Source organism: Vigna umbellata, chromosome 7 (genome assembly GCF_029865625.1).
Source record: "Vigna umbellata cultivar VRB3 chromosome 7, Vumbellata_1.0, whole genome shotgun sequence".
NCBI classification, from domain to species: Eukaryota; Viridiplantae; Streptophyta; class Magnoliopsida; order Fabales; family Fabaceae; genus Vigna; species Vigna umbellata.
Genome location: NC_142171.1, coordinates 47,469,013 through 47,541,101, shown reverse-complemented (window position 1 = coordinate 47,541,101; position 72,089 = coordinate 47,469,013). Strand labels below are relative to the sequence as shown.

Genomic DNA, 72,089 nt, shown 5'->3' with positions numbered 1-72,089 from the left:
GGACTGGTATGCGAGCAAATGAAATAGGTAGAAGTAGAATACTTAAAAAATGTGTTGAAAACATTTTAATATTCATAATTAGATTGTTGTTAAAAATTGTTAATTTGTTTTGATGTGATACTTTTATTCACACCTCTCCCTATCATTTCAGTATCAGAAAACAACATTGGTTTTCTGAAAAAAAGTCCATTTTTTTATAAATAAAAAGTTATATAAAATAATAATATTTAAAGATCATAATACTTGATTGGAAGGATGATTTGGACACAGAATGAAAATGACTAGGTGAATTAGGGAAATAAAATATTATTTGAATTAAGAAAAAAATGATTAGATTTAAGTAAATTTAATATAGAAGTTTTTTTTATGATGTGATAAATATGATAAATTAAAAAATATTTTAATAAATACAATTGAAATGATTATTTTATTTTTAAAGATAAATTGATATACATTTTGTAAGATCTCAAAAATTCAACCTGCCTCCACCTGTCAAATCCCATTTTAATTACCCAAAAACTCTGTTCAGAATTTGTGTTAAGAAACGCACCCAACCCCACACTCTGACCATCATTAAATGCACCGCGCCACACGTGCACTGACATTTAAAACGCACTCACACCCACTCTGCATGCAACTGCCAAGTGTCACTTTGGAACATTCGAAATCGGTAGTGGAATCCAAGTGGCAGCAGGAGAATGGACGTTCGTCCTGCATGGGAAGGGGAAAATGATTTTCTGAAAAACTCTTCCCACTCTTCTGCATGCTTTGTCTTCTTCCCCAAGCTTCTGATTTCCAAACTCTCTACCTTCTCTCTAGAACCTCCATCTTCTCTCTACCGTAACTCACTTTCTTCTCCTCCGATCCAATTTCAGAGACCGTAGAGGTGATCCAGACGTCATAAGCTTTCCATCAAACCGAACAAGTTAGAATTTTGAATCTGGTAAGTTCGTCCCTTAATCTTTCATTATTAGGTTTCATGCAAAACCAAACCTGGTTACCTGCATTCTCTGTGTCTGAATCAAATTTTGATTCTGTAAATGGTTTTAGTTCGCAAGAGTTGAGTGATCTGAGGATAGAAGTGATAGTTGGGCGAATTCAGAATTTTCAAGTTAGGACGTTCGTTCACTACTGATCCAGGTAAGGGAAGCTTATTAAGTTTAATTCATGTGTATGTGTTGTGCTGTATGATATTATATGAGTTGTGAAGCATGAAATCTGTGTTAATTGATCTTTGGTATATGATCTGGATGATGAAATGTTATATGGAATTCATGAAATGTGCTACGATATGAGTAGTTAAATGTATGAAAGTTTATACTGAAAAATGAGTTTACTGTAATTGAGATCTTGAATATGAAATGCTATGATAATGAACGTTCGTTATCGAACGGTCCTTGACCGTTCGGTATTTGTATAATTCCCTTGAAAAGCAGAATTCTTTCATCTGGAAAGAATACTTATTTAGGACGAACGCCCTCTTATATTAGTCTTGCGTTTGAGCGTTCGGCCAAACGTAGGTGCTCTGAGTGTTATGTGAGAAATTGAGAAGCTTGAAAAATATAAATTCTATACTCAGTCATTCTGGAATATTTCACCTCCCTATTGTTATCTTATAAATTTTCTATTTCTATTAATATTTCGCATCAGCAATGGGTCTCGACCCAAAGCGTACGTCCTAAGTGGCGCTCGCTCTTATACCGAACGCTCGACCCAAAGCGTTCGTCATTAGTAGCGCTCGGTCTTATACCGAACGCTCGTCCTTACACTTGCTTACCAAACGTATGAAAATAACGTTCGTCCAAACAGTAAATAAATATCTATTACCGCGTTCGGTCATTGACTGGCGGTTAACATCTTTTATAAATTCGTATCCGTTATTAATATCTAAACGCCTTGCGATGTCTTTATTCATTTGGATTCGATCTAAAGTCCTTGAATTTAAATTCTTCTAAGTATCAGTTGAATCGTTCTAGAATCAGTTCATTTAACTGATTCAAGTGGTCATGACGTCCGTCCTTAGAAAGACGTTCGTTTTATTTCTTTCAGAAATGGGTATCTCCCGGTATCATAAGAACGTTCGTCCTCATTATGAAGGGGGCTGAACGCTCGTCTTTTTATGAAAGTGGAATTAAGAATGAGAATGTGATTTAGAGGAAATGTTATAATGTGCGAACAGTATAAGAGATGAATCTATGATTTTGGAATTTGAACGAGCGTTCCAAGGAGGAACGTCTCTATGATTGGAATATGAGAATTTGTGTAGTATGACCGTGGTAAATCTGCTGATGGCAGTTCATCCTGATGTTCCGTGAGTGCTCGTCCTCAAGTAGAGGGGAGTAGGTCATGTGTGGGAACGGTAGGAGGTCCTAGTCCTAATGAGTACTTTGGACTGATAGGGCTAACCTCGGGTGGCAGCTGTTGAGTGTTTTCAGTTATCACATCACCCGGGTGCACGAACGCCTGTAGATACATGGATTCATACAGTCCGGACGGTCTGTCTTATGAGAGTTCGAGCTGATTATATGTGTTGTGATATTTTATGAATGTTAATGTGCTATCTGTATGAATTACTTGTGAATTAAATTCAATAAGCTTACCCTGTGTTATCTCCTTGTGTTGTCGTTCGTCTGTGTACGTCCGTCTTGTCTATGCAATGATCATCCGTGTGGATGTGAGCAAACGGAGAGGTGTTGCTTGAAGAAACTCTGGAAGAAGAAAATTTGGAGGACGCCAATCTGGTCGAAGTAGAGGTTAAAGCCGAGCCCTAGAGCGCTCGTTCAGTTGTAGTCTTTAGTGTTTCTGTTTAGATGTTTGGACGTTCGGTTAAAGTTTGTAAAACCGTTCGTCTTTAAAATTTGAAATACTGCTGTATGGTGGTTTCTCTTTGTACTTAAGCAGCGTTCGTTTTGGAATTGTTATTAATAGTGTAAGACTGCATGTTTTAAACGATTAATTGTAATTAATTCTAAATTATAGTGATTACTGTATTTTGGGATGTTACACATTTAAATGTAAATAACGAAAATAATATTAAAATTAAATTAAGAATGTTATTTATTTTTAAAACAAAGTTAAAATTAAAAAGATAAAATTAAAACTAAAAGGAAATTGTAGGAATAAATTTTAGTTATATTTTCTTAAAAAATAATTTGTATATTATTAATAAAATTATTTATAATTATAATAGTAATTAAGTTTTGTTCTTAAAGTTATTATAGATTGACGTTATTAATATATAAAATGAAAAGTTCACTACCTCTGTTTTAACACAAAAAGAATCGATTCTAATTTCTGTTTTACAATCTAGAATTCATTCCCTAAGCACCATTACACTCAGAATCCATTCTCTCTCTTTCTTACACGGTCAACAAAAAATTCCCCATACGTGAAACTCGCCAATAGCAGTATATGCATTTTCTCCATTCCCTAACATTAGAGAAATAATATCTAAATACCAAAAAGTAAAAGTAATATGTATCTATCTATTATATAAATTGAAGGAACACTTTGGACACGTGGCAGCTTTCAAAGGAATATTTTAGACATGTGTTAACTCTTCAATTTTTTCTTAAAAAATTTAAAAAGAAAAACAAATCTATTATTCAAACTTTAGTAATATTTTTATACTCTACAATAAAATTTAAAAGAATATTAATACTTTCTTAATATAAATATGGAAACTTCATATATTCTCTAACATTGAAAACGTCCTTCAGGAGTTTATTTGTGAATAATAAATTGTAGACTAAAATTTGATAAATTCTTTTGAAATGCTACCCCAAGTTTATTTATAATAAATGAAAATATATGCATTATGAAATAAATATGTTTATTTTTCTAATAATAATAATAAAGTAAATAAAAATTGTATAATAAAAGATAATTTTTACTTATTTTATGAATATTTTTTGTTATTGATAATTATTTTAATTTAAGAATAATTAAATTTTAAAAATATCAGTAAAATTAGTAAGATAAATATTTTAATTTTAAAAAAAAATTATTTGTTCAAGAGTATAAATGAAAAAATAATGTATATATTAAAAATATAAATAATTTCCATATAATGGTATAGATAAAAATGATTTTCATTAATAGTAAAATAGATAAGTCAAATCAATAAAATTTAAAAGGATATCAATACTTTCTTAACATAAATATGGAAAGTTTAGATACTCTTTAACATACATTGTTTTAGGAGGAGGAATCGTGGCTACGTTGAATTCTAAATTTGGAAATTTCTTAATTTGAAAAAGTAACTATAATGGATTTAGATTTTTTTTTCTGTGATTTAGGCTGAATTATAGATGTAATATCTCAATTAATAGTTTAAATTATGTCTAATAGCCTCTTTTGTCCCTAGTTTTGTTCGATTGTGTCAATTAGGTTTCTGGTTTAAAAATAACGTCTAGTTGGTCTTTAATTAGAAAATTTTGTGCCAACATCGTCCCTTCCGTTAAAAAACACTAATGGTGTTAATAGATTGATGATATGGCAGTTCCTTTTCAAATCCTATTTTTTTAATCTTTGAGCCACCTAATCCCTCCTTTCACGTCAGTTTTGCCTTCCCCAAACAGTAGAAACCCTAATTCCTCCACCGTAGCTAAACCCTATTCGCCACCACCACCTTGCCACGCCGCAACAGTCTAAACCCTATCCAACTGTCTCGCCACCACCCACACCGTCAATGTCGCAAAGAACCTGCAACCACCACATCGTGTTTCACCATCAATGCCGCAACCACCCACACCGTGAAACCCATCCACCACCATGAACCATGCCGCGTTGTCACCACCATGCCGAAAATCGCACAACCAGGTTCGAACCTACCCTCCACCATCAATCTCGCGCAACCCAAATCACCACCAACAACATCATCTTCTTCCTCGCGATTAAGACCCAGAAAAACCCAAAAAAAATATCAATTTTCAAACTCCCAATTCGCGCAGATCAGACAACTCTCGCACCATCCCAATTTGCACTGCCACCATTGCGAGACTCGGAAGCTTTTACTAGCTCCACCATGACCTTGCAACACGCCTCCATCAACAACGCATCCATACTCGTCTGAACCACCACTGCGGCGTGACACAAGTGAACCCTAATCGCGATCTCCATTCAAACTGTCATCCACCACGAGCACGACGCCGCTGCAACCGCCTTCGTCGCGCCTTCAGCCTGCAAAGGGAAATACAGAGAATGCAAACCCAATCTGCATCCAAAACAGAATCACGAAACCATGTTCATCCCCTTCGTATCCAGAAGCTTTCCTCACGCAGCCATGGCAGTTCTCTTGAACCAACACCATGAGTCCTTCATCGCCCCAGATTGCAACCTACAGAAGAAATCATAAACGCTAATGTAGTTCAAGACCCTAATCGTGATCCAGTAACAACGAGCAACTCGCGCCTCCATTCATGGCCGAGAATCGCGAGTAACCTTCCTTCGTGGCACAGGAGTAAGCAGTTTCCCTCTCCATCAAAACCCTAATTTTTGGGTGGAAGAAGGGGCTGCCATGTGCAGTATCCTTCTCAACCTTTAATTGCTTACCCCGTCACCACAAATAGCATTAAAATGAAACATTACCACTATGTACTGTCACATCTTCAGACTATTAACTTCGTTTGTTTCTTTTTAACAGAAAGAACGATGTTGACACAAAATTTTCTATTTAAGGACCAACTAGACACTATTTTTAAACCTGAGACCTAATTGACACAACCGAGCAAAACTAGGGACAAAAGAGGCTATTAAGCCTTTAAATTTCTAAACAAAATATTATAAATTATGATATTACATAACATATAGATAGCAAAATACAAAACATATAGATGCATTTATTCTGAGTAATAACTATGTTGATATTTTACATGCATAAGGTATTACAATCCAAACAAGTCTTTCTAAGAAACATAAAACATCTATAGCAAAGATTAGATGAAGAAAATAAAGCATAGGTATCACTCTATAGCATCTTCAACCTCCAACAAAGTTGTGTCAACAGCTAACTCATTTTCTGCTCACACTAATAGTTGATCACATCAAAAAGATATACAACATAGGAAAAAAGAAGGGTGAACTAATGTTAAAAAGAAAATATCATAAAACAATTAAGACATATATTATTTTAATTTCACATGTATATCATACTATCATTATGAAACATACATACAATTGACTCTAGACTCAATTATCTATATTCATGCTTTGACATATGTATTCAATGTAGTTGTGTACTCGTAATAGTATTTATACTCTATAGAATCTTAAACACATGGGTTACCACCCTACCACTTACGAGGTTAAGCTTTTCATACCTAAACTAAAAGTCTAGGAATATCAGTTAAATAGCTGGTAGAATATCAGAATACCCACTTTCAAAATTCCCATATGTCAAAGCATACCATAACAACCATCTAGACTTAGAATTTCTCTTTCAAATTCTATGAACAACCAAACCACTTATCCACATATTAAATTTTTCATATTCACATCCATACAGTCATTATACTCCTTAACACATCAAAAGAATATATATCAATGCCAAAACCACAAAACAAGTCAGCCAAAACTCATGAAATTTGAACTGGCGTTCAGTGGTAAGAATGACGTTGAACACCATTCTTCTCGCAAAATGGCTCGCTCAACGAGACCATTTTGTCGCTTAGCGAGAAAAACTTAAAATGGTTTCAGACTTGTAGTGGAAAGTGACGCTCAACGGTGCCCTACCATCGCTCAACGCTAGACCATTTGCAAAAATGGTCGCTTAGCAAAAAAATGATGCTCAACGACCTAAAGCTGAGTTGCTTCCATACCTAAAACATTAAGCCAACACTCAGCACCACATCAGTCCCGCTCAATGTGATATCGAAAAATCTTCACTTCAAATCTAAGATTTAGGTAAACATAGGCATGTTCAGATGATCATATTAGTATTTCTGACTCAGTATTTGATTCAAAAGTAATTCTTAATGTCATAATGAACATCAATTTTATCAAATGGTCACTTCTTGAGTTTTTTCAATCACTAAAATTCAAGCACACACAACACTTAATTCAGGCAATCCAATTCACCACACAATTCAACACCAAAACAACAATCAAGTTCGACCTACGAAGTTCAACCAAAAATCTCTAATTCACACATACTAAAGCATCTAGCTTCCCTTACCTTATAGATGCATAGCAACTGAAAAGTGACCCTAAGATAGGTCCACAAGCATAAGGCATTCTATCTACTCTTACAAACAACATAAACATGATTATGGTATGTTGTTAGAACCAATGATCAATAAAAAGTCTTGTAGAAGGCGTAAAAGACACATGCAAGTTCAAATAACTCACGTGCATGGAAAAACTCAAAAACTAAGAAAAAAAGTAGAAATCAACTTATTCTTTTGCAAAAATTGATAAGTTGAAGTAGAAGACTTCGCTGCAATGATCACTAAGGTGATTCCTAATCTTCAAATAAATGAACAAATGGTCATAATTCTTAGAGAGAGGTAGAGAGCTCTTATAGACAATGTTTTAGAGATAATATGTTTATAAGTAATGAAACTTGTTAATAGAATTTATATTTATACGTTAAACTTTTAATATTAAAATAATTAAGTCTTACTATTTAAAATACATTATCATTTATAAGATCCTATTTTTCAGGATCTTACCATAAACTACTCTTTATGTGTAACATTCAATTCAAAATAGTTTTTTTTTTCTGGGTTATGTATATTTAATTTTGGGAGCTACAAATTAGGATTTTGAGTTCAATTTTCAATATTCTTTACACGCCTTATATGCTTTACACACTCATATATTTTGTTTGTAGTTTACCTTTATATTCAAATTTTGACTTGGTTTGATGAGTTTGTTTCTTTGTATTCAGTTTACCGTGGTCTTCACAACCATTTAAATTTTATATGCAGATGAATATGCACAAGCCAATTTATTCCTTCAATGAAATCACCCTAGAGAAAGGAAAATCGGAACATAGTTTCAAGGGTATTAAGGTTGTGGTGCTTGTGTAAGTTCACTAAGCACAAGTCTCCTTTCTCATTAGAGATGGTCTTACAAGATACATAGGTAATATACTTAATTCATCATTAATATGAATGTGTTAGAACTTCTTATATGACTTATCTCTTTCAATATTCTTATATGACTTAAGTCTTTGGTAATGTTTTATAATTATGTATTTGTAGGTATCATTGTCCTAAACTTTTTTGAAAGGTTTAATGTTTCGGTAGGTCTCTATTTTCATCCAGAATCTCAAATAGGTCCTCTTCTTTTTCGGCGTTTCAATTGGGTCCTTATTTTGTGAAAATTGCATCAATTAAACCCTTACCATTAAATTGGACCTAACGACATTAACGTATACTTGACGTGGCGCAATGGACTATATTTTTAATTGACGTGGCTAAATGATGTTGATTTAGATTATTTTAAAATTAAAAAATTGAGAGCCCTAGTCACCACCCACCCTAGAGCTTCTTCTTTCACATGTTAGGCTTCTCTCCTAAAGTTCTACCGGAGACTTCTCCCTCTCCATCGATTCTGCCATTCATCTTTCATCTTCACACCGAAGCCATGATTTGAAACTTGGATTGGAGAGTTGATACTCCCTTGGGGAATATATTCTATTGACAGATCTGAATTGTAAAAATTTATATAATCTTGGTTTTTGGTCGTAGTTAACAAATCAAACGGAAAGCGTGTTTTGGAAAGTGGTGGTCATCCCGTTTGTGGAACCGTCTAGACGATCCGATTTTTTTTAATCTTTTTCATTTAATGGGATCGAAATGTTCCAGAGGAGTTTGTTTGTTTGGGCTTGGCTTTGCTTTGCCTGGGTATGATGATGTGGGGCACCTCTCTATTTTTCTTTTTTAAAACAAACTCTAGTTTTTGGATTTTTCTTATATTTTTTCTCTGCTCCTTTTCTTTTGTCTTCTTTTCCTTTTTTCTTTGCAATGCCTTCTTCTATTATCTTACGAGCTTTGACCCAAGCAAACAAAAATACAGTGCGGTTAATTGACAAGGTTGGATTGATGATTGATGCTGATGATTGCGGAGCATCTATTCTATTCCATTTGTACACTCTGCAGTAAGAAATTTTATGACAGTCTTTTGTTTTTCCCTGATACATCTCCAACCCACCCAAACCTCACTCATTATACAGAGCACCAAAACCTCACGCGTCAAATAGAACCCTAAATCCCTAAATTGATATCCCAATTTGTGAAATTGATTGAACTTTGAACGAATCCTAATGTCAGAACCAACTTCTCCCACCAACCTTCGCGCTTCCAATCGAACAACAACGATTTTTTTTCTCTCATGAACCCTAATATGAAGCCTCAATCTTCTTCCCCAAATCTGATTTCGAATTGGATATCGAAAGAGAGAGGGGTTGTTGCACTTAATTTACATCCTTTTGACCACTTTGCTCTTATTTATATTTTATTTCCCCTCAATCCATTTATTAATTCACAAATTCAAAAAATACACTTCACACATGTTTTTAATGCCACGTCATTTAAAAATACGTTGTATGTCACGTAACACCCTCCTTAACGGCGTCTTCTTAATTTGACGGAAAGCCTCTATTTGATTCAATTTTACAAAAATAAGGACTCAATTGAGACGCAAAAAAAAAAAAGAGACCTATTTAAGATTATGGACAAAAATAGAGACCTACCAATACATTAAACTTTTTATAATTAATGGTATATATAGATGATGCATTTGATATGGATGAAGATTTCAAAATGAGCGTCGACATTATAGAGGTCGATAAATAATTGTAAAATTTTCTTCCTAACCAATCCCTCTTTATGTTTTATAATTTTTTCTCATTTTGTATAGAATTTACTTAAATGAGTCAAATGATAATGAAGCTCAGTGTTTAAGTGTTGGTTTGAGTTCTGATGTTTCTCACTTCTTAGACAGGAGATGGTACAAGTATTTTTACCCTCTAAAGCATGATATTAGAAAGAAAGTCTTCAAAAAACTATTAAGATTGAAAAGTGAGTGATTATAGCTCATGGCTATTTTAGGAAAGTCATTAAATTTGAAAGTATTTAAGAATAATTTATATTAATCTATCTACTTATTGCATATATTTTGTTCTTATTTATTTTGATGTTACTTCGGGTTTGAGATCAATTATGAACATTTGGTCTTGATGTTGTAATGTTATTATTGACATCAAGTCATTTTACTTTAAATACTCCATTTCTTATTCTCATCTCACCATTTTACTTTTAATGTTCAGGTTAACTTCATATATTCATTTCTTATTATTAAATATTTTTAAGAAATTATTAAATATGTTTTTAAGAAAATAAAACATTATTTTTCATAAACCTTCAATAAGAATAATTACGGAAATTATATTCTTGAACGCAAACAATATATTATCTATATTATGTATTAGATACGATATTAGATACTACATATGACATCCCAATTATATATAGAAAACATATATAATAAAGACGTCATCATTGCATAATATAGAAAAGCAGTCAAGATTAATTAAGGATTAAAATCATCTTTAGAATAGTGTGGAATAGACAACTAGAGTATTAGAATTTCTTCCTGAAAATTACGAAGAATTTAAAACTTTAAATGTACACAAGTTCTTCAAAGCTAGCAAATAAAAGCTAACATTCTAAGCTGCAGCGCTGTCGTCTCCATCAAGAGCTGTTTCCAAAGTATCCTTCTCGCCATCTGCTCCCATCCAAGTGAATGATCATCGCAAAAAAAACATACACAAGCAACACAAACAAGCAAGGGTGAGCTAGATATAAAAAGCATGTTATACAGCCGCACACGACATACAAAAGTCACCCAAACATATTAAACTGACATCACAAGACTTGTTACTTTATAAACCGACTCGTCCGGACTAGAATGATTACCGAGTTATGGCGGGTCTTGCACTCGTGGTGGCTTATGAAACTTGGGTTCCCCCACCCTACCACACTCACGAGGTTAGTCCGTTATCACTCACCTTGGGCCATACTGGAAGCACCCAAGACTAGGACCTCCTGCTACTCCTCACCACATGGTTCAATCCTCTCTACGTGAGAAGAAGGACCATTGGAGTTTCAGGATGACACCCAAAACTGAGCTACCATGCAATCATTCTACACACCACCAGGGCACCACCATGTATCCTCTCCTTGAGGATCATGGAATTACGTCCATGAACCATACTGTCACTTTGATACTTAACCCAAGACATGAATAACCAGATACCATCATATTATCACAGTGAATCCAACATATCTCATACATTCACATACTTCCCACATAAATCACATCATGTTCAGACGCATAAATTCAAATCCAATACAATAAAATACAATCATCACAGAAATCGTACAAAATGAATATATGACAAAATAAATTAACAATACTAAAATATCACCATAAATGGTCACCGGAGAAGAATCAAATGTTTGATGAATCAAACTCACCATAAACATCAGTACATATGACTAGTCACAACTTACTGGATTGGACCAGGGCTGCTCTATGATCAGGGATGTACCAACTCCGGTTTTTAAGATTCCTCTATCCTACCATCACAATTATAATTCATAATTTCGTATCTATCACAATAACATGAATTCATTCCAACGAGATATATTGCACAATAGTTTAACAATATATAATCTGTTCAACAAGATTTAAGTTAAAAACTTGTCGAGTAGACTTCCAGGAAAGAGAGGTGCGTCACAATGGACAACTTAAGTACCAAATATTTCCTTAGCCAAAGTGTTCCTCAACTAGTTTTAATACAGATTCAAAATAACAGCATATAATATTAACACAGAAATTCAATATAAATAAATATACAGTAAGAATTAACAGTATTCACATATAATTTCAAGACATGAATAATAATAAAACAATACTAAATCATAATATAAAAGCTTAGAAATGTTAGCTCCCCTTACCTGGGTTTCTCCAAGCACAACTATTGCAACTGCCCACAGCACAAGAACTCAACCTGTCCCACTCGGAAAGAAGCAAACGTTCGGTAGAAATGAAGCCCTCTACTCCGCGGACACTTGAGTAACACCAAAATCAAATTCCTATGGTTCAAGGTGCTGGAAATCTAGAGAAAAGTCAGAGGAAAAAGAAGAAACTTTCTAGAAAGGAACAATTTTAAAAAAATGAATTCAGCTTCTTTTAATATATATATATATTTCAGGTTCTTACACTACATACTATATATTATACTATATATTATGTATATAAACATATTGTTATTGATGATAATAGTTATACAAATTAATTTAAATTAATTTGTATAATTAATTGTTTCCTTAATTATTTCAATTGAATTTAATTACATTTTTAAAGTTAAATGATTTATTATTTTATCTGAATAATTTATATATTAATTGATCGAATTTGACACAATAACTAATATAAATTAAAAAACAAATAATTCTTATTTAAATTTAAATTTTAATATATATGTTAGATTTACGGAAATTATACATGTATATATTATAATAGCAGTGATATCTTAGCACTTGTTTAAAAGATAACGCTTTTTATTGATTAAAATTTTGTATTTACAAATTTATATTTCTATTTAGTGAAAAAAAATGGTTTTAATAATTAATTAGCATTAGGTATGTTTTTATTATTATTAATGTTAGCAGTTATACAAATTAAATTGTATGATTAATTATTACTTTAATTAATTTAATTTAATTACATTTTTTTAAAAACCAAACATTAGTTATCTTTTTGATATATAATATTTGATTCATCATTTAATATTATTTTATGAATTATTAATTATTATTTAAAACTGAAATTATTAATATGGTACACATTTGTAGATAAACAAATTAAATTGTATGATTAGTTATTTTTTGAATTAATTAAATTTAATTACATTTTCTAGAACTCAAACATTAATTATCTTTTTAATATATCATGTATTAATTGATAAAATTTGATTTATCATTTAATATTAATTGTTTAATTACTAATTATTATTTACTATATCAATATGACATTATTAATTATTAATCTTATTATGTTTCAATACAATGATTATTTATTATATTTATTATGAAATTATTTATTATATACAAATATTGTAATTGATTAATTAATTCTTTGATTTTTTTAGTTCTTTTATAAGAAATAATACGAATAATATTTAAAGTTTTGCATACGTTTTTGTTCAAATTAATATTATTATTAACAAATTATAATTAACTTCAAATAAAATTTAAAACTTTAATTATCAGCTCGGAATGAATTTACAAATAAATTTGCTACAAGCATTTTATTTTTCAAACCATTCAACTGTGTTTTTTCCCAGCAGTAATATTTTCTCAAAACATTCTTTCTTTTTAATTTTTTTTCATAATAAAAATTTTATATTACTAAAATAAAAATAATATAATACTTTCTATTGAAATTATTATACATTAAGAAAAATTTTAATTTAATTCCAGATACAATTATTTTTTTTAAAACAATTATAAACTCAGATTAAAATATTAAAAAAATAAATCCAAAATTATTAAAAAAATCTCATCATTTACGGATACATCATCTGATTATTTTAACATTCAAAACATATATAAAAATAAAATCAAATAAACTATAATATTTAGGTCCAATTTTCAACAATAAAAAAACAAGAATAAGAAGTTGAAATTTAGAATAGAATACAAAATAGAATCAAATATATGAAAAATAGAATAACAATGGTTCTAGATTAATATATTTTTTCACTCACCCAAACCCTTAAAAACCTAGAACATAAAGTATTAGTGATAGGTGTTTTAAAATAATGAGACCAAGTCTTTTAAAGTTAAAATAATTTAATAATATAAATATAATTTCATAAATTTGTCTCATCATTTAAAACATAAACTATATCTCTAAAACTCTTCTCCCTAGTTCTCTCTCACTTCTATCTAATATATCTGACTCCTCAATCATTTATTTGACGATCAGAAAGTTCCTAGGAGATCACGATTAAGTAATTTTCATTCCATACAGATCAGTTTTTGGTTTAGAGTAATATAAGTTTCTATCTGATGGACAAATTTATGATCACCAAAATATGATGTCACAAACTTGTTTAACAATCGACAAGTATGACCGAATCGTTTCAAGTAATAAACTCGGTAAGACCAAGTATCGTTCTCCCAAAGGACTCACGGCCTAGTTTAGTTGTGTGGTTCGTTGATTAGCTAAGACTTAAGAACGAAATATTTGAAGTTTAATATGCAAAACAGAAAATAAACATGTATGCATGAGGTTGATCAATGGCTAAAACAAAATACAAACACTTTCAATGAAATATATGGGTGAGTATGTTGTTGGGGTTATCAATTTCATCTTATCCACTCTCATATACTTTAGGAATTCAACATTCAATTCATCATTGTTAATGCCACTCTCTAAATTACCTTTCAAGAAGGCTTCTCCCTAATTACGAGTTCATACGATTCCTAGCATTCCTAATAATTAGTTTATTTAGCACAGGAGCTTAAGGCAACCAATATACTTATTGGGAGAAATTCCCCGGATCTAGACTTCCCCGTACGTTCCCGTATCGACAAAATCAATAATCATGCATTGAATGAGTTAAACAAAGCAAGCATTAAGCAAAGAGGAAAAACCCTAACTAATGATGAAAGAAAGCATAAATCTTAGATTAAGATGCAAGCACAAATTCCATATATGAGAGCTTCAAAAGATTACATTGATTCCCCAACAAACATACAAGGTTTAGTTCACCATATTCATGGTGAACCTAGATGAACAATAATGAAAGAATGAAAGAGATAGAAAAACCCGAGAAAGAGAAGAGGAGAGCTGTCACCATCTCCCAATCTACCCCCAAGGGGTGAAAAAGAGAGTGTTTGCTTTGTTTCTGCCAAAGATACCAACCCTAAGACATCTAGGTCTTTAAATAGGACATAAAAATAATAGAAAACGGGTCCAGGCCCAAACAGATCATAAAATCGCATAAAACTGGCCCAAAACTCGTCTGGTTGACTTTTTTCGTATTTTGGTTGACTGGTTGACTTTTTGGTTGACTTTTCTGATTCCATCTCTCTCCTTCTTCACTTCTTTCACTAAATTCACCATAAAACCTGCACAAAAACACTGAAATCAAGCATAAACCTGTTCAGCTCTCTTATTTCTGAAAATATGGATAAAAGCATGATTTCAAGCTAGTTTCTAAGTGTAAAGGTTGCTTTTTGTGTCAATTTTAAGCATGAAAATAACAGTTTTTCAACTGTTATCACAACCCCAAACTTAGAACTTTGCTTGTCCTCAAGCAATAAGATGTAACTCAATCTTCAACCAATTCATATGATGGTTCACTCATTCAAAAATCCTCTTTTTCAAGATAAGTAACAACTTCACTCAAACTTATGACCAAGAGTTCAATCAAGATGTGCATATGCGTTAGTGTTCACAAAGTCATTTAAATTCCAACAAATGCTATTTTTCATAAATGATCAATCAATTAAGCATGGATGTTCATGTGATTATGGAATATTTCCTCACTAGGTAAAGTGTTTCACTCAACACACAAGTGTATAAGAGGTAAAGTGTTTCACTCATTCACTCCACTATCACAATGTTACATGAATCAACTTTGCCTTTCATTTTACCACAATCAAAAACATTCACAAGCATGCATCATCAAAGGACTTTTCAATGGCTTATAATGTGGCTGGGCTAACAAGAAAATTGGTTTTTCTGGATCACAAAATCCTTGAGTTAAGAGAGTCATAACAACACAATTATTCTTATTCTTCCCAACTTGCCTTTGCATTTGCATTGAGCTTTGCTTCTTTTTCTTTTCTTTTCTTTTTTTCTTTTTCTTTGCATATTCTTACTTTTTAGCTCTTAGCTCAATGCTTTTCCTTTTTCATGTTTTTCCAACAACCCCAAACTTGAACATTTAACAATACCATACAAGATCTTCTACTTAACTCAAGGTAAAGATTTTCAATCAAGGGTTTTCAGTGTATGTTCAAGGCTAAGGGTTCAAAGGATAGAACACAAAGTGTTCTCTTTTAGTGGGCTAACTTTATGAATCTGGCCAATAAAAAGGGTTCCAACAAACAGCCTTGATCACATGATGCAAAACAAGCAATTGATTCAATCATAGAAAACATGGGCAAAGTCATTCATGCTTTCAAAGTAATAGCATTCAATCATACCAAAAACTCTGGAGCTCAAAACCTCACATATAAGCTCATTCACATTTGACATACACATCCTACTTAATTTCACAATCACAATCATGATATCCTGCATTTATTCACAAAGCTTGTGAATCACCTTTATAAGCATTTTAATGTGCACATCATCTCAACATCAATCAATCAATAAGCATCATCAAGCATTACTTATCAAACAATCACAGTTAATATCAAACCATCACACAAACCAGGTTTCCAATAGAGTACATCAAACCCTAATCTAAAAATAAAAACAAATAAGTTCAGAAAACTTAAACCAAACAAAAGCATAAGTCCTGCTCTAGTATGATAGCATTCATCAGTAAATGCTATCTCAGCTCCTCATCAATCTGAGCTGTCCTTTGTATCTTCCTCTTCTTGGATCTTATAGTCTTGATTCTTTTTGCCCGATGAGGAGGCCAATCCTACATCAAACATAATTCACAAAACCAAAAGATACATTGTTAAGCATTAGTAAACCATAATGAAGAAATCAGTCCCTTCAATGATGCTCTCTCCCAACCCCAAACTTAGATGGAAAACTAGTGAGCAAGTGAGTGGAAGGGAGATTTTCTAAAGAGGGATGAGGGAAAAGTTGTAGAGAACCTTTGAAAAGGTATGTAGGAGTGTGTGTGCAGAGAAGAGCCTGAAAATAAAAGCATTTGAGCAGCTTAGGGTATAAAAATACCCTAATGGGCTCGGGTTCCGCTAAAGGGTAACCAAAGCCCACTCTGCGATAGTACCGCTCAGCGGTAATTTGCCGCTCAGCGGCACTTTCGTGATGTGCTCTTCTCCTTCTTTTCTTATCCTACGTGCCTCCTAGACATGCCCCTCACTGGTTCCCTGCAATTCAATGCTTAAAATACTTATGCAAACCCTAACTAAAATAAAACAAACAAAAACAATCAATCAACTGAGTTGCCTCCCAGGTAGCGCTTGTTTAAGTCACGAGCCTGACCCAAAGTCCACCAACACCCATCAGTAGGTGTTTAAAACTTACCAACATCCATCAGTAGGTGCAAAATTTTCTCATCAACACCCATCAGTAGGTGTTACACACTTAGTATCCTTCAGTAGATACTTAACCACCTAGCATCCATCAGTAGATGCTATGTTCAGCAAAATATTCACAAAATCATGTTCAACAGATTAAAAATTACAAACCAAAATAAAATTAAAAGTTTTTTAAATCACTGGGTTGCCTCCCAGCAAGCGCTCTTTTAACGTCATTAGCTTGACCTAGTAAAGCTCAAGTTCCTTCTTTATAGTTGATGTTGTCATTCCACCAACTCCTCAGTTGTTTCCTGTGAACTGTTTTGGTCCTTCTAGAATGTGGAGACTCTATCTCTATCATCTCCTTCTCTTTAAAGCCCTTCACAACCCACAACTTGTTCTTGATTCTTACAGGTGTGCCAAGTTGGAGTCTTCTTTTCTCCCAGTCACCAGGAATTTCTCCTCCTCTTCCAATCTTTTCTTCCTTGTGTACCTGAAACAACAAACAATGGTTACCTGCAACCTTGAGATTTTCATCTTTACGGCTAGTCATGGGTGCATCTTGAAATGCAGCTTTATAATTAGCTTCTTCCTCCTGTGTTTGCGTCTCATCTTTAAAGACGTCTATAACCACTCTCTCCTCCCTGTCCTGGAGCACCACTATACCTTCATTTACATCAATGATAGCTCTGGCCGTTTTCATAAACGGTCTTCCAAGTATGATAGGTATCTTCTCTGTCTCCATCTTCATCACCACAAAGTCTGCCAAGAACTGAAGTTTGCCAACACAAACTATAATGTCCTCTGCAATCCCACATGGCTCCTTTGAAGATCTATCGGCCATTACTAGATTAACCTTTACAGGTTTCACATTAACCTTGCCGATTTGCTCCAGTAAAGAATAAGGTATCAAGTTAACACTTGAACCTAAATCAAGGAGAGCTTTCTTCACCTTTTTCTTCCCTATGGTACAAGGGATAAAAAAACTGCCTAGATATGTTGCTTTAGGAGGGAATGACTCTTTTTTAACAGTTATACACTCCTTTGCCTCATCATCTCTACGTCTTTTCTTTGTAGAGATTTCTTCATTAGATTTAGTGTAAACCGTAATCTGTTGTAGAATCTGTTCCCAAGGTGCATCATTATCAACCATTTTGAATAATTCTGTGAAGTCTAGTTGTTTCCCTTGATGGATTGGAAAAGGAAAAGTGTTTTTGCTCTATATTTCTCTTCTCTCTTCTGTATCTAACTCAACTTTCTCATCATCAACACTCTCTACCACCTTGCACTCTTCTCTGGGGTTAACCTCAGTATTAGCCCCAAAATTTCTATTTGGCCTTTCTTCCACCTGTTTGGTGATCTGCCCCATCTGAATCTCCAAATTTTTGATAGCAGCTTCAGTGCTCTTTTGGGTAGACTCAGTTTTCTGTATGAAATTGTTGAGAGTTTCCTCCATCCTCATGGACCTTTCATTAAGCATAGATAACTGTTGCCATAAGGTGGGTTGCTGCTGCTGCTTATTATATTGACCAGCTTGCCGAGTTTGCCCTTGACCAATACTTGGGTGTGGTTTCCACCCCTGATTGTAGCTTCCTTGACGATACTGATTGGTCATGTAGTTTACATCCTCTACGGCTTCAACAGGAAAGGCACATTGACCATTGATATGGTCGCCTCCACACAATTCGCACAACTGGGTTTGTACCTGTGCAGCAGTTTTCAACTCTTTGGGTAATTGTGCAAGAGTTTTGGTCAGAGTCTCCAGCTGTTGAGTTAGAATTTTGTTTTGAGCTAGTAGGGCATCATGTGTCTGTAATTGGAGGACTCCTTTTTGCATAGGAGCTCCTCTCTCATTGTGTAGCTCATTATCACTAGTAGCCATGTTTTCTATAACCTCTGTTGCTTCCTCTGGAGTTTTCCATTTAATATTGCCTCCTGCTGAGGCGTCCAGCATGATCTTGGTTTGTGAACCAAGCCCTCCAAGGAAAGTTAAGACTACTTCCTGATCTTCAAAGCCATGCGTGGGTGTTTTTCTTAGCAAGCTTTTGTATCTGTCCCATGCATGCCCCAGTGATTCTTCCATACCCTGCTTAAATGAAGAAATCTCTTGCTTGCCTTTTGTCACCTTAGATTGTGGGAAGTACTTGTTTAAAAATTTTGTGACCACTGCTTCCCACTCTGTGAAACTTTCTTCTGGGAAAGAATTCAACCAAAGCTTAGCATTGCCTCCCAATGAGAAAGGAAACAAGCTAAGTTTGATAGCTTCGTCTGGCACCCCATTAATTTTGACTGTGTTGCAAATCTCATTGAAGGTAGTGAGGTGCTCATATGGGCTTCCATGAGATAACCCATTAAATTGGTTGCTTTTCACCAGTTGAATCAGTGCTGGTTTGACCTCCATATTAGCTGCATTGACTCTAGGTCTAGTTATACTGTTAAAGTGCTGAGGTCCAGCTATATTGGTGTAGTCAGCAAGAGTTCTTCTAACATTGTTGTTCTCCATATTTTCTGTGCTATGAACAGAACCTTGTGGTGATGATTGTAAGAGAGTTTCTGGAGAAGGGAAAAGTTCTCTAGATGTTCGGATTCTTCTCCTCCGTCTACTCTCGTCTAGACCTTCAAGCAGAGGTTCCGTTGTTTTCTTGCTCCTTGTTCTAATTGCTTCCTGCATGCACAAGAAAACAAAATCCTAGAAAAGATTTGTTAGCACAAAAAGATATAGGAGAAGATATAGATTCAGAAGATAAAAGATTCAGAGGATAAGATAAAATAATATAAAATAAATTAAAATAAATTAAAATAAAATAAAATCTAATCAAATCAAATCAAATCAAATAAAATAAAATATAATCAAATCAAATCAAATAAAATCTAATCTAATCAAATAAAATAAAATAAAATAAAATATAATCTAATCAAATCAAATAAAATCTAATCTAATCAAATAAAATCAAATCAAATCAAATCAAATCAAATAAGATAAAATAAAATAAAATAAAATCAAATCAAATAAAATAAAATCAAATAAAATAAAACCAAATAAAAAAAACCGAAAAAATAAAAACAGAAATTCAAAATTAAAGTCAAAGATAATCAATAATCACACAAATTAACCAATTAAACCAGAGTCCCCGGCAACGGCGCCAAAAATTTGATGGACAAATTTATGATCACCAAAATATGATGTCACAAACTTGTTTAACAATCGGCAAGTATGACCGAATCGTTTCAAGTAATAAACTCGGTAAGACCAAGTATCGTTCTCCCAAAGGACTCACGACCTAGTTTAGTTGTGTGGTTCGTTGATTAGCTAAGACTTAAGAACGAAATATTTGAAGTTTAATATGCAAAACAGAAAATAAACATGTATGCATGAGGTTGATCAATGGCTAAAACAAAATACAAACACTTTCAATGAAATATATGGGTGAGTATGTTGTTGGGGTTATCAATTTCATCGTATCCACTCTCATATACTTTAGGAATTCAACATTCAATTCATCATTGTTAATGTCACTCTCTAAATTACCTTTCAAGAAGGCTTCTCCCTAATTACGAGTTCATACGATTCCTAGCATTCCTAATAATTAGTTTATTTAGCACAGGAGCTTAAGGCAACCAATATACTTATTGGGAGAAATTCCCCGGATCTAGACTTCCCCGTACGTTCCCGTATCGACAAAATCAATAACCATGCATTGAATGAGTTAAACAAAGCAAGCATTAAGCAAAGAGGAAAAACCCTAACTAATGATGAAAGAAAGCATAAATCTTAGATTAAGATGCAAGCACAAATTCCATATATGAGAGCTTCAAAAGATTACATTGATTCCCCAACAAACATACAAGGTTTAGTTCACCATATTCATGGTGAACCTAGATGAACAATAATGAAAGAATGAAAGAGATAGAAAAACCCGAGAAAGAGAAGAGGAGAGCTGTCACCATCTCCCAATCTACCCCCAAGGGGTGAAAAAGAGAGTGTTTGCTTTGTTTCTGCCAAAGATACCAACCCTAAGACATCTAGGTCTTTAAATAGGACATAAAAATAATAGAAAACGGGTCCAGGCCCAAACAGATCATAAAATCGCATAAAACTGGCCCAAAACTCGTCTGGTTGACTTTTTTCGTATTTTGGTTGACTGGTTGACTTTTTGGTTGACTGGTTGACTTTTCTGGTTGACTGGTTGACTTTTCTGGTTTCTGGTTGACTTTTCTGATTCCATCTCTCTCCTTCTTCACTTCTTTCACTAAATTCACCTTAAAACCTGCACAAAAACACTGAAATCAAGCATAAACCTGTCCAGCTCTCTTATTTCTGAAAATATGGATAAAAACATGATTTCAAGCTAGTTTCTAAGTGTAAAGGTTGCTTTTTGTGTCAATTTTAAGCATGAAAATAACAGTTTTTCAACTGTTATCACTATCCGCTTCTCCTTTAATTCTCTTATATGATCATGCTTAGGAAACCCCGACACATGTATCATCGGTGTTCTTTTCCTACTTTTTTGTTAATTTGTGGTCCTAAGGACTCATTTCGATCGTAATTCGATGTTTCATAGGTGTTTTTAAAGTTTCTTCTGTTTGAAGCAATCTATTAAGATGATGTAGAGCTTAGTAGTTTCGGTATAACGTAAGGGAAACTAGATTTTTAACTTTAAATTATGTTTGTTGTGTAAATTTAGTGCTTGTATGTATGTTAAGCTGGTGCAATAACGATCACACTATTTATGTTAGTATCGTTTCCTTTAAATGTGTATGTTTCATTATTTGATGAGGGATTTCAGATATGATGTGAATTTGATGTTATTGTTTAATGAATAGTATGTGGTGAAGTGGTATTGATAATTGGAATTAGTGGCAAGGTTTATGGAGTAATGAGTTATCAAAGATATGTGTTTGTAGTTAAAAAGGAAGGTTTTAATCGACAAGTTGGTTAGATAATAGTTTGTTTGAGAAGTATGATATTTCAAGTCTGTGAAAGTGTTAATTGAGACTTGTTGGAGTGGTAAACTGGTTGGAATATGATCTGGAGCTAAGGGGTAGTTCATTGGTGGTGTTTTGGATGATTTTAAGTGCAAATTGGGGGTTTTGAGTAGTGAGATTTTGAAGTAGGGGGTTTGGAATGAATTGGGGAGTTTGAGGTATGTTGTTAGACCATTCCTGACTTGTTTAGACCCCTAGGTGATTAAATTATGGACTAAAAGGTGTAGAAGTGAAATTGGGTAGTTCATAATAGTCAAGTTGGATTGGGGTAACTATTTTGAGTTAGAGACGTGTTCTTAGATCATTCAGAGTACCTTAGAGGTTGTAGGAATCATTTAAATATGTGTAGAGGGTAGCAAAGTTCAAATTATAGGTTTTTTAGGGTGACGTTGAGGTCCCCCTAAACGCCCTTTTTCTGAGAGCTCTGGCTTTGAGTGCCCTTTTTCAATGGGTTATGGCACTTGGGTGCTCCATTCCAAGCGTTGGGCACCCTTTTTCAGGTTTTTGGTTATGGTGTTTTAGGCTGTTTTATGATTCTTTATGCATTGTTTGTGGCCCTTAGATGGATGTTTAATGGTGTCATGTGATTGCTCTTTATGTTTTATGAAGTTACATACATGTGAATGAAATGTGTGGAAAAGAGTTCCAAGGAGGAAATTCTTATTGGTGGTTTCAAATGGTTTTAGTATGAATATATGTAGCTTAGTTCTGGAGGTTATTCTGACACTTTAATGATCATCAAGTCTCAAATAGAGATAAATGAGTCATGTGGTGAGAGTAGCAGAAGGTCCTATTCTAGGATCTTTCTTCAATTAGCAAAGAGCGTTTTAGCAAAGTAACCTTGTGTTGTAGCTTTGAGTGGATCAGCTGTTCCACTACACAAGTGTAGGACCTGCCATAACTCTATGTTCATTCTAAATCCGGAAAGTCCAATCTAGGTCTTGACATGATTAAGATGTTTGTATTATTTTGTGTAAAATATGACTCATGTATGAAATGTAACACATATTATGACTTGTTTTATATCACTAGCTTACCCTTTCTACTTGTATCTTGTCTCTTTGTACTTGTGCATTGATGTGTTGGCGATGATCATCTAGTAGATGTGAGTAGAGGAAGATGATATATCTGTTAAGCAAGCACTAGGGGGAGATGGCTAAGATGCACAATAGTTTTAAGAGCTATATTCCTTTTAATTATGTTTTGTTTGGTTTGATTTGAATAGAGGATCATTCTTGTATATAGTTTTAAAACTTGTACATTGTATATAAAACTAGTTTTATGGTTGAATTAGATGACTGTAAAATAATTTTATGTTTCATGTATGTTAATTGATCTAATTTATTAATCATATGATAGTTCCTTTATAGCTAAATACTATCTATTGAAATGTTACACTATATTCACTATATTCTTTGTTCGATAAAAAAGTTTATACAAAATTTTACAATTAACTATTTCTAAAATAAAAACGCCAAAACATAACTTGAAAATCAGTTCCAACTAACATAGTAATCAAAATTAATTTTATCAATATCAATTTATACACACTAAAGTGTATTTGGTTATGCATTCACTACACTTCTTTTTTTCATAAATGTCCACAATAAAGGTCTAAAAATAGCAAAAAATGTTTCATGATATATTAAAGTTCTTGACGTTAACACTTTTTTCTCTTATAAATATTTACCAACATACACTCTTATTCATATTATTTAGAAACATTTAAGCATAAAAAAAATTAATTAATGCAAGAGATACTATGAATTGAAATATATAAAAAGGAAATCAATTCTTTTTAGTTAAGGCTGATCAATATGAACTGAAAGACTAATAGTAATGAATTATATGGATAACTGTTAACTTGTGGGTGTTGCTCCCTCCACCACTCCAAGTGCTTTTGCATCTTCCCATTATTTTCTTTTATTCCAAAAATACTCTACATCTCCCTACTATTTTCTTTTATTCCAAAAATACCTTTATAAACTTAAAAGTTAGATGCAAATACAAAATAATAAACATAATAATATTAATAGTGTAACATCCCAAAAATTTGTAAAACCATATACGAGAATCATCACATATTAATAATACTACAGCCCACTTCTACACAGAACGAGATACGATTATGGCCGAACGACCTTACACAATAACAGGGGATTTAAAAAGTACGCTAGCTACTACTAGACCGAACGTTTACCAAAATATACTAATATCGCACGGTCTTTACAAAAGATAAAGCCAACACCAGACCGAACGCTCTCAAGGTTCGGCCTTCACTTTCATTGCGTCTTCCAATACTTCTTCCAACAGCTCTTCTCCTTCTGCTCACATCCACACGGATGATCATTGCAATAGGACAACGACAGGACGTACAACACAGACAAAAGTGATAAACAGGGTAAGCTTATGTAATTTAATTTATTCAATCACAACATACAAACAAAACCAACAACAACCACATCATAATTCATACATCCATGCATACAAATAACGACCACATGACTCTGACTGTCCCGACTGTATGAATCATGTGTAGCTACGACGTTCGTGCACTCGGGTGATGTAGTAACTGGGATACCCTCAACAGCTACCACCCGAGGTTGATTCGTTCCATCCAAGTTAACCTTATGCACTAGGACCTCCTACCATTTCCACACATGACTTACTCCTCTACATGAGAATGAGTAATCATGGAATATCAAGATGAACACTCGTTAAGCTTTGCCCACATTCATACTTTACCAATCAATAACCATTTTCTGAGATATTCCTCCCTAGAATACTCGTTCATAATCAAACTATTTCATACACATCACATTTCAAATTCTCTCATACTTTCTCATCCACATATTCAAATGAAATAAGATCATACGTTCTTATCATAGCCCAAGTACGACTGGTATAACGCTTCTTAGAAACTAACAAGACTGAGCGCTACTCATCTACTTCAATAAACAGACTCCTAACAGTTCAAACCGGACACCACGAAGCTTAGGCCGAGTACTAAGACTCTAGGCCGAACACCTTTTAAAGACCAACACTGATTTACACTAAATACTAATACTGATGAGAAACTATGGACTAGCGAACGCTATTTAGTTTGAATCAAGACTCTGATTCTAAGCACAGTAATAATGTATTACAGAAAACAAGACCCAGCGCTTGGTTTAAAATCGAGCCCTGTAGAAACCGAACATTATTGGACGAGCGTTGGTCCAAGACCAAGTGATTATCAGGAACGAGCAATACTGAGACTGAACGCTTGGTCCAAGACCGATCACTAATAAACTTACATAAAACGAATGAATATATATAAACTTACAATTGAGCCACCACTTATTCTGAATGAAAAAAAACGATAACGTCTACGACCGTAAGTAATATATATAACACATTTAATAAACTGTTTAGGAAGTCTAAAGAAGAACTACACTTAAGCCGAACACTCACTCATACATATCTACTATTCTATCACGATCGTTATTAACGAAATTCCTTGTATAAGAGAATCTAATATAAACGGACGCTCGACCAGATTACCACCTTTACTCATAATACTATAGTTGACGATCAATCCCTATCTCAACCCAATTCACCCCATGCATCATTCATCCATCCACACGTCCAAACAAGCAGTACACACATATCTCAGATTCATCAAATAATCAAATAACGTATCATGCAAACATGTCAACGTTCAAACAAAAATTTAATCAAATTATATAAGCTTCCCTTACCTCGACACGTAACCGAACGCTCAACTATGCAGAATTAGAGCTCCCTACTACCAAAGACTTTACGTCCGACGGCCACGTTTTAGAAAAACTAAACCACATAGAAAACCAGAAACGCTCAGAATAATACTACCCACTCAGGCGACCAGAACTAGAGGGTTGCATGCGAGTCTAAACGAACGTGCTTAAAGAGAAAGAACTCACCAGCTCAGAATCACAAACCGATCGGTTTAACTAGAAGCTCTTGATGCCGAGAGTGTTCCAGCGGTGCATGAGAGGTGATCGGAAGAAGAAATATTGAGGTTTTCTTAGAGAGAAGGAGGAGATTTTTAGAGAGAATGAGGAGAAAAGAGTTTCAGCAGTTTGGAGAAGAAGAAAGGCATGCAGAGAAGTGGCACATTATTTGAAATTTGGCCTTAAATACTACCGTCACCCAAAACGAACGGTCACTCTTCTGCAGCCACCTGTTTTCCACTAACTGAGACGCTCACTCCCTTCTTGGCACATGGATCCCACTACTTGAGGTTTTTGGGTGTGTTTTAATGGGGTCTGACAAATAGTAAATAATATATTATTATTATTATTATTATTATTATTATTATTATTATTATTATTATTATTATTATATACTAACTTTATAATGACGAAAGAACTAAATAAATTTCAAATCTTTAACAAATAATTTTTCTTTTATATTTTAAGTATTTAATAATATTTTTACATTATTTATCTAATAAATTAAATACTTTATTCAAGTTATTTGAGTCAAACATGTTGGTAAGTTAAAACATAATATAATGTTAAAAATTATAGATATTAAATGTAAAAAAACACACATATATAAACATTTTTCTAGAAATTTAGAACAAAATTTTACCATTCATTAAGTAATTTGAAGAAAAAAAATGGTTTAAACCCTTCGTTGGTCCTCAAGTTTGTATGAAAATCTCAGTTGGGTCCTCAAGTTTTTTTCTGTCTCAATTGGGTCATATTTTTTGTAAAAGTGATCACATTTTGCCATAACCGTTAAGTGTTGTGAAACGGCGTTAAAATGGTGTGAGCTGGATTTTTCAATTTACGGACGTGGCATTGTGCATTAAAATTGACTATTTTTTTCTTTTATCCACGTAGGCTACGAAGCCCTAACATTTAAGGGCATCCCATCTCATCCAAAGTATATTCTCCTGTTGGAGAGGATCGTGTTTCGTGTTGGTGAACCAGAGCTGGTGTCTTACGTCTTGGGCAAGCACTGTTGAGGAGGTGGTAAGGATGTCTCGTTCATCTTCCTCTTGCCAATGTTTGGGTTCGGCCATGCAACGCAGTAGTGGCAGTGTTAGGAGCTTCGATGGAAACCCAAGATGCCTCTGTGGTCACAGTGCAGTGTTTCGTACTGCGAGAACCCCTAAGAACAAGGGGAAAAAATTCTGGGGTTGCCCTAACTTCAAGGTCAGTTTCATATCACAATAAATCTATGTCTATTTATTTGGGTTTTGACGAAGGTGTGTGTGTTGGTGTTGAACAGGGTGGGAGTGGAGAATTGGTTGGTTGCAACTTCTTCAAGTGGTGCATTGACGAAGGAAATGAAGGAAAATGGCTGAATGTAGAAGAAAGGACTGATAGTGAAAGAACTGAAGAAGTGGGTGTGATGAGCATGGAAGACAGTGTGTTGCAAATGGAAGGAACATATTGTCCAAAGATCAGACTGGGTTGTATAGAGAAAAGTTTAGTTAAGTTAGATAAGTGGTTTAAATTGTTGGTGGGGATGATCTTTGTCATATTTGTTTTGAATGTAATTGTATTAGCAATGTTGGTGAAAGTTGGTTGATGCTGTGTCATCTGTCATCAGATTTCAAACTTGGGTTATATGTAATGTGTTTTTTATTAATGTTATCAGACTTGAAACTTGGCTTATATGTAATGTGTGTTTTATTAATGTTGGTGAGTTATTACAGTGATAATGTGTGTCATTTAATTTCATTTAATTGTATTGTTACTTTAAGTGGAATAATGATAAAGCAATGACCAATAAAGTAATGAGAAATAAAGTTGATGAGTGATAACAAAATTGGGCAGTAATCACTTTCTGATAACCACAAACATTGTATTAGATGATAACAGAAGTTTTTCAATTGTCTTAGATGATAACAGAAGCTGTTCAAAATGATAACAACATTGTCTTACATATCCAAAATACATCATAACAATACATTTGCACAGACTGTGTTCAAAATGATAGAGCAAACATTTGCTACAAAATATAAATTTAGGATCAGTACATTAGATCATTGATCAGTACATCATTCATCAGATAAAGGCATAGTTGCTGGAGGTTGGGTGACTTGAGAAGATTGGGCTGTAGGAACCTCTACTGTTGGAGGTCTTTGTGGACAGCCTTTTCTGTTGTGTCCAAGTTGTTTGCAGATGCCACATGTTTTCCTCTGCCCACCCTTTCTTAATTCACTGTTATTCTTCTTCAACTCCCACTCCTCTAGCCTTCGTTTCTTCTTGGGCCTTCCTGGCATTGTCCTCTTCTTTGGTGGTAATATATCTGCATAGGGTGTAACATCCCAGACATGTTGTCCATTGATAGGGTTAATTATTGTGTTGTAAGTCTCTTCATAAGTAGACTTCCTAAACCAGTTGCCAATGTATTCTTCTGCATTTATATTCAAAAACTTCATTGCAGTGATGGCATGAGTACACGGAATGCCAGTAATTGCCCATTTTCTACATGTGCAGTCCATGGTGTCAATATTCACAACAAATTGCTGACCAAATTCTGAAAGATGTTTCACTTCAAATAATTTTTCTCTTGACCACCTGTATGTAATACACAATTGAAAACACAATTAGATGGATCACAATAAATGGAAAGAAAGTTAACATGAATGGAAACACACATCATAAAAGTTACCTTGGTAACCAATGTCTAGTTAACCAGGACTCCTTTTGAAATCTGCTAAAAATCTTGGGGCATATTGAACCTTGATATGATGTGATCTTTGTCCTGTTGGCAGCCCATCTCTTCATTATGTAAACCCTTATGTCTTCTAACATGGTAATAATAGGCTTAGACCTACTATCGACTAGCACACTATTAAAGGCCTCACTCATGTTGTTGACAAGAGTGTCACATTGTGATCTAGAGGTGAATCTAGATCTTGACCAAAACCTGGGATAAGTGAATATAAGTAGTCAACTATGTGTCATGGCAAGGAAGCAAATATTGAAATATGGTTAAGAGTTAATAACTAGAAGACTTAATGCATACCTAGGTGGGATGGCAATCAGATATTTAAATGCGTCAAGATTTATGTCTCTAATATTCCTCATTTCAGTCTCCCATTGTTGTGGGTGTGTTGCTGTTGCTGCCCGCCACATCAGACGTTTAAGGTTTTTTCCAGGAAATTTTTTTCTGAAGTTTGAATATAAATGCCTAACACAAAATCTTTGTTCTACACCAGGTAGAAGATCCTGGATTGCTGGCAAAAGACCCTGACATATTCAACATATTGTAATTAACATTTGTTTAATGAAGATATTCAGTTATATGTAAAACATATTGAACATTCACTGACCTTTTGTTGGTCTGAAATAAATGTGCATCCTGCACATACAGCTGCCCCACCAAGGTCCTCAATAAGGAGCTCCAAGAACCAAGTCCAGGAGTCTTTGTTTTCTACCTCAACAATAGCATATGCTATGGGCATCATTTGGTCGTTTCCATCTCTTCCCACTGCTGTTAGTAACTCCCCTCCATATTTGGTTTTCAGAAAGCATCCATCCAAGCCAATAATAGGTCTACAACAAATGAAGCTATCCTTGCATGCCTTCAAGCATGCATAAAATCTTTGGAATATGACCTCACCATCACTGTTATCAACTTTGATTTTTACTGTTGTTCCTGGATTTGTTTTCAGCAGCTCATGACCATAATCGCGAAGTCTTCTATATTGATCTTTGAATGATCCTTCAACCTTATCTCTTGCCATTGCTCTTGCCCTAAACGCCATATTTCTTGAAATTCCTACATTCCATTTCCTAGTAACTTTGTCCCTAATGTCCATGACCTTCATTGTAGGATTTTCTCTCACAGTTTTCTCCATCCTTTCACTCAACCACTTTGAAGTGATCAACTTAACATTGAAATCTCTACTACAGTTGTGGTTATCAAATACTTTTCTCAGTTGCCATGCACTGATATCAGTCCTAAAGGAACAATACGCATACCATTTACAATTTCCTCTTCCACCCAAGCACTTGACAGAAATCCTTTTCTTGTCATTCTTAATAAATTTTAAACTTCTCCCATTACTTAGTGCATAAGTCCTTATGGCATCTGTGAATTCATTTTTCTCAGGAAAATAGGTTCCTACTTCCCATTTATAATCCACCAAAGTTTTAGGCATACTAAAAGTGGGAAACCTTATCTTAGTCCTCACATGATTGTCCTCACTATCTGATCCACTCAACAACTCCTCTGATAACCACTCATTGTCAGACAACCCACACATATCATGAATAAATTCATGATCTGTTGACCGTTCAGACTCAAGTAAGGCACTGGAAGCTTGTTCTCCCACATTTCCTTTAGAAGTCCCAATGTCACAATGCACGCTGACATCATGTAGACTTCCTTCACTTCTATCTACATCTTCGTCCTCAGACTCTGCCTGATGTGCATCACCCTCACTGTCTTCTACATCATCATCCTCTTCATAATCCTCTAGCTCAAAATCATCTACATCATGTACCTCAGCTTCCTCCTCATGATGGATCTCAACATCCTCACCATCACCCTCATACCCATCACTATGATCCTCACCTTCACCCTCATACCCATCACCTTCACCCTCAGGGACTTCACTATGATCCTCACCATCACCCTCAACCATTTTTTTACCAACATCACTATGATCCTCACCATCACCCTCATACCCATCACCTTCACCCTCATGGGCATCATCCTCACCCTCAACCATTTTTCTTCCTACTGCAGTATCATCCAGACCATCACCCTCCTGGGCATCCCCCTCACCCTCCACCATTTCTCTTCCAACTTCAGTATGGACCTCAACATCACCCACATCACCCACATGGGTATCCCCCTCACCCTCCACCATTTCTGTTTCAACTTCAGTATGGACCTCACCCTCATGGGTATCCCCCTCACCCTCCACCATTTCTGTTCCAAGTTGAACATCAGGAACAACCTCAACCTCCTCCACTTGTCTTGCAACATCACCTTCATCATTAACTTGACCACCAACCCAATCAATCATTTCTATTATTTCTGGTTCCATCATATTATGAACCACATACAGATGAACTTCATCATTTAACCTAGCAATGTTCAACATGTGCATGGCACCCCTATCATCAGTTAATAATTCTAACCTATCTGGGTGCACAAACTGACCTCCTAAACCGTACCATAACTCTTTGATGTCCAGATGACCTAAATCTTTGACTGACGCTACTATGCCAAAATAGCTAAACAAGTCTGGATCACAAGACCATTCTGCTCTCTCTCCTTCAAAGCTTAAGTTCCCATTATCATCACTCACAAAATTTCCAGAATGGTGGACCACCACCTTAATACGTTCCTCATCCATATCAACAACTTCCTTTTATAACCTGTACATTATGGGGGTTAACAAGTGTTTCGAATATTACACTGCTACAACTACGGAAACACTCACTCACTAACTAAACACTCACTCACTAACTAAACACTCACACCGACAAAGACAGGGGGACAGGGAACAAAGTAACATCCCCACTAACGAAACACTCATAGACACGGGGACCACTACAACTGAAAAACAATTCAAGAAACAAAATTTGGGACCACTACAACTGATAAACAATGTAACAATTGAACATGCAAAATGGGGACCACAAAGCATTATAAAAATACATACAGACCAAGACAAAAACCCAATTGTCGAAGACCACAAATCACATGCACTGAAACACAAAACCAAAGACGAAACGAGGTATCTTACCTTAGTCGCCTCAACTATTAGCTGCCCTCTTCGTCTTGTTCAAGATTGGAGTTCTTGTTCGTCCTCCGCTTCGTCTCGCAACAACCAAATTAAATCCCCAATTCCAATTTTCAAATCCCTAATTCTGATATACCTAATATGAATAAAGGGTTGCCACATCACCACTATTATTTTAAACAAAACAGTCCACGTACTAAACCCTAAACACGTCACCACATTCTCTGTGCTCCAGCTCACACCATTTTAACGCCGTTTCACAACACTTAACGGTTATGGCAAAATGTGATCACTTTTACAAAAAATATGACCCAATTGAGACAGAAAAAAACTTGAGGACCCAACTGAGATTTTCATACAAACTTGAGGACCAACGAAGGGTTTAAACCAAAAAAAATATATTAAACAGTGAAAATAAGCTTAAATCAAACTTATTTAAAGAAAAGTATAAATAAAATTTTGCAATATATCACAAGTTTAAATCTGAGCCATGTGAATGCTCCATTAATGTGGAGAGAGAAAGATGGTTGAATATAGTGGGGAGGTGTAGGGTATTTTTGAAATAAAAAAAAATAGTGGGGAGGTGTAAAATATTTTTAGAATAAAAAAAAATAGTGAGGAGGTGCAGGAGCACTTAGGGTGGAGAGGGAGCAACACCCTTAACTTGTTACTATATTTGCAAGATAAGCTTATCAAATATTTTTAAGGCTTTACTTCTTGAACCCCTAAAGTTACTCTTCACACCTCCGAAATGATCTTTTTTTCTAAAATGTAACTTCCCGGATATATTTAGAATAGAATTTTCAGAACACATAAAATACATTTTGAAATAGGTTTTCCGGAATAAAAATATTATCTAAGTGCTTTCCGAGTTGCGATTTCTTTTCACATTTTCTCTCTATTACATTATAGTATTAGTGTAGTTAGTAATTTTGGGGTGTAGGAACCATTTGTTAAGTGAGTAAGAGTCCATAACTACAAGCTGAATCCAATCCAATAGGAGGAGCCCATAATCAAATAGGAGGTTACTTTAAAAGTAAACTGTTACTCCCTCCACCACCACCACACTTCTCCCTACATCAATCCAATTTTTTTTAATTCTAAAAATAATTTTATTTACTTTTATTCTTTACCTTTTTAACTTTTTTTTTAAAATTCTATTTTTTACTGTGTTATTCACTCAGTCGCACACCACACTTCCATCCCCACACTCTTACTTTCTCTCTTCCTCTCTTATTCTCCTCTTTCTCTTTTCCCAATTTTCCATTTTTCCTCTTTTCCCAATTTACTATTTTCGTCAAGGTTCTCTTCTCCTTTGCTTGATTTGTGTTGGTGCTTGGTTGGTGGTGGGTTCATGTTGTTGCTTGATTCATGGTGGGTTCATGGTATTGTGGAGTTTGGTGCTTCCTTTGTTGTTGTCTCTGATTCAGGTTAGTGATTTTATATGCGTTTCTATTTTGTGTTAAACAAAGAAGAAAAGAAACGCGAAAGACTACAACGGATATGAGACATCCGTTGAAGCCTTTCAACGTTTTGGGTGTTTTCGTCCGTTGAAGGTCCAACGGATGCCTTATGGTTTGGTTTTCTTGTATTTTTTAGGTTATTAATTTAATTTTATTTAGGTTGTTAATTTTTTTACATTTATTTTAATTTAATTTTTTATGTAGTATTATTTATTTATAAATAAAGTGTTTGTAAAAAAAATAAAAGAAAGTATGGAAAGTTGAACGGATTTACTTATTTTTTATTTTTATTTTTTAGTTTATTAATTTATTAATTTGGAAATTAATTTTTAGATAGTTTTAAAGTCAAGTAATTATATTTTAATTATAATTATATTTTAAGTAAATTATGTATTTATAATTTTTTTTATTTAATGAATTAATTATTATTAATTTAATTAAAGTTAATTGATTTTGTTTTGAATTGTTTTATTTTTAAAGAAAAATAGGGAAAAGGAAAAGAATAGAAATTTGATTTCCGTGGGAGTGGTAGAGCGTGAGGGTGTATTCAATAATGAAATGAATGGAAGTTGGAGAAAGTTAAATTTTTTAACTACTATGGAAGGTAAAAGAAGAATGAAAAGGTGCGGAAACCTCTTAAAAGTAACTTTATTTATCTTATATTTTAGTACAGAAACAAGTAAAATATATGCATGTTAATAATATATATTTGTTAGAGAAACATTATTTTCATTTCATCTCCCAATACACTGCTAAAAGAACATTTTATTCTTTTACAAAACCAAATGTCAATATTTGATAACTGTCTTTTATTTTAAAATAGGCAGATTTAGCTAAATTCAATATATAAAATATAATTTATTTTCTATACTTATAACATGAGTTTTTCTTACTGCCTATTGCTCCAAACAATACACTTAAATATAAGAATTAATATTTAACAGAAAAATGCCAAATATTTTGTTGAATATTATTTAATAAAATTATATTTTTATTATTTTGTGTATGTTATAAAATATTAATAAAAAATTTTGACTATAATTTTAAAAATAATGTCCTATAAGGATTTAAAATCATCATTGAAGGTATAAATAATATATAACAGAATATTAAGTTTCCAAAATCCTTGAAGAGTCCGGTGAAACAGTAGGTAACCCGAAATTGGAGGAGGTAAGAATGACAACACAAAAAGCAACGTGAATCTTTGCAAACATGAAATGCAACTAACTACCTAAATTAATGCTAAGGAAGAATGAACGTTCATGACTCATGAATGTTTTGCATTTGCCTGTTGCAGTCTTCACCGATTCTCCAATTCAATTATTTTTCTCCTCCATTTCAGAAGCGCACCACACAGAGAGCTAGCTCTCTGAACGCGTCGAGCCAATTTCGTTTCCCAGTTTCAAGGATTCGCGGGTCAAGAAGACTTCATCACCCCAATTCAATTAAATGCCATTTTCTAAAGAACAAGAACTCATGTTGTTGTTTTTGCTGCTCTTTCTGCTTTGATCGTCTCAAATGCCAACCTCTGTTCTGAGAAACTGTTTCGAGTTATAATCTCATTGGTCCCATCGGCATTCCCATTGTTTTTTTGAATTTTCTTGCCATTTCTGAGTATCATCAGCTTCAGATTTAATAGAGAATCAGAAATGGCTAACGAATCCTCTTCAAATGGCTCGCCTATGTCGGATTTCATTACGGCTTCGCCTCCGCCACCGTCCTTGTCGCAGCAGTCATCGGACGACGCAGAGTCTCCGCCATCCTCGGAACCGCCGCCACAGCCTTCACAGTCATCGCCTTTACCATCACCGTCAACGTCACCACCACCCCCAGAAATCTCTTCTCCGCCACCTACCGTACCTCCGCCGAAAAAATCTCCTCCGCCGGCACCGGAGAATTCGCCTCCTCCACCAACGTCAGTTCATTCACCGCCACCATCAACTCCTTCTACTTCTCCACCACCTACCCCTTCTACTTCTCCACCACCTCCCCTTTCTCCGTCGCCACCTCCGCCAGATCAATCTTCTCCCCCGCCAAAAAGTTCTCCGCCTCCTCCGTCACCAAGACGTTCAGCTCCACCACCTTCTCTCACACCGCCGCCACGTTCACAACCGTCACCATCACCATCACCGCCACCTCCACAACCGTCACTATCACCGCCACCTCCATCACCGCAATCTTACGTTCCTCCTCCACAGTTCCTTCGGCCTTCAACTCCAACCGCAATTCCACCTTCACCGGTTTTCCGTATTACCTCGCCGCCGCTGCAGACAGCTCCAGCGTCAACACCCCATTCACAACTGCGACCACCACCAGGAGTACCACCGGGAATATTACCAGCAATACCTCCGATTTTACATATGTCTGCTCCCCAGAAGAGCAACCTTCCGCCGGTGTCTCCAAGCTCCTCCGGTAATAATAGTACAGGACAGATTGTTGGTCTTGCTCTCGTCGGGGTTTTCATCATTGCCTTTCTTGCTATGGTTATTTTCTTTTTATTAAGGAATAAGCGAGAGAACAACTATTCCGCGCCCTACCCTGGAAAATCTAACATAAGAGGAGCCGGTACACCAGGAGGTAAAGCTTATATTTTCTGCAATCATCTTCGTTGTTATTGGTGTTCTAACCAGTTCCCTTCTGCACAACCAAAACCGAAAGATGAACATCAAAACTAATAACAAGAAAAGTTATTGTCTTTTACAATTACCACTTCAAAAGTGATATGTTTTATAATTTGTAGCAGTTCTTTAACTGTATATATATACTAATTTTAACTTTTTCTTGGAGAAACTCATTCCATTCTTCTTTATTATTTTTTTTAGAAATCTTTACGGAGAAGAACCCAAACATACCTGTTGTTATCATGTCTAATGATTTTGGTGTGATAAAGTGCAGATGTGCATTACTTTGTAGAGGAGCCTGGTTTTGGGAATGGAGCACAACAAGGTGGCATGCATATAAGATCTCCTTCAGATCCGGCTCTGAGCGGTGGTCAGTTAGTTTTTACCTACGAAAAGATTGCGGAGATCACTAACGGGTTTTCCAGCGAAAACATCATAGGGGAGGGGGGATTTGGGTATGTTTACAAGGCTTCCATGCCTGATGGTAGAGTGGGGGCGCTTAAGATGTTGAAGGCTGGTAGTGGGCAGGGAGAAAGAGAGTTCAGGGCTGAGGTTGACACTATCAGCAGAATCCATCATCGACATTTGGTTTCACTGATTGGTTATTGCATATCAGAACAGCAAAGAGCGCTCATCTATGAGTTCGTTCCTAATGGGAATCTCAATCAGCACTTGCAGGGTGTGAGTTTCTGTTTTTTTTTTTTTAAGAAATGAATTTCTTGTTTTGCTATGTTTATGAAGTGATTATCATGTCATAATTGGTCGTTTGTGCCCTGCTCCTCACAGGAAGTGAATTTCCAGTTTTGGATTGGTCCAAGAGGATGAAGATAACAATTGGTGCTGCAAGGGGCCTGACATATCTTCATGATGGATGTAAGTTTATCTTGCATTTGTGCTATGAGATTATCTTTTCTAACACACAATACATTAAAGCAATTGATAGAAGCCATTTTCTCTAGAACATGGTGCCATTTTACTAGAACAATTAATAGCGGGTCCTCTACAACTTAGATTCTAATGTGCTTGGCGTTCAAAAGGTTGTGCAAAGGGCATATAACTAAATTAGATATGCCTGTTATCCTTGTCAATTCAGTCAAGATTTTCTTTTGGCCCAATAAACTCCTTTTCTATCCTTTTCTCAACTAAACTCCGGGGCTGACAATTTATTAATTTTTACATTGTTATCCTCACTGTGTATTATGTTTGACGAAATTTACTTAAAGAGTATAATAGAATTGGAGAAAAGTTTTCTATGGCAGAGAACTGGCTGAAAGCTCAGGAGATCTTAAAATATGATTTGATTTTAAATCTGTACACTTCATTATGAAGTTCGTACGAAACTTAAAGAATTTCCTGTATTTTTTTAGTCTTGTCTCTTTAAGGTTCATTAATCAAAAGATAAGAGGGATAGTGGCCGTGCTAGATTTTGTATACGTTTCTTCAAGCACAAGTAACACTAAGTGATAACAAATCTTGTATAGTTTTGAAGAAAACTAAAGTATTTTATTTTTCCTAGGCAACCCAAAGATTATTCACAGAGATATTAAATCGGCAAACATTCTTTTGGATAATGCTTACGAGGCACAGGTTGCAGACTTTGGGCTTGCAAAGCTAACCGACGATGCTAATACTCATGTATCAACTAGGGTGATGGGGACCTTTGGGTAGGTTTTCTCTATCTAAAACATAAAGAAGTACATTATAATAATATATGGACATTCGTGAAGGTTCTCACTTGCTGTCAAAGTTGAAGCAACCTCTTTAGTTCTATTCTGAAAATACACAGAATTATTTTTAGCTGAAAATTGAAATTGTAATTTGTTCAATTATTGTTGTTTATCACTGTTATTTTGGAAGCCAAGTAGACATATCTCTTTGAACTGGCTCTTTTTAGGAGGTTTGAGTATATAGTGGAAAAATATCAGAGAAAACCTTCAATAGTGCCAAATGCTGAACTGACATTCTAACTCATGCTAGCTTCAATTTGCAGGTACATGGCTCCAGAGTATGCAACAAGTGGAAAATTAACGGATAGATCAGATGTTTTCTCTTTTGGAGTTGTCCTCCTTGAGCTTATAACTGGAAGGAAACCTGTTGATCCAATGCAGCCCTTAGGAGAGGAGAGTTTGGTTGAGTGGGTACGTCTGAACATTATTCTTAGTTTATGAAATAAAATACACTCAAGTTTTGAATTTGGTTAAATTAATCGTTTTTTACATGATCAATCGCCTTAAAAAACGTTCACCTCAAATGATGTTTTCCTCTCTCCACAGGCTCGTCCACTTCTCCTTCGTGCACTTGAGACAGGAGAATTTGGTGAACTAGTAGACCCTAAGCTTCAACAACAATACATTGACAAAGAAATGTCGAAAATGATTGAGGCAGCAGCAGCATGTGTTCGCCACTCTGCTCTAAAGCGACCTCGTATGGTTCAGGTGATAACAGTACTAGACAATTTGAACTTATTTTCGTGTTCATGAAAACCTCCATACCTATTAATCTTTTTTTTTTATTTCTCAAAATAATTGACACAGTTATTTGCCTTTATATCATTTCTATCTTAAGTTGTTCAAAGCATTGTCCATTGGTTTTTCTCAGGTGCTAAGATCCTTAGACAACGGTGACCAACTATACGATCTTTCAAATGGGGTGAGATATGGTCAGAGCACTGTTTATAATTCTGGTCAATATAATGAAGACATTGCAAGATTCAGAAAGATGGTTAATGGAAGCTTTGATGATTCTGAGTTTGATAATCTCAGCTCAGAATTCCGTTCAACTGTTTCAAGAGAAATGGTTGAACTCAACTCTGCAAGCATATCACATAGTCCACGAAATAGTGATTCACAATTTAAAGTTTTCCACCACCAAAGGAGCCAAACCCAGAACAGGTCTTAAGGGAACACATACTATGAGAATAGGCATAGTGGAGTTCAGAAGCTGCTGGTTTTAATCAAACTAATTTTTCCAAACTTAATCTCTTGAAACCAAAAAGAAATTCACCAAATTCCTCTTCGTTATGCCAGCATCATCTTCAAGAGAACCAGGCAAAGTTTTCTCTTACAAAGATTGGAATCATGACCTTCCAAACTTCCCAATCCTTACCACCATGAAAGTTGGGAAGAATATAAAAGACTGTATTCGTTTGACCTGTGCCAACCAAAAACATTCTTTCTTTTGTACATCTTCAGTTTTGTTGTTTTCTTTCTCCCATTCTTTTTTTTTCCTATAGCGGGGGAGATTGAAAGCTTGTAAAGTACAAGTCTGTGGAGTTTACTTTTTAATATCTATGTAGATATCTATTAGGAAGAATGAGTTTCTCACTGCATTTATGTTTTACGGCAGTGACCAGTGAACTGTTGTGAGTTGTGAATATGGAGCAATTCTGAGAGATAGTTCAAGTCAAGGTGTACCATTCATGCTTATAGTCCATTTTTTTTTCTATCGAAGTTGTGAATTTGTAGAAAGCAAATGATATTTCAATTTAACAGAACGATGACTTTAGCTGTTTCATATCAAGTCCTGTAATTCTTACTTGTAACGAAAATTTTCATGTGAGGGTAGAAACATTGTAAAGTAGTGATTACTATTTGTTTCCTGCTCTATCCATGAGCTAAACTTCAAGGAATTAGATACTAAGCTAAATAAAGAAGCAAATGAATTTTGTCTGTAATGACTTTCTTTCAATTGTTTGCGAATGGTAGGGAAATGATTTACATTATGGTCGGTTTAACATGAGGAAAGTGTTCTTTCCTTTGTGAAAATCTCAATTCAAGAAAACCATTCCCTTTTAGAAAAGAAAAGTCTAGTTTATCCTAAAACCTCAACAGAAGAAAACCATTTCTTTTTAGAAAAAAAATTAGTGTACAATGTAGCATGTTAAAACTTTTCTTTCGACAGTAAAGAAATCAGAAAAACGAGAGATTACTTCATTTAAGGTTCAGAACAATAATAGAGAAATCAAACTATATTCCATTTATATTTATATATAACAGGGAATAAAACAGAGAATAAATGAGAGATTACTTCATTAAAGGTTCAGACCAATAATAGAGAAATCAAACCTTATTCCATATACATTTATATATAATAGGGAATAAAACTGAGGAGAAATGTACAATTTTGTCTGTTTGAAAAAAATTCTAAATTTTGGTGATCATAACAAATTTAGTGTTTCAAATTGTCAAAATCTGTGTGTCTGATTAGGCTGGATAGACACTGATACAGTTACCAAAACATAAAATAAGTCGGGGGAACATGTTTTTCCATCCTCCCTTGATAATATTATTAGGTTTGGCAGATTCAAGAGTGTCAGATGTTGTAGAGCCTTGAAAACTTCTCCATCAAAAGGCCTATATCAACAAAGTTCTTGAAAGGTTTAGGATGGAAGATTGTTCAATTGTGGTGTCCATTGTGAAGAGTGATAAGTTTAATATAGATCAATGTGCTAACAATGAGTTCGAAAGGAAACAAATGAAGAACATTGCATGTGTTTTCCTTGTGGGAAACTTCATGTATAATCAATTTTATAGAAGACCAGACATTACTTTACTTTTGTAGTTGAAATGTTTAGGAGATAAGAAATCAATCTATGAATGGCACACGAGAAAACTACAAAGAAAGTGTTAAAGATACCTTCAAGGAACCAAAGATTAAAAGCTTCTGTATCATATTAGTTACTTAAACTCAGATTTTGCTAGTTGTATTGACTCTCGTATGTAGGCATTTGGATAAAAAGATTCAAAACCATCATTATTTTTTATCCAATCAATCCATCATTAGATTGAGTTATTTATAATTTTTACAATCTTTTTACTTAAGAAAATCCATATTGCAGGGAGAACACAAGATTTCGTTTTCAAATATCAAAACAAGGGCATAAAAAGAGTTGAGAAGATAATTATACATTTCATCTTGCAGTTGCAGATCTAATAAGAGACTGAAAAAAGAGAAGATAAATAGAAACACAATGGTATAGAGAAGGAACAGTTCCCAGCAAGAAGATGGGTTTGTCTACATAATACTTAAGGTAATTCCCTTCATGGACCTGGTCTTATTTTTCCTGGGTGACCAAGCTTCATTTCAAAAGTTTTCATGTCACCATGAGGAAGTGGCTTCATTCCTCTGCCTGCTCCATGTCCATTAGGCTTGGAAGCTGCAATTCTCTTGTCAAACCCGAATTCAATGTCCACTTCTTTTGGACGGAAGTTGGTGTGGTTCTGCTGCTGCTGCTGCTTTTGAGGTTTAGCATGTTTCTGGCTGTGGCTGTGGCTGTGGCTGCGGCTGCGGCGGTTGCAAAGCCTTCCAAGGCAGCAAGCAACTGCAGAAATGACTACTATTATAGCCAAAACAACAAACACTGAGCCAAAAGATCCGTTTGAATGGTGGGGTGGTGACTGGTATGTGACACTGGTAGGGTAGACCTGAACAGGTTGCTGTTGCTGCTGCATCAGTGGCTGTGGCTGTGTCTGTGGCTGAACTTGTAAGGACATCTTCAATGAGAGAATTGAGAAGGAAGAGAATAGTTGTGTTGAGGGGTGTGAGAATTTTGGGGGATATCTGGATTTGGTATTAAAGCTGCTGCTCTTGTTCTTTGAGTGAAGACCAAGGTAGAGTAGTGTTAGCTAACCAAAGAACTTAAGGGAATTAGGTGTGAGAAGTGGTTATGTAAATAGCCTCTGCATTAAGTAGGAATTTTTAATTTAAAAAAGGAGGAGAGGGGAACTTTCTTTAATAAAGAAGGCAACTAAAGATATTCTTTGTGCTCTTTAAACTTATTGGCTCCTATGATTGCTTTGTAAGGAGAGAAAGCAAGATCTTGCAGCATAAGGACACATTACACTCTCAAGGCCCCATGAAACTGCAGCTTTTGTTTACTGTGGCGTTCCCACTCTTAATCATTGAATCACACACTCTATTGCTTTATGTAGCCAATACATACCAAATAGTCATGAATCATGATATTTTGTTGATAAGTGGGCATGGCATTACTTTGATGAAGGACATTATGTAAAGCCAATTAGGCATTACTTCAAAATACACACCCATTTACACTAATTTTGATGTTTTATTACGCACTGCATTGGTAATAGACAGTGCTATACGGTCAGTTTTACGTACGAAATACAGAGCTTGGGTCTAAACAAAGTAATTGTCGTTAGGAGCAGGATGATGTTGTTCCAAACGTGATGCATGAAGGAACATCTGGTCAAGAATTTCTCCGAAAACTGTGAAAGGGAAGACACAGGGTGAGACTAGATTTGTTTTATTAATATTGGGATCTGTGCAAAAGTATCAAGCACTAACCATTCCATAAACAATCTTATAAGCTTAATGGGGTCATCAATGCCCTTTATTCCCCTTTGATATGGAATCTGCTTCTGAGTGTTGAGTTGGTAGAGATATTAAATTTATATATACTAACTTTGTTATCATTATATCATACACTTGAGTTAGATAAATCGGTGCCCAGATGATTCTTTTCTTAAGTCAAATTTTACGCTTGAGTGTTAGGAAAAAAGTAAAATTATTATCTTTCATTCAGAACTTGATAGGATTGAAAGTACTGTGTTGTTCACTTTTTGTACACATGAGAGAAGTTTTTTGTTGAATGAATGGGAATTTCATTCCTTTCTTAGCCATGGCACATAGCACGTAGCACATAGGATAGCAATATGAAGCAGCAATGAATGAATGGGTGATGAAACCCTGACATCTTTTCAATGGAGAAAGTCACCATTCGGTAAAGGGAATCGGTACATATGAAGCAAAACACTTTGAAAAATGGTTAGATAAATGCATGAAGGAAGCCAGCGAGGGTTGAAGAAAGGCGAATAATTCCACTTCCACGAAGCAGAATATAATTGTTCGTGATGCCTCTGGTTGGCACCATGTGAGTTCTTGCAAGGGGAGTACTGAAAGAATACAACTTTAAGAGCTCTGCATGAAGAAAACTCTTGATTCTGTTAAAATTCTCATTTCAAGATTGAGTGAAATAAGGACAATACGAATTAGCCTATGAAGAGTATTTTTTGAACTTGTAATTTTGCTAATCTAGACAAATGATAAAGCCAAACATAAAACTACATGTTCAGAGATTCAGTCAAAACAAGCAGCATCACCATCAACACCGTTTGTCAGCAATGGCATATTGTCTGCAAAAGGAATTCATACTTGCTTGTCTTTGTGAGTGCAAGAAGTCAGAAATTTCAGTGTAACGTCCAAGCATAAAGCACTTTTTTGGGGACCCAAATGCTTCTATTTTTCTCATCTTTAACGGTAAGAGAATTCGTGATAAACATTTTTTTAATTTTAGAATTTTAAAAAAGTAAAACTTAAAATCTCGCTCTTCTTTTTTATGAAAATAACTTTTTTTAATGAGCGGCCTATTGCTTACTGCACATCCATAATTACTAACTGCATCTCACAATGTCAGGAAAAGATTCAAACACCTTTCACTACTGCACCCGCGCCACCACTATCATGGCTTCCACCAACACCACCGTTGCATCTCTGTTGCAAAGAAAGAAGCTAAAAAATGTAGAAAAAACTCACTTTGAAATTTTTTTTTCATGTGTTTTGGAAAACTCTTTCCATAATACATTTCATGTACGGGTATTCCGAACAACTTATTCCCGAAAGCATTGAGTTTAAGAATTTTTTTTTTCAAAAATTCTTTTGTAGAAAAAATTATTCTGAAACACATTTTATACGTTCCTGAAATTCTGTTATGGAAATTATATTCTAAAAATTTCGTTTCAAAAATTCTGTTCCAAAAATTTTGTTTTGAAAATATTATTCCCGAAATCCCAGAAAACTTGTTCCCAAAAGGTTTTGAAATGTGTAATTCGGAAGTCACGTTTCCAAAGAGCAAAATGTCATTTCAAAAGTATGAGGCGTGCGTGCGTGAAGAAATTGTGGGGGTTCCGAAAGTAAAAGCCCAATGGGCGTCACCATGGGTCATAACATGGGTCCACCGCGTTCAGAATGTTATAGTTTCTATTTTCGAAACCGTTGTTTTGTTTCGCGCGCGAATTCCAGAAAGTTTTGATTCTGAATGGAGTTTTCTACGGTTCAGGAATTGTGCTTACATGTGAGTTTCTTCTATTTTTCTATGATTTTCTCTTTGTTTCGTTTATGTAAAGTATGTTCACATGCATTCTAGTTTCGTGATTTGTTCGGTTATGTATGTAACTTGAATCTGCGATTATAGTTAATATCTTCAGCGTATCAAAGATGCCGATTATCGGAGCAGATTTGCAGACTCGCAATCATTCTCACTCGCTCTTCATCTGTGCATCCTTCTCTTCGAATTTCAAGTAGGAAAAGTGTTTGCTGGTATTTCGACACGATTTCTCTATTGGGCAATTTATTATTAGATAGATTTTACTCAGTTTCCAGGAAGTTTTCCGGTTAATGGAAAAAGAAAAAAAAATGAACCAAAACGATGTCGATTAGCTCACTCCAGGGATTATAATTATCAGAAGAATTGTGCTAAAAATTAATAAATCTTGTTTGTCTAAGGGTGGTGAACTTTTTCTTTGTAACAATATTTGAATTTCTTGTGAGAAGTCTCCGATACTGGCATTGGGAGCTGCTTAGAGGAATTTCAAGACTTAAGGTTTTCTTCCACGGATTTTGCTGACAATTGGGGTAACAAAAATTCAGGATTACCGTCTTAGTTCAATGTATTTATCTATTTATTTATTTATTTATTTCGCCTCTTGTAAAACAGATGGAATACTTTCTCTCAAAACCACCAGTAAGTGTAATGCTCTCCTCTGATGTTGGTTGGGATTTGATCTTATAGAAAATATAGATATCCCACGTGCACAAGGTAACGGTTATTGTATCCACGTCTACTGTATTGGTCTTGCTTTGATGTGGGGGGTAATATGCCAGGCCAACTATTTTGTTCAAGAGAAATGGTTTTAAGTTGTCCTCATATTATTTTAATAGGTATAGGTACTTCTAAATTTTGATATGAAATAATTTTATATTACTATTAGCTATATGGAAATTTGTCAAATGTTTTATGTTTCCCAGGTGCTTGTGTATTTATACTACGTCACTGCTCAAAAGTGAAGTCGACTATTGAATATATTCCCATGGTTAGTTTAGTTATTATATTATCACGATTCTTATTGTAATATATGGAAATTGTAGGCATTATGGATACCGAGATACATAGTTATCAGATAAACCTGAAAGAAAGGGGTTCCTCTAGAATAACAAGACTACCTTCAAACACAAAAAATGGGGCAAAATTCAGGTAAAAGAGCTATCTGAGCAACATTTTGAGATGAATTTGTTGGTATAGTTCCTTTTATATAATTTTTTCACCGTATTACTTTGCAGTGGTAGTGAAGCTTATCTGTCTTGTTTTGTTAGCCGTGATCTCTTACTGTCTGATATCCATACCTTTATACAGAAGGTATGCTAATTTTGTCCATTCTTTTTGGTTGTGAAAAATAAATTACTCGGGATACTTTAAACGTTTACTAAGCTGATTTTTTTCAATCTAAATGTGTTCGATCAAAGAGCGTAATGATCACTGCCCTGGTCATGTGACTGACTTTCCTAGAGTCATCGCAATCATCACATGCATCGTCATAAAATTTTAATCATGAACCAAGATCGAAACTGTTAGGCCATATTTTTTGGTGTGCATTTGGAAGTACGCTGATAAAGTTAAATGCTATTGAATAAATTAATCCAAATCTACCTGTTTTCAACTAATATGGATCTGACAGGGAAACAATAACAATAAAAAGTACTAACTAATTTCTTCAAATTTACAAGAATATGTGAGGAAGAACAACAACATTAATCACAAAACAAGAAACTGGTACATTAACATGGAAGACCCTCTCAATGTGAGAACTAAAAATTATGAATACAAGTCAGTCCATAAAGCTCCACTAAGATCAAATATTAATACAAGAGAGTCAGAATAAAAGCACAAATAAATGTTTACAACAAACCAATACATACAACAAAACAAAATAATGCTCTCAAATATGAAAAGTAAATAAAGAGAAACCTTACATATAGCAACAGTGCGAAATCTGTTGTCAAAAGTGCAAAATCTGTTGCCAAAATTTCAGCCTGGTCCAATGATGATGAAGTTAGAATTATAATTTTACTAAGACGGCTTGGTGAATATGTCAACCACTTCTCTCTGTTTTTTTTCTCTTCCAAAGACTGCAAAAATTACTCTTAGACCTAAAATACCTCTCTCCACTTAGGTCAGGTGAGATAAAATGAGTTTAACTAGTTTAAACATTTTAAACACAGTTGATATTGCAACCAAACAGAGTTTGCTGAATATCAAATTTTTCAATCATTAGAAAGCACTGGCAACTCTAGACAAGTCCTAAGGCTCTACATCAGAAGTTTGTGTCATTTTGCACTTCTCCACTGGGGCAATGTCTAAAGCATTTTTGGTTTATCAGAACTTGTTATATTGAGAAATCAAAAAGAGTGCTAGAGTGCTAGTGCTTCTATTCCTACAACCCCACACCAAAAACAGGAAAAATCTTCACCTGATATATGAAATAAATGAAAACAAAGATAAAATAAAAAATCAGCAAGCAGAAATATGGTATTTTTACCACGCCTGAATGTGCCAAGTTTGCTGCTTCTTTCTTCTTCAATGCATATCAAAATTGAGCCTAGATTATTTAAATGATTTTGTTGAAGTTGTAATATTTGTTTATCAACAAAATACTCTGCTGTTTATACTCATTTTTCACACATTTCATATTCTTTCTATTTATTTGTTGATTTTGCAGATGCAAATTTTAAAGATTCCTGTAAGTTAAATTGACACAAGTGAAGAATTCTCAGCTGCATTAATTTCTTTCAAACAACTATAACTTTAAGCGTGTCAATATTGTTGCTGGAGACCATTCTCCTTCTATCTGATATGCTAGCAACAGTCAATAATTCCACCAAATCAGATAGCCAAATGGCACTTTCTTATCATTGACATTATTTAAAGCGACATTACAAATGTAATTCCGCACCCTTGACTTGACAGTTTTAATGGTTCTCTTTTGTATTTTTGTCCAGAATATTGCAATTCAATTGGTAGCAGAAGATTGCGATGATCCGGAATCACGATATGAAAAGATTTTTCTTGCGAATGAGTGCAAGCAATTACCAATGTCGGCATCAAATCTAGAACTTCTTAAGTCAGGCATAGAAGACTATGTAGTTAAGCATGGAAATAATTTAAGTAACATGTGTAACTCTTGCTTCCCAAGTTGGTACATTCGTAATCTCAAATCAGCTTCCCATTTATCATTTAGAATCGTAATCTTCTTTGTTCTGGTAGACTGATTACTTTTCGTCAGTTAAGTCTCTTAGAGGATATATTTTCTACCTTGACATTCTCTTTCATCATGCGTAGGTGTCATCCTTAAAGTTCATAAGATGTATTGATTATCTCTTGAATATTAAAATTCCCTCTTTACCACTTTTCGTACATAGGCAGTGAAATGCATAGTAGTTTTGAGTTCTTTGTATGTTATCATATTCAATTAGGTAGCAGAACCTTAAATCTATGATAGTTTCCAGACATTTTTGGTTCCTAAATTGATGTGTGTCAGCTATTGGGCATGTGAACTGTAACAGCTTATTCTAAAAAAAAAAAGAAAAACCTTTTGACATTTTATTACTGATTGTGGTAGAAAAACATATCACATCTAGAAGCCCATGCAAGAACTTGGTTTGCATGGTTTTTTAAGCCTTCTCAATATTTACTTTCTTGGTGGATATGGGATGCTTCATAAAAAAAAGGGGGCCTCTAGATCCTTAAACCATAACAATTATAGATTTGAAGTTATCTACTTTTTTTAACCTTTATTTAGGGAGCAGCTCAAAGTTGGAATTGGGGTAGCTTGCTGCACTGATAATCGTTTAAACACGGAACTGGTGATGGAGGCAGTCATATTAATGAGTAATATATCAATGCAGAACATTGCGTGCTTCCGGGAATATGATAATAGAACAGAGGTCCGTCATTAAGTCTCTTGAATTTTATGCTTTAGCTATCTTTTTATATTTTATATTTTATCTATCCACTACTTAATCTGGATGATAAAAATGTTTAATGTCAGGTTTTGTATTTCAAGGACTTTTCACCTTGTACAATCTCCCGATCATCTATGAAGGCATTGCAAAGCATTGACTGGAAAACATATGGCTTAAACTTAAGGGGTACAGTAGAGCAAGATGGCGTTACATTACTAGAATGGGAAAACTTGCCTACAGATACACACATTGATATTGTGCTCCACGTATATCATAAACAATATCCAGCATTGGACAAATCCTTTTTATCTTTATCAGAGACAGTGAAAAGTGTTTTACATAGCTTTTTTTATACATTTATTTTATACTTTTCTTTCTGACGTTTCTTTGGATTTTGTTTATATTATTTATTTGTGGGTTAATTGAAGATCCAGTAGTTCTTATTCAGAAAATTTTCAGGATCTGAAGTATCATAAGTCGTTTGCCTTTACTAGATAGCCAACATCGTACAACCAAGTTACAAGTCTACATTTGAGTGTTAAAATCACATTTAATATACTTATAGGGCATACTCATTTCCCCTATATGTTTATGAACATTTTCTTTGTGTATAATAATGTAAATCTTCTAAGTTTCTTAACTTTTATGTAATTTATACTTCCTTGACACATTGTTAAGACCATGATACCAGCTCCTAGGAAATTGTCTCCACTTGACAGAAACCTTGTTAAGAGAGCAGTTAAACTTTCACTGGATGATTTGAAGGCGAATCATTCCCAGGATTTTTTAAGTTCACGTGCCCTTCAGGTGAATTATTCTATCAATCTCTTTCCCTCTCTAATACATCTTTGATCTGTGTGGCTCAGTACTTTTACTGTTGAAAGTTTTCCCTCCAACTGCGATTTTGCATTAATATCTTAATTCTTAATTCAACACCTTGATTTCCCATTCAATAAGCTGAGTGTTTAGTGTAACTTTCTAGATTATCTCTTCTGGCTTTGTATTTAAAATTGTTTGGCCAACTTTATGGCGTAACGTTTTATAATTCGGTTCTTTCACTTTCAGATTCGCAGTTATGCCCCTGATCTCGCAAAAACTATTGCTGGGCTGATATTGTCTTCCAGCGATTTGGATTTCCAGGGAGAATGCTTTTCTCTTCTTGGATTACAGTCTCAAGAAGTTGGAACTGAAATTGTGGAAAGCTGTATTGAAGAAAGGATTGTTTCAGTTATAGAGATGAACGACAAGAAGCCCAACAATTCTCAACAGGTCGCACCTTACCTTTTCGAAGAATTAGAAAACCCTGCCCGGGAATCAGAATTTCAAGAAAACGATTTCAGCCCCTTGGACTTTTAACTCTTGCAAGGTTTTCCTGCATCCTTAGTTCATCTTTCAAAATGGTAGTAGCTGATATAATGGCATATTCATAATTCATAGTATACGTATATTTGTACCAATGTGACGTCTGATATCGATGAAGCTTCAAACTCAAAGATATTTTTTGTGTATAGATCACTTAATTTAATCACGTGAACCATCTTTCAACCTTTTAAGGAAAGCATTGTGCTACCTCTAAAAAAGCCCATCCACCATAAAACAAAGGGGAAATGGAAAAAGGAAAAGAAAACATTGATGGGAAAAATATACCAAACTTTAAGCAGCCTAACAATCGTTTCTTTTTAATTAGGATTATGATTCTTTTAAAACAGAATAGGGAGCAGGAATGAAGGAAATTCTGGGCTCAAGAATAGAAGCAGAGACTGATGACTTCGACAATGTCTCTTCTGAGAATAAATGTTTCACTGATTCCAGCATACCTTTTACAAAAGAGGCTAAAACTATATATGTATGAAGAAAATCATTCGTACTGTAACTTTAACGTATTATTTTAATAGTATAAAATTACTAAAATAAAACATACATATATAATAACTTATAAGGAACTTGAGATTATTAGAGTAGGAGATTCTATCCCTAAAAAACAAAATCTATTTATTCTTTCACTTCTCTTTTAACCAAACGCTGAATCAATTGAAAATATGTTTCTTTCCTAAGCTCACATTGGTTAGGGTGATCATTGCAAAGGAAAAAACCACACACAAGCAGACAAACACAAAAGCAATGGTAAGCTAGATACAAGACAAGTCATATAACATTTATAACATAACATACATGAATAATATATATATATATATATATATATATATATATATATATATATATATATATATAACATACATCAACCCAAACATCTTAACATGCAAGGACCTAGACTGGTTATCCAGATATAGTATGAATGTCGAGCTATGATGGTTTATGTACTTCTGGTGGCCTCTACTGCTTTGCAGAGTCATTGTCAATGGATTTCACTTTACCACATACAAGGTTAGTCCTCAAACGTCTTTCAGCCAAATGGAGAAATTCCCCTCAAGCTAAGACCTCCTGCTACTCTCCACGGTATAACCATCCATCTCTACTTGAGTTAAAGTTATTGAGTGTGTCAGGATAAACCTCCTGCATAACTTCAGCCATTCATACAAACAATACAGGCACCACCATGTAACCCTCTCCACGTGGTTCATGGAATTACGTCCATCAATACCATTCACATAATCAACCACATTTTCATCATCATCATATCCCTCTCATAATCATATATATATACATATACTTCACACCAACATTGCATAATATCACATGCAACCTCAAAACATTCATCACATAACCATAAACAATCCCATCAAGTATCACAAAGTAGTTAATAATAAAATTAATTATCTATTGCATAATGAAAATTGATAATAAGATTTCTTAGGATCATAAGAGAACAATGAAATACATAGATCATATATGTACAAGTGAATTTGGTTTAGATTAGTCAAAATTTCACATTACTAGTAGTAATAAAATCGATTAGATTGGTAATATAATCAATTAAATCAAGTCTGAATTCACATAAAGCAAAATAAGGCAAAATTGTTTATTTTAATCTATTATGTTAATAACATAATCTATTAGACTAAAGTGTCTATTTTAATCTATTATGCTAGTCACATAATCGATTAGGCTAAAGTGTATGTTTTAATCTATTATGTTAGTCACATAATCGATTAGGCTAAAGTGTCTATTTTAATTTATTATGTTAGTCACATAATCGATTAAAACAGAAACTATTGCCTAAACAATTAGTATAAAATTTCCCTACAACTTTAATTGATTCCAAGGACCTTCTAAACACTCTAAAATATCTGAAAACACATTTATAACTCCATTTGACCATTTGAAACCAAACTCACTTCTCTAAGCTACCCAAACTCGTTTCTACCTCTTCTAACCCCTATATAAACAAAGTAACATCATAGACAAGTCATAATACCCTAAATAGCACACCTCAACACCTTAGATTACTCACAACTCCTCTGTTTCAAGTTTTCACTAGTTAAACCTCAAAATTGAATTAAAAGTACCCAAAAACTCACCCTATTCTAGAACTAACACTTCCACACTAGATTTTTCTCATTTAAATGTCTAGACAAGTAATAATATGTTTAATAATAGACTTCCAACTTCCCAAAACAGTTTACCACCCTTACCTCAAAATCTCACAACTCAAAACCCCAATTTTAGACCAAAAACATGTAAAAACACACCGACCAACCATTTACGGCCTCCTACACCAGATTTTTTTGGTTTGAAAGTTTCCATAAGTACTAAATGACTTCACAACTGACCTTAAACTGCTATTTCCCTCAACCAACCAGTTTCTCAAAAATTCACCTATCAAAACCCTTCCTTTTTACACTTAAAACCCAAGTATTTGACTCTTCTTCATTCCAAACACTTTGAATTAAATTTCAAACCTCAAATATTGTTCACTACTCACAATCATAATAGCAACATCATCAAATCATACCATATCAAGCATCCTAACATTATACAATCGTTCATTATCATCTAAGTACAAAGAATATTAGCAAGAACGTAGCAATTTCCCTTAAATCATCTTATCATTCATAAAGACACTAAATTTGTAATGCAAACTCATTCTAAAGCAAATTATAGCTTCCCTTACCTTACACCGATAATACAAAGATCTAAGAACACCCCCGATTACTTCTCGCACAAGGAACTTTTAGAAACACTTACGAATCACCAAATTGAAAATGGAAAGAGTTCTTAGGACCTCGATTTATCAAATAACCAAAGAGGAAACACATTTTCTACATGCAAGAAAGGATTCTTGGACATAATCACACATCGAGAATGAACAAAAACAAGGGTAGAAACTTGCTGCTCTATTCAAGAAATTGATCAGATAGGAATATAGACCTTGTTGTCGTGGTTGATTAGGCACCCCCTGATCATCAAAGAGATGATTCAAGAGTTAGAACTCTTAGAGAGATGGTAGAGAGTTCAAGAGAATAGTGTTTTAGAGAGATGAAATGTGTTTTAAGTAATAAGACGAGTTTAAGAAATTCTATTTATATTATCAACTTATTTTAAAATATAATACTCAGTCTCATTATTTTAAAACACTTTTCAACTCTAATACTCTATTTTCAAGGTTATCTCAATAACAAGTTATAATAAACAAGATTAACTATTTTGTAATACCACCCTCGAGCAAGACTATGAACATCTAATCGTCCTAGCTTGGAAATGTATTATGTGAAAACTTGGGATGAAGAGCCTTAGTAAACATATCGGCTAGTTGAGCAGAAGAAGGAATGAACAGGAAATGAAGAAGACCCCTTCGAATTTTCTAACAAATGACACGACAGTTAGTTTCTATATGTTTTTGTGCATTCATGAAAAGTTGGATCGTGAGCCAAGTATACAACGGATTGATTATCACATAACACTGAAATAAGAGAAGCAAAAGGAACTTGCAAATCAGTTAGCAAGAAATGGAGCCATTGCAGTTCACAACTCAAAGCTGCAATAGTTCTATATTCTAGAGGAAGAACGGGATACAATTGTTTACTTATTAGTTTTCCAAGAAATTAAGGAAGAACCAGAAAAGAGGTAATATCCAGTGATAAATTTTTATGTTTCTGTACATCTACCCCAATCAGAATCAGAAGGAATTAGAGATGAGCTTGCGATAAAGTGAAAACCTTTAGTAGGAGAACGTTTGATGTAACAAAGAACTCTCATGGTATCACTATGAAGAGTATCCATGGGTTGAAAAACATATTGCCTTAGTTGTTAACTAACAAAAGTCAAATTTGGTCTGGTGGTTGTAAGGTACATCAGTTGACCAACTAGTATGCGATAAGCCTGAGGATCAAATAAAGGAGGGCCTGAAGTGTTAAACTCAGAGAAGATTGAGCCAAAAAATTGTGTCTCCTCTTGCTGGAGAATTTTCATATAAATACACATGATAACAATCAATCAAGCTAATTTTCAGCCCACTAAATAAGCTAAACTGCAATATATACATTAACTACAGTTAATTATCCTAATTAACAGAATAACCGTTACAAATAAATATACAATTGCAAATCTTTTGCAATTCATTCTATTGACATCCCCCCTCAAATTGATGTTGGTGAATCTACAAGCATCAATTTGCCAAGTAGAAAATTGTGATGCTGGCGTGACAACGATTTAGTGAAAATGTCAGTTATTTGAACGGATGTTGAGACATGTGGTAGATTGATGACTCTACGATCATACGCTTCTCGGATAGAGTGACAATCGACCTCGATGTGTTTCGTCTATTCATGGTAAACTGGATTTGCTGCAATCTGTATGACACTAGTGTTATCAGCATGCAGTGGAGTTGGTTGTGCTTGAGACAATCCAAGCTCTGTAAGAAGACCATGTAGCCATATTATCTCAGAACAAGCAGCAGATATTGCGCGATATTCTACTTCAGTGGATGACTTTGAGACTGAATCTTGTTTCTTACATTTCCATGAAATAGGAGCATTCCTAGGAACATACACCAGCCAGTAGTTGATCTCCCAGTGTCTGGACAGCCAGCCCAATCAGCGTCACTATAAGCTTGGAGTTGAAGAGATGAATTACCAGGAAAGAATAAACCACGACTTGAAGTTCCAAGGAGATATTTAATGATACGTTGCACGATTGAAAAATGAAAGTGTCGTGGAGATTGCATGAACTTACTAAGAGTGTGTACAGCAAAAGAAATATCACGATGAGTGATGGTCACATAGATGAGACTACCAACTAGTTTCCGATATTGAGTGGGATCGTCAAGAAGCTCTTCTTCATGTCGCCTATATTTAACATTAACTTCCATTGGAGTGTCAACAGGGCTAGCATTGGTGAGTCCTGCTAGTTGGACCAAATCTTGAATATATTTATGTTGGTTTACGAAAATGCCTTTAGGATGGTAATGCACCTCTAAACCCAAGAAATAATTGAGATATCCTAACTCTTTCATGTGAAAATTTGAATGCAGCATTTGTTTGATTCTAGAAATAACATCTTGATCAGAACGAGTGACCACAATGTCATCAACATAAACAAGAAGTACGACGATGCCTTTAGGAGTCCGTTGAAGGAAAAGTGATGGATCATACTGACTTTGATTGAAAGAAAAACCAAGAAGAGTGGAGCAAAACTTTTCAAACCATACTCTTGGGGCCTGCTTCAATCCATATAAAGAGTGTTTCAATTTGCAAACAGTATTTGGGGAGAGGGTCGACATACCACCAAGAAGTGTGATGTAAACTTCCTCCTTAAGGTCACCATGGAGGAATGCATTTTTGACATCCATTTGATGTAATGGCCAAGATTTGGATGTAGCAAGAGCAAGGATAGTGCGCACAATGGTCATCTTGGCAACTAGAGCAAAAGTCTCGTCATAGGCTAGGCCATACTCTTGCTTATTTCCAAGCCCAACCAGTCGTGCCTTGCAACGGTCTATGGAGCCATCCGAACGCAGCTTTATAGAGAACACAAACTTGTTGCCTGAGGGTTTAACAGATGAAGGGCATGGCACTATATCCCATGTCTGATTTTCTTCCAAGGCGAGAAGTTCACTTTCAATAGCTTTTTCCCAACATTCATTCTTCATTGCCTGTTTATAAGAAGAAGGAATAGGAATAAATGATATGTTGTTGTCATGGAACAGATATACCTTTTTGGGGGCTTACCAATGCGTGAACTGCGTCGTAAAGGAGCTAGTTCTGGTTCTGGAGCTTGTACTGGATCAACATCCAAGGAATTATCTTGAAGGGGTCCATGTGATTGTGGTAGGTGATGGTGAGTGGCAATATTTCGCCTTTGATCGGTCAATAGAGGTCTAGATGATGAGTGACCTGCAGAAGAATTAGAAAACAATGGCAAAACAAAAATTGGAGAAGGGAACGAGTCATGATGGTTTGCAAAAAAATATACACTTTCTAGAAAAATGACATTTCGAGAGACCCGAATCCGATGAAGGTTAGGATCATAACATAGAAATCCCTTTTGATGAGGAGAATAGCCAAGAAAAGCACATTCAACAGATTGTGCAGTGAGCTTGGTGCGTTCGTGTGGAGGAAGATGGACATAACATGCACAACTGAAGATACGAAGAGTGGAGTAATCGGGTGGGTGACCAAATAATCGAGTGAAAGGAGATGCATTACTTATAGAAGGAGATGGAAATCTGTTTATAATATGAACAGCAGTGGAAAGGGCTTCACACCAAAATCGTGATGGCACATGCGACTCCAGCAAAAGGGTGCAAACAACATCTAGTAAATGGCGATTTTTCCGTTCAGCTACCCCCTTTTGTTGGGGGGTTGATGGGCATGATCTTTGAGATAAAATGTCATTGGATTGCAAGAATTCCTAAAATAAATGTGATGTGTATTCCCACCATTATCAGAATAAAGAATCTTGATTTTGGAGGATAATTGGGCCTGAACATAAGCATAAAAGAATTTGAAAGTGAAAAAGACTTCATCTTTTGAGCGTAGAAAATAGACCCAAGTGAAACGACTATAATCATCAATAAAAGTTACAAAATACTTGTAATGAGCATGTGACATAACTGGTGCCACCCCCAAACATCACTATGAATGATATCAAATGGTTGTGTTTCATGCGACTGATGTGTTGGAAAAGGTAGAATTTTACTTTTGCCAAGCTTACAAGGAATGCAATCAAAATGAATATTATTAAGAGATGGAGTGTGTTTATTTCCAAGAAAACCATATTTGAGCATGTCATGGAGTACATTTCAGTTGGGATGCCCAAGGCGCTTATGCCACACTTGGTGATCAACAATAGAAGAATTACAAGAGACGAAAGGCAAAGAAAGACTTGGAGACAACAAGAAATGGATGGGAAAAAGATGTCCAACTTTAGACCCCTTCGCAATTATCTTCCCCGAGAGTTGATCCTGCACAAGACAACCAGACTGTGAGAATTGAACTCGACAATCATTATCGACAAATTGACCAACAGAAATGAGATTACTGGTGAGACCAGGAGCAACAAAGACATTTTTAAAAAATGAAGAAATATCACCAGTTTCTGTTATAGGCAATTGATTTCCACCAGCAGTATGTATCTTGAGATTCCACCAGCAGTATGTATCTCGAGTATTGTTGGTCATGTGGTTGGAAGCCCAAGAATCAAAGTAACATGGGCTCTGATACCATGTTAAACTCAGAGAAGATTGAGCCAAAAAACTGTGTCTCCTCTTGCTGGAGAATTTTCATATAAATACACATTATTACAATCAGTCAAGCTGATTTTAAGCCCACTAAATAAGCTAAACTACAATATATATATTAACTACAGTTAATTATCCTAATTAACAGAATAACCGTTACAAATAAATATACAATTGCAAATCTTTTGCCATTCATTTTGTTGACACTCACAGATTTGCTTTTAGTACCACTCCAAAAGGCCTCTTACCAATAGAGGTATCTATATGTATATAAACCCATATTTGTCTCTTCTTTTATCTGATGTGGGACTTTGTTTGTATCCCAACATCCTTCCTCAAACAAAGAACTATGGTCTCCTTCCTCCCCTGATGCAAAAGTCTTTTTAGTCATTTATCCCCGAGTACATCATGGTCAACACTGAGCATCTCTAGCTTTCCACCTCTCATGAGTCATCTGGCGTATCCGCCACTGGCCACCTGTCTGGCTCCACCTGATCATGGGGGGACGTACTTGTTTAGAGGCGGTCACCAGAACTGAACTAGTAGCTCTGATACCACTATTGGGGAGGTTCGATATACACACATATCTCCACACTGGTAAGATATTGTCCGCTTTGGGTCAAGCCCTCACGGATTTACTTTTGGTACCACTCCAAAAGGCCTCTAGGACGAGGCTAGAAAACACAAACTAGGTTTTGGGATCGTAACCTAGACTAATACCATGTTAAACTTAGAGAAGATTGAGCCAAAAAAATGTCTCCTCTTACTGGAGAATTTTCATATAAATACACATGATTACAATAAGTTAAGCTGATTTTCAGCCCACTAAATAAGCTAAACTGCAATATATACATTAATTATAGTTAATTATCCTAATTAACATAATAATTGTTACAAATAAATATACAATTGCAAATCTTTTTTCATTCATTTTGTTGACATGAAGAGCTATTGAATCTAGTAGAAGGTTTCGTACGATTGGATACGCAGCAAGCATGTCATTCTCTTCCAACAACTCTAAGTGTGTGCTCACTTGAATAGAAATTATTGTTTACAGGGGTTTGAGAGCGACGAAATGAGATTAAAACATGTTCACATGGAGGGATAAGCGAGGAACGATTTGTGAAGATTTGCGAGATATGGGGTTTTTTGTCTCTCGCTGTTTTGCGAAGATTTGAGCTTATTCAGTCTCAAATGTCTCTCTTACCCTTAATAATTTTATAAAATGTCATCACCTTTTCAGTAGCCACCGTCGATGGGGATGTTGCGCAACAAGGGCAATTGGGCGCGACCTCAATGTTGGGTTTCCACCTTGAACGATTGTTCCATTGGGGTTGGAAAGTGATGATGATGTTGCAACATGTATTGAAGGGCAGCAACAATAATAAGAGGCATCTGAGAACATTTATTTGAAATATGTGTGATATAAGAAGGGTGGTTGGGGATGGAGTGAGAGTGAGAGTAAGATTGGAGAGGAACTTGTTGGTGTGTGAATATATGTGTGGTGATGCGTTGGGAGGGACGTAGGCGGTGGAAGAATAGTTAATAATAAACATAACAACAATAGTAATAATAATAAACATATTATAATAATAATAATAATAATAATAATAATGAAATTTATTTTCATGTTAAAAATTATTTTTTTTCTTATAATAATTTTTACAATTATATATAATATTAACAATTATCAAATCATATCTATATTATAAAAAATAATAAATTTATAAAAATAATTTCATTTTACTAAATTAAATTTTTATATTTTCAAATTAATTTGATTAATTAACGTTAATTTTTTACTCTTTATAAACATTTTTACAATTAAATATAACATTAAAAATTATCATTTTATATTACTTTTAGGTTTAATACCCTATTTTGTCCCCAGTTTCGTTCGACAATGTCAAATTAGTCCATCATTTAAAACGTGCGTCAATTACGTCCCTACTTAATAAAATTTATATCAATGAAATCTCTTCCGTTAAATTCGTGCAAACGACGTTAATAGAAGAGAGAGAAAAATAATTAACGCCGTTTGTACGGATTTAACCGAAGAGATTTCATTGATATAAATTTTATTAAGTATGGACGTAATTGACGCACGTTTTAAAGGATGGACTAATTTGACATTGTCGAGCGAACTGGGGACAAAATAGGATATTAAGCCTTACTTTTATAACTAGGGGCATTTTAGTAATCTTTAATTTTTATCAATTAAACAATTTTTTTATCTCTTACATCAATCAAATCTTACAGTAATTCTCACATACTTTACTTCCAAATTCACTCTCACTTACCTCCAAATCCACTCAAATAAACAACAAAAAGTTTACCCTCAAATCCCTTCAAATCCATCCACTCACTCTCCCCCAAATCATCTCCTCCAAACTCCTCCAAGTGAACACACCCTAAAGCATATTTTCTTTGACTAACCACAATCCCAATAGAAAAATGTGATATTTCAAGACCTAAAAATATAACGAAGTTGCCCAAGATTCTTCATGTTGAATTCATGGTTCAAATGTGTCTTAACATAAATTAATAATGCAGTGAAAGATGCCCCTGTATTCTTTATGAAGAAAGAATGATCAGCTAAAGATTTGGTGAATTAAGGCTAATAAAGTTGTGGTGAGCTTGGCATACCATTGTCTACTAGTTTGTTTCAACCCATCCAATGATTTTCTCAATTTTACAAACTTTTTTATTGGGATGAGAAACTGTCATATCAGGGGCAAATGCATGTAAATTTTTTCATGTAAATCATCATGTAAAAAGGCATTATTAACGTTTAACTGTTCAAGGGACCAGTTTTTGGCAGCATCTATGGCAAGAAAGACTTTCACTGTTGTGAGTTTTGCAATGGAAAAGAATGTATCAAAATAACCTACTCCTTCAAGTTGTGTATATCCCTTAGCAACTAAGAAGGCTTTAAGTCTCTCTATTCTACCATCAACATGGAATTTGATCTTATAAACCCACTTACAATCCATAGGCTTTTTATTGGGAGGAAGATCAATTATGTCCCAAGTGCAGTTCTGTTCAAAAGCATTAATCTCATAATTCATGGCTTATGCCCATCAATCCATTTTAGAAGCTTAAGTGAATATTTTTGGTTCAATCAAGGAAGATACAGAGCAATAGAAATTTCTATAATTGGGGAGCATTTTTATAAGAAAAAAAAGCAGATAAAGGATAATGTACAACGAAAGAATGATTACCAGATAACAAAATGGAATGGGAAGCAGCAGAGAAATAACTGTGATAATCCCTCAAGTAGTGTGGACATTGCATTTGTCTCATGGAGTGTCTAGGAGGTTTTGAAACTGTAGGGTGAGGTATTGTATTAGTAATATGGATTGAAATTATCTACTCTTGCTAGGTTTGGAAAAGTAGTGAGATCAACTATATCCAAGGGTGCAATATTCTCACAGATTGGTTTTAGCAGAGCTAGACTAGTCATGTCAAATTCATTCTCTGATTTGAAAGGAAAGGAAGTTTTCATAAAAGATCACATTTGTTGAGAAATTATTTTTGTCTAAAGTGAGTATCATACAAATATCTTTTAGTTCCTTCTTTATACCTGATAAAAACAATTTTTCTAACCATTAGAGATAATTTGGTTCGACCATGTTTCAAAGTAGTAAAGTAGGCAAAACAATCAAAAACTCTTAAGTGATTCAAGTAAGGTTATTGTTTATTAAGAATAGTATAAAGACACTGATTTTGTAATAAAGGTGCATGTATGACAACATTTTGTTGATGCTTTGATGGAAAATTCCCTTTTCAAGATAAAAATTTGCCATTAATCTGCTATTAAAAATTCTAGTCCACTATCACTAAGGATTACCTTAAGTTTTGCATGAAATTATGTCTTGCAATTAACAAAATTCTTTAAATGATCTTTAGTATCACCTTTATGTTTCATTAATTTAACCTGGGTAAATCGAGAAAAATCATCAATGGTTAAAAATATTTATAACCTGAAATAGAGGTGGTGAAATATGACCTCCAAATATTAACATGCAAAAGATTAAAAGTTTGTATTGATTTAGTCCTACTAAAAACAAAATGAAGCTTCTTTTGTCTGACAAATTGACATACATCACAAGGTAGGAATTCCAAAAGGTTACCAATGAAAATTGTATAAATTTTAATTTTGAATCTGACATATGTAGATGTCAAAGTCCAGGGGTAAAATCTATGTCCATAGTTCGTATCTATTGTTGATAGAGAAAGAATATTGTCATCTATAAGCTTTAGCTTGTTCTTGAAAAGAATGGTAAGCTTCATAGCTCTTCCATGAATGATAATGTTGTCCATTTATAAGGATGGTGAAACTAATGTTTGTGTGGTGACTCGTTGACATGAAAATATAGAGAAGAGGGAAGAGTGAGGTAACAACCGTAGGTGGACCTCTAGAGAAAGAAGAAACTGAAATATGTGTGATAGATTTGGCCACTAGAACTCCTTCTAATACTATCTCAGAAAAAGGCTAAGAACATATATATAAGAATGAAGAAAACCATCAATATATAGCAAACAAACTAAACACGTGTAATAACTACAGGAAGGAAAAAGACAAAACCTTTTCAACTTGTAATAAACAAGATTTTACATGTTCGCTTCCTTGCAAGTATACCTCCACGGTTTTAAAACCTACTTATGTTCCAAAACATAAAAGGAGAGTGGTCGTTGAAGAAACTGTTTGAATTACACCAGTTAGATACGCGTAGTCTTGCACACCAGAATCATGATGTGGTGATCCTGGTTCAAAAACCATTTGACTTGGGCACAGCATAAATACAACTATTTAAATTGTAAAATAATGTGCTTGGATTTGTGCCGTTGAGTTGTTAATTTCACTTTATAGTAATTATGTCTTCGGAAGTTTCACAAATAAAATGTCAATGGATTTTTTTTAACATATATAGAATATTTGTACATGAATCAAATATATAAAAGCTTATTCCGGTGGGTTAGCGGTAAGGCTGTCTGACAATAGAATCATTGTAAAAGCGCAATAGATGTTCAGCTTTAAACAAATGTTTTAACCGCTAAGAGAAGGGGGCAACGAATTGGATTATTAACTAAAAACATGGGATGTGAGAAAAAACAATAGAATCATGCTTCCAACAAAGAACGCAATCCAATGAATCACTAGAAAGAAAAATATTCAGTAACCACCGTAGACAACACCCAAATTTGCTACCCGTTTTAGAAACTCCTTTTATCATGAATGGTTTGATAGTTTAGAGAGAAATCTAGTAAAAGACCGGTACCTTGGCCAAGAAAATATGATCAACAGGAATAAGCAAAAAACTTCAATCCCTTGCATTGAGATTCAGCTATATCTTTCAGGTATAGCAAGTTCTAAGCTCATTTGCCCATGCTATCCACGAATCAAACATTATTACGGATGCCTAAGCCTAATCCCCAAAGAATACCTCAACAAACAAAAATTTAAGTATGGGTAATTACAAAACAATAAACAAAATCCCCATATTTCATACTCAATATATGAAAGATACATAAACAAAATAAAACTATAAATCAGAACCTGGTGGCGCATTGAATTAGTATCTCCATTACAGTTATGGACATTTTCATCCAAACCCAATAGAAAGCTCAGAGTATTACACATCCCAAGAAACAAATTCCTACTACATTTAGCACGAGATGTCCTAAACCACATTACATGAACACATTCGAGTTGTCTCGGAAGAGGACCAAGAAACAAAAGCTAGATAATGTTCACCCCTGCATCCAGAATACCAATCCGCAAGACTACCAAAGGCATTAAGCCTGTGAAAGAAAAAAAAAAGGGAAAAAACAGCCAAGTCATTCAAGAAGTACATCTTTTCATTAATTTTTAAACGAACTAGAAATTTGGAAGGGTAACAAAGAAGTACTTTTAGTAGTGCCTATTTTAGAAAAAAAAACGAAAATATACCAGAGGCACACTTTTGCTACCACTTCTCTAATGAACTAAGCATATTATTTTCAATTCACTGCGCATTGTTTAAAATCCTTTATTCTTCTACAATAAACGAGGAAAAATATATCAGCTACCTTATTGGCGATGTTGTTGGAAAGCCAGTCCAGACCTTCATAAAGGCCCTCTCCAGAGGTTGCACAGGTGCTCTGAATGTACCTGGAAAACCATACGTGAGTTAGATCACAGTATGATACCTACCAATACAAAACAAGGGCTTCGTTCCTAAAATCATATTTACCAGTGGCGCTGTCTGAGAGAGTGGAGACCCAACTTGTCGGTAATCTCAGCAGCATTCATTGCATTAGGAAGATCTTGTTTGTTGGCAAACACAAGCAATACTGCTTCTCTCAGTTCATCCTGAAAAGATTACGAAAACAAACATTTTAAATAATATTATTTCATCATGAGAATACATAAAACAGAAAGTAAAAGAAAAAGGAGACTAATAATTCTAGCCATGGATCATAATCTTTGTAAACAATGAAGTTGACACGGAAGTCTGTCCAATTAGAAGCACTGAATTTTCCAGGAAATTGACTAAAGAACTAGCCATTCAATTTCCAAAATATGTCATAGTAACATCAATATACAATTGTTGTCAGAAATTACGGTCCGGCCAAAAATTATTTAATAGCAATGATAAATGCTATTTCACTAGATAAGAGTTTTATAGATACACCAAAAATATTTGCATTTCCTGCTAGAAACATTCATGTCAGTCCTTCCTCAAAACCACAAATGAAGTCTCAGAACATTTTGAGACTACATTAAAGAATGTTATTTATGGGTAAAATATGATTCTAAAACCTTTCTACCTTGACTAATTTACAGGCCCTTTCTTTTAACCCCTATGTTATCCTAATCCTTATGTAGACGAATGAATTCTTCTCAATGGCTGGTTATCATCTAACGTTAACACACTTGAAAATGAAGACACGGAATGAAAGGCCAAACTAAATTAACTGAAGTACCTCATTCAACATCCTATGCAACTCATCTCTGGCCTCAACAACTCTGTCCCTATCATTGCTGTCTACAACAAAAATAAGACCCTGAGTGTTCTGGAAGTAGTGCCTCCACAAGGGACGAATCTGCAAAGCAAAAACAGTATTTTAGCCTCTGTCTACCAACATTCTTTGTAAAGTAATGTTGTATTTTCAGTGATGCATAAAAATCAAAATTTTCACCTTGTCCTGGCCACCAACATCCCAAACAGTGAAGCTAATGTTCTTGTATTCTACAGTCTCAACATTGAACCCTGAAACAAAAAACCGTCAACACATAAAACATAATCATAACATTCCAGCTATCTGACACACTGAACAGTAGAACGACATCCTCTCATCACAACATGGTTTGCCGTTGAAGATTATTTACAGCGGTAGAACTTTGGACAACAAGTTAAATCCAGGATCTCACGTTAGGCATCACACTATCACCAACACAAATTAAGATCTGCGTATTCAATTTAAAAGTTTTCCTCACATATTAGAACCACGTTTATCACACTCCATCATCATCCACATGAATCACCTCGAAGTCACTCATATTCTAAAAAAAAGAGTATCTAACTGACAGTAAAGAATATCTACGCAAGTAATATAGTAACAGAAACAGAACCAAGCGACGAAAAAAGAGAAACAGAGTCCAGAAACTGACCAATGGTAGGAATTGTTGTAACGATCTCTCCGAGCTTGAGCTTGTAGAGGATAGTGGTCTTACCAGCAGCATCAAGACCAACCATCAGAATTCGCATTTCCTTCTTGGCGAAAAGCCGACTGAAAAGCTTCGTGAATGTCAGCCCCATTTCTCCTTCAGCTTATGGATCCCTAATTTCACCGTTGAAACAAATTTTCAATTTATAAAACAAAAGCAAATCTCCAAACCGAAAAAGAGCACCACATCAAACAGTACAGTTCCTTCCGCAAATCAATAGACAGTCACGTGAACAACACCAGATTCAACCAGATCTCAAACTAATCGAGAAAAAACAGCAGCATGCAAATCGAAACAGATCGCACAAAAACAATAATAGCATAAAAAACAGAAGGATCTGGAGAGACTGATACAGAAACTCTCGGATCAAAGCATAGAGATAACAACCGCAAATGAAGAGGCGAAAGCGAAACGGAAAACTGTTATTGAATCGGAAGTTGAAGTGCGAAGTGAAAATCGGATTCCGTTGGCATGAAGAGATAAAGAAAACAGAAATAAGAGGATGAGAGGTTTGAGATTGTTACCTTCGGAGATGAAACGTTGGTGTATGCAGAAATGGCTGAGAGAGAGAGAGAAACGAGGAATGCTTTGCAGCAACGCGAGATGGGGAGAGTAGCGTCAACGAGAATAGATCTTTATAAGAGATTATTTCCATCTTTTTACTTAAAATAAATATAATAACAAAAGCGATTCTCTGGATTCTTAATTCTTTCGAACCTTCCAATCCCTATATTCACATCCAAATCAATGTGTGTGTATATATATATATATATATATATACTGTTTTGCTTTTGAAAATAATAATTATTGATTTGTTTTTGTATAAAAATATGTTAGTGTGCAATCTTAATATAAGTTTAAAAGCACAATAAGAGATGCCCAGAAGCATAATACAGTTAAATAATTAGAGCCTTTAAATATGTGATTAATTAGCTGATATCCAAGTTCATGTGTGTGGTTATTTTAATGATCCGTCTAACACTAAAAAAATTTGTTTTCGTTTGATTTTATTTCTTACAATAAATATTAGAATTAGTGTGTACAACACACAGGATATATATTTACGTATATAACAATTAAGTTTAAGTTCAATAAATATTTTTGACATAGAAATAAATTTAAAATTTATAATAAATGTTTTAATTTTTTAAATAATTATTTTTTTATCATTGATAGTTTTTAAAATATTGAAATTAAATAAATAAAGTTTAACATATCAAGAAAACAACTCTAAAATATTAATTATTTAAAAATTTAAAACATTAATTATAAATTTTAAATTTATTTCTATGTCAAAAAATTTAATCATTTTTAAATTAAATATAATTATCTATAATTAAAAAAACAAGAAATACACATACCCTTGAAGCATGTATTTCCCTGGTAATATATAGAGTCCATGTGTTACGATTAACTTTTCCAACTTATTTCAACCTTAAATAATATTTCGTAGCCTAAAGTTATCATTTTATATAAAAAGAATATATTATAATTATATGGAGTAAAATTAAAGACCCAAATACAATGAATTGTATTGTTCATTGACAAAAGTTAGTACCTGTCTATTCTACCATAAATAGTGAGTGTTATCCGTGCCCAGCTTTCAGCGTGTCCCTGCCAAGTGAAGAGTAGACATATTTTAATTGGTTGCATTTGGGTAATCTTGTCTATTTTTCCATTACAAAGTAGTATTTGTTGTGGTTTGTCTTAACTTCACACTCTACAAACATTCCTTTTGGATAGATCACTCTTATTTTTGTGATAATGTTATGTGGACCATCTCATTGCTACACCCAATACCCATACTACATAAATGTCACAAAAAATTAACTCTAAGCATATTACACAATTATAACCACTTACCACTTGCCACTTGCCACTATAGTTCCAACCATTTACATAACACGAAGTGAGAACATAAAGCAACATCAATTACCCATTTTCAAATTCTATATCATTTGTTCTTCCTAAACTATAGGACATCTTCTTACTATTCTCTCTACCTCTTCACCCATATTTTTTCATTTTAGGAACCTTCCACTTTTAAATTAAAATTCACTTTTAAATAATATTATAATGCTCACAAATAAAATTATGAAGTTCGTATAGAAAATTAAAATATTATTTTTAACTTCAAATTTTAAGATAATAGATTTAGTGATCTTTTCTCTTTATAGTTTACTTCTATTATTTCTTTTTTTCAAATTATTACAACTCAAACTTATCTTTAAAATTTTAATAAACATATGTTAGAACAATCGGTACCGATATTACACAGCGGAAATATTAAAACAGAGTACGATACAGATTGTTTAAAAGCGAAGAGCTTATTCGGTCAATTTAAAAAATGGTTTCTTTAATTTTCTCTTAAACATTTTATCGAACAGTAGATCAACAGAAAATAAAAGAGTGTAAGGAGTAGAAAAATCACACAAATATTTTTATCCTGGTTCGAATCAAAAGATTCTACGTCCAGTTTCACTAAAAATAATGTTTGTACAAATTACAGGATATAAAGTAAAGATTACGAAACGAGAACACCTTTCGTTCAACAAACGAACAAAAGAACCTTCCTTCGAAAAACGAACCGGAAGAAACAACTCAACCAACTTGAAGAGAACCGCTCCGACCTTTGACACACAAAGCGCGAGCTTCTCCTTTTCACAAGACTTGGTAAGAGCACACTATCGCTTTGAGAACTTCCTCAGACAAACTGTATTCTCAAAATGACATAGATTCCATTTTCACTCACAGAGAGCTTCCCTTAGGCACTCAACTCTAATACTCTTAAAATGAAAAGTTACATTCTAAGAGTTGTGAAGACCTTTATTTATAAGCCCAGGTTCGTGCAAGGTCAGAAACCAAAAAGACATCTCCCAACTGCTAGTGATAATCGATTATCATAACTGATAATCGATTATTTGTGTCCATTATGGGGTTTTCAAAAAAGTGATAATCGATTATCCTCGAGAATAATCGATTATTTTCGCGACTTGGGCAATACTGACTCAGACTGGAATAATCGATATTGTACTGGAATAATCGATTATCCTGAGCAATAATCGATTATTTGTGCGAGCAACTCTTTTCCAAACAGGCTCATGATAATCGATTATCACACCCAATAATCGATTATCTGTGCAAAGACTCTCTAAACAGAAAAACTTCTAAGTGTTCTTACATCAACAAAGTAATTCCTATACAATTAATTCTACAAAATACTTTTAAAATAAGTACAACAAAAGTCTTCAAGTTCTTCATCTTGTAGCATCATCAAAACCATAATATCTTCAAGACGTCAATGCTCCTCATTGGTAACAATCTTCCCTTATTTTATGATGATAAAAAATCTCTTTATTAAAACCATTTCTGATTTCCTGCATAGATTTTAGACTTACAAACATATAAACATGTTAGTAATAACTATACTAATTGGAATTTTTCTCCCCCTTTTTTTTATCATAATCAGAAAAACATCTAATATTTATGCTCCCCCTAAAAGTAATATTCCCCTTAAAACCAAGAACAGATTCCTTCAAAAAATTTAAAAAAAGTTTTTTTTTACGTTTTAATTTAAGATAATCGATTATTACACCAAATAATTGATTATTTGCGAACTAAATTGTCAAAATTCATATTTTGAGATCGAGATAATCGATTATTACCCTTGGTAATCGATTATTTACGTTAATTTCCGAAAAACGTAAATTTAGGCCAAATTTTCAACCTAAGACACATCTAACATTCATTCATAAATTATTTTCAAAGCTCGTAAAAATTACCAGGATACCACAGAGCTTTCTTTTCCTTTTGAGAATTCAACCTGCAAAACAAAACAATAGAGTTTTTGTCCCCATAATCTCATTTGGGTCCTTTGAGGTTAGAGGCAAATTACTTTATAACAGGCAAGCATATTTTCCATTAGGAACATCAAAATCTTTTATTCTACATTTGTTAGAAGTGTGTCCCTTTTTCATACAGTAAAAACATGTGACAACATTTGAATTTCTATAGCAGACGGATCCTTTTTCAACCCATACCCTACGGGTCCTTTTAATTTGGTTCTTACTTTTAAGAACACTTTTATTTTTATAAACCTTTTTAATAAGTATAGGCATTTCAACATTATTATTTGTAGTTGCCACTTCAAGAAGATTTTCAAGAATATCAATATCAAGCATATGACTCTTACATGAAAGACATTCAACACGATGTTCAATATTTGCAGACTCTTTCATTTCTAAATTGCAGATTTTATTTCTCAAAATTATTTCCTCATCTAATGCCTTCTCATATTTAATTCGTAATTCTTTAAATTCCTTTTTCAAATTTTTATGAGCAACATTCAATTTTTTAGATTCATCAAGTAATTCAAGAAAAGCTTTTTGCAAATCAAATTCACTAGTTTCAAAATTAGAACAACTTACTTGGCTTGCAGTATTATCAATATTTATCGTCAAACACAAGTTTGCTTCTTCATCAGAATCACTTGAGCTACTTGAGTCATTATCAATCCAAGCAATGTGGACCTTCTTCATTTTGTGAATTTTCTTGATAATTGGACAAATGGCTTTTACATGGCCTCTTTCACCACATCCATAACATTTATAGCTTGATGAGGAGCCTTGATTGTCCTTCTTTTTCTTCAAGAATTTGCTTCCAGATGATTCACCGTTGACCATCAAGCATAAATTTTCTTACTTATTAGAATCACTTGAGCTTGAGGAGTTTGATGTAGAGCATGAATAAAAATATGTCAACTTATCCACATTTGTGACTTTATCATGGGTGACTCTTAAAAATTCCCAAATTTCTTGAGCACTTTCATAAACAAAAACTTTGAAAAAATCATCAAGGGTTAGTGTAGATAAAATTATATTTCTAGCCCTAACATCATATTGTGTCATTCTGTTTTCATTCATAGTCCATTGTAAAAATGGTTTTTCTACCTGCATATCATTTACAAATATAGTGGGAACAATTGGTCCATTCAAAACAACTTCCCAAATACCCCTGTCAATAGACTCCAAAAATATTTGCATTCTTATTTTCCAAAAAGCATAATTATTCTCTGTAAACAAAGGACGTCTATCAATAGGAGCACCCTCAGCAAAAACTTGGTTATGACCGCCCATTTTTGAAAATTTTGAAAAACTATCAAAGCAATACCAATTATTGGAACAATCGGTATTAATATTGCACAACGGAAATATTAAAACAGAGTACGATACTGATTGTTTAAAAGCGAAGAGCTTATTCGGTCAATTTAAAAAATGGTTCCTTTAATTTTCTCTTAAACGTTTTATCGAACAATTGATGAGCAGAAAATATAGAGTGTAGGGAGTAGAAAAATCACACAAAATATTTTTATCCTGGTTCGAATCAAAAGATTCTATGTCCAGATGTTAATCACTATGAATAGTGATTAACCTTTTTAACTAAAAAAATGTTTTACAGATTACAAGATATGAAGTAAAGATTAAGAAATGAGAACACCTTTCATTCGACAAACGAACCAGAAGAAACAACTCAGCCGACCTTTGATACACAAAGCGCAAACTTCTCCTTTTCACAAGACTTGGCAAGAGCACATTATCACTTTGAGAACTTCCTCAGACAAACTATATTCTTAAAATGACATAGATTCCCTTTTCACTCACAAAGAGCTTCCCTTAGGAACACAGCTCTAATACTCTCAAAATGAAAAGTTACATTCTAAGAGCTGTGAAGACCTCTATTTATAAGCCCAAGTTCGTGCAAGGTCAGAAACTGAAAAGACATCTCCCAACTGTCAGTGAAAATCGATTATTTGTGTCTGTTATGAGGTTTTCAAAAAAGTGATAATCGATTATCCTGGAGAATAATTGATTATTTGCGCGACTTGGGGTCAGACTAGAATAATCAATTATCTTGAGCAATAATCGATTATTTGCGCGAGCAACTCTTTTCCAAACAGGCTCATGATAATCGATTATCACACCCAATAATCGATTATCTGCGCAAAGACTCTCTTAACAGAAAAACTTCTAAGTGTTTTTACATCAACAAAGTAATTCCTACACAATTAATTCTACAAAATGCTTTTAAAATAAGTACAACCAAAGTCTTCAAGTTCTTCATCTTGTAGTATCATCAAAACCATAATATCTTCAAGACACCAATGTTCCTCATTGGTAACAACATATACATGTACATGTTTTTTCTGTCTTCATATGGCTTATCCTATAAAACACGTGGAATTTAGGTTATTTTAAATAAGAGAACTATTATAAAAAAACATGAGTTTAGAAGTTATTGTTTGATAACAATGAAATATGATAGTAAGATAATTGATGAGCCTCTAACTCCTACGAAAGATGAAGGCACATGCTTAAAAAGAATAAATATATTTAAAAGAAAAGTTTTTTTCATTTTCCTTCTCTTAATAAATTTAGTTTATGTTGACTTTTCTTTTATTGACTTAAGTTGAATTAATTAACCTTGTTAAGTTGATTTAAGTTAACTTGTTGACCTTCTTATTTAGTTGTTTGTTTTTGTAGGTTATGCTAGGACAATTTTGAAAAAGAAGTATCACTCTTTGGAGTAAAGGAGAGGCTTGAGCTTAAGCCCACACACCCCTTAAGCGCATAAGCGGAGGAGCTTGGAGTTAACCTTTTTTTAGAAGATCAACAGCGTCACATAAGTGTCTTGGTATGCAAGTTAGGTCACATTCCACCCGAGGTGTCTTTTTTTTTTTTAATTGTCCTAACTTCTAGAACCTTAGTTTGTATTTTTACTTTAGTCTCCCTTGATTTTGTGTTTTTTCAAAGAAACTTCTTCCATCACTTGTGAAAGAGATTTTCCTATATTTAATCACCTTTTTGAGAATGTTCTCTATTAAAATCAAGTTATCAAGTTATGAGGTTTACACTAATCTTTGATGAGTTTTAGTGTTCCTTTTGAATCCTCATCTCATCCCCTCTTTAGTCTTTTATCTTTGTTCTATCTTCCTTTTCTTTAATTACTTATATGCATGTTTATATTAAGTCCTTATGTTTCTATTTTCATGCTCTCATTTTCTACCGATCATAGAGATCATTTTTCAAATTTAGATAACATTTTATTATCTTAATGTCTAGTGAAGAATTTTTTGAACTTTCTTAATCACTTAAACATCATATTTGCTTAACATGAAAATAGATCTTTATCAAGAACTACAACAGGGCAACCAAGGAGAATGAAAGAAACATGTAAAGATGGATAATTTTGCCTATCAGTTTATAGTGTACCCTTTTTGGTGGGATGCAAGGTAACAAAAACATCAACAGTAAATTTAATTAAAGTGAATTTAAATTCCCTTACTTTTCCTTTTTAAGTTCTTCACCACTCTTCGTCCAAACATAATTAAATTCATCTCCTTTAATAACCTTGTTGGTTTACCCTCAACAAACCATTTCATTATCTATTTAAAATTGATACCTCACCTGAACAAAAAGGCACAAAGTTTTTGATTTCTTTTATCAATTAATTCGATACGGTGATGCCCACTATAATCCACTATGACAAATTCACAACTTTTTCAATTCTTTATAAATCCAAAATGGGTTATGAATACTTAAGCAGGGAAAATAAGTAAAATTTCAGAAAAACACATCCCATAGTGA

General features: G+C 34.2%; 6 protein-coding genes across 7 annotated transcripts; 3 read left to right on the top strand and 3 right to left on the bottom strand.

Annotated features, from left to right (window-relative positions):
• The first annotated feature begins 27,191 nt into the window (after window positions 1-27,191).
• Window positions 27,192-27,882, top strand: LOC148196458 (uncharacterized). The gene is made up of 2 exons (XM_088094001.1): window positions 27,192-27,415; window positions 27,492-27,882. The coding sequence occupies exons 1-2, from the start codon at window positions 27,239-27,241 to the stop codon at window positions 27,792-27,794; spliced, it is 480 nt and encodes a 159-aa protein (XP_087950127.1). The 5' UTR covers window positions 27,192-27,238; the 3' UTR covers window positions 27,795-27,882.
• Window positions 27,883-28,109: 227 nt separating this feature from the next.
• Window positions 28,110-30,090, bottom strand: LOC148196457 (uncharacterized). Its single transcript, XM_088095546.1, has 4 exons — window positions 29,548-30,090; window positions 29,241-29,464; window positions 28,884-29,141; window positions 28,110-28,789 (listed from the first exon to the last, which is right to left on the bottom strand). The coding sequence occupies exons 1-4, from the start codon at window positions 30,073-30,075 to the stop codon at window positions 28,267-28,269; spliced, it is 1,533 nt and encodes a 510-aa protein (XP_087951672.1). The 5' UTR covers window positions 30,076-30,090; the 3' UTR covers window positions 28,110-28,266.
• A 4,502-nt stretch (window positions 30,091-34,592) lies between these two features.
• Window positions 34,593-39,500, top strand: LOC124819754 (proline-rich receptor-like protein kinase PERK3). Its single transcript, XM_047291327.2, has 7 exons — window positions 34,593-36,014; window positions 36,333-36,737; window positions 36,845-36,931; window positions 37,575-37,722; window positions 38,049-38,196; window positions 38,332-38,493; window positions 38,657-39,500. Exons 1-7 carry the CDS (start codon window positions 35,087-35,089, stop codon window positions 38,954-38,956), a joined length of 2,178 nt encoding a protein of 725 aa, XP_047147283.2. The 5' UTR covers window positions 34,593-35,086; the 3' UTR covers window positions 38,957-39,500.
• A 1,208-nt stretch (window positions 39,501-40,708) lies between these two features.
• Window positions 40,709-41,726, bottom strand: LOC124819755 (uncharacterized). Its single transcript, XM_047291328.2, has one exon. The coding sequence runs from the start codon at window positions 41,548-41,550 to the stop codon at window positions 41,098-41,100; it is 453 nt and encodes a 150-aa protein (XP_047147284.1). The 5' UTR covers window positions 41,551-41,726; the 3' UTR covers window positions 40,709-41,097.
• A 2,388-nt stretch (window positions 41,727-44,114) lies between these two features.
• LOC124819752 (type 2 DNA topoisomerase 6 subunit B-like) lies at window positions 44,115-49,602 on the top strand. Its single transcript, XM_088094889.1, has 12 exons — window positions 44,115-44,150; window positions 44,271-44,376; window positions 44,630-44,710; window positions 44,793-44,819; window positions 45,224-45,329; window positions 45,416-45,491; window positions 46,852-46,872; window positions 47,132-47,328; window positions 47,932-48,076; window positions 48,181-48,383; window positions 48,769-48,901; window positions 49,160-49,602. The coding sequence occupies exons 1-12, from the start codon at window positions 44,115-44,117 to the stop codon at window positions 49,448-49,450; spliced, it is 1,422 nt and encodes a 473-aa protein (XP_087951015.1). The 3' UTR covers window positions 49,451-49,602.
• Window positions 49,603-62,220: 12,618 nt separating this feature from the next.
• Window positions 62,221-65,118, bottom strand: LOC124819753 (ADP-ribosylation factor 2). Of its 2 annotated transcripts, XM_047291325.2 has the most exons (7): window positions 64,971-65,118; window positions 64,390-64,559; window positions 63,918-63,988; window positions 63,702-63,821; window positions 62,969-63,087; window positions 62,805-62,886; window positions 62,221-62,537 (listed from the first exon to the last, which is right to left on the bottom strand). In XM_047291325.2, the coding sequence occupies exons 2-7, from the start codon at window positions 64,535-64,537 to the stop codon at window positions 62,532-62,534; spliced, it is 546 nt and encodes a 181-aa protein (XP_047147281.2). In that variant the 5' UTR covers window positions 64,538-64,559; window positions 64,971-65,118; the 3' UTR covers window positions 62,221-62,531. The 2 variants fall into 2 exon arrangements, with proteins under 2 accessions (XP_047147281.2, XP_087950292.1); XM_088094166.1 differs by lacking the exon at window positions 62,221-62,537 and having other exon boundaries at window positions 62,721-62,886.
• Between the last annotated feature and the right edge of the window lie 6,971 nt (window positions 65,119-72,089).

What these genes read in the sequence shown, in the direction of transcription:
- LOC148196458 (XM_088094001.1), top strand. Translation starts at nt 27,239, where the DNA reads ATGTCTCGTTCATCTTCCTCTTGCCAATGTTTGGGTTCGGCCATGCAA. An exon ending in GGGGTTGCCCTAACTTCAAG is followed by an intron (nt 27,416 to 27,491) that starts GTCAGTTTCATA and finishes GGTGTTGAACAG; the next exon opens with GGTGGGAGTGGAGAATTGGT.
- LOC148196457 (XM_088095546.1), bottom strand. Translation starts at nt 30,075, where the DNA reads ATGGAGAAAACTGTGAGAGAAAATCCTACAATGAAGGTCATGGACATT. An exon ending in CTGATTGCCATCCCACCTAG is followed by an intron (nt 29,142 to 29,240) that starts GTATGCATTAAG and finishes CACTTATCCCAG; the next exon opens with GTTTTGGTCAAGATCTAGAT. An exon ending in ACTAGACATTGGTTACCAAG is followed by an intron (nt 28,790 to 28,883) that starts GTAACTTTTATG and finishes TATTACATACAG; the next exon opens with GTGGTCAAGAGAAAAATTAT.
- LOC124819754 (XM_047291327.2), top strand. Translation starts at nt 35,087, where the DNA reads ATGGCTAACGAATCCTCTTCAAATGGCTCGCCTATGTCGGATTTCATT. An exon ending in AGGAGCCGGTACACCAGGAG is followed by an intron (nt 36,015 to 36,332) that starts GTAAAGCTTATA and finishes GATAAAGTGCAG; the next exon opens with ATGTGCATTACTTTGTAGAG. An exon ending in TCTCAATCAGCACTTGCAGG is followed by an intron (nt 36,738 to 36,844) that starts GTGTGAGTTTCT and finishes TGCTCCTCACAG; the next exon opens with GAAGTGAATTTCCAGTTTTG.
- LOC124819755 (XM_047291328.2), bottom strand. Translation starts at nt 41,550, where the DNA reads ATGTCCTTACAAGTTCAGCCACAGACACAGCCACAGCCACTGATGCAG.
- LOC124819752 (XM_088094889.1), top strand. Translation starts at nt 44,115, where the DNA reads ATGGAGTTTTCTACGGTTCAGGAATTGTGCTTACAT. An exon ending in ACTTTCTCTCAAAACCACCA is followed by an intron (nt 44,820 to 45,223) that starts GTAAGTGTAATG and finishes TGGAAATTGTAG; the next exon opens with GCATTATGGATACCGAGATA. An exon ending in AAAAATGGGGCAAAATTCAG is followed by an intron (nt 45,330 to 45,415) that starts GTAAAAGAGCTA and finishes ATTACTTTGCAG; the next exon opens with TGGTAGTGAAGCTTATCTGT.
- LOC124819753 (XM_088094166.1), bottom strand. Translation starts at nt 64,537, where the DNA reads ATGGGGCTGACATTCACGAAGCTTTTCAGTCGGCTTTTCGCCAAGAAG. An exon ending in TACAACAATTCCTACCATTG is followed by an intron (nt 63,989 to 64,389) that starts GTCAGTTTCTGG and finishes TTTTTGTTTCAG; the next exon opens with GGTTCAATGTTGAGACTGTA. An exon ending in ATGTTGGTGGCCAGGACAAG is followed by an intron (nt 63,822 to 63,917) that starts GTGAAAATTTTG and finishes TTTGCTTTGCAG; the next exon opens with ATTCGTCCCTTGTGGAGGCA.